Source organism: Aedes albopictus, chromosome 3 (assembly GCF_035046485.1).
Source record: "Aedes albopictus strain Foshan chromosome 3, AalbF5, whole genome shotgun sequence".
Lineage (NCBI taxonomy): Eukaryota > Metazoa > Arthropoda > Insecta > Diptera > Culicidae > Aedes > Aedes albopictus.
The window spans coordinates 250,299,470-250,371,558 of NC_085138.1; the positions used below are offsets into that span (position 1 = coordinate 250,299,470).

Consider the following 72,089-nt stretch of genomic DNA (forward strand, 5'->3'; position numbering starts at 1 on the left):
GTTGACGTCGGTAAATACTCCAAATATGATTCAAGAAAGGTCACAAAACATATCCTCAGATCTTATCACTTCCTCGTTTTCGTGCCGGTTTCTGTAACCGCCGAGTTTTTGATAAATTCTTTGTTTTCTTTTGAATTGTTCCGCGTTCTGTTACGGCTCGTGCTGTAGCATTGCAGACCGTCAAACTAATCGTTTCCTTATCTCCACACCATGTACGCTTCGTTGAAAACTGATTTACAGCGCTTCAGCGATCTTAGAAAGAGACTTCATGAACCACAACCTAAGCTAGCAAGATACTGTGCAATGGCTACTTGGCAGGCGTCGGTACCATACAATTTACAACCCTCGATTCTAGACCAGGTTTTTACACCAAAGGGCATTATTTATTTAAGTTTTGAAAAATTATTCCTAATACTTTCTGTTTCAGCGATAAAGGTAAAATATTTTATTGACGTATTTGTCGTGTTTTTCACCCTTTTCATCTCATCCAAATTCCAGCATAACTTAATCATACTAAATTCCAGACCATTCCAGTTCCAAAATCCAATTTCCTTTCTATTTACGAGAGCGTCGGTGAGTCACTGGCATCTCGATAAATAGATATCATCCCTTCCCTATTATCCCTTCCCATCCACATAACGTGTTTCTTATCGTTTCAGAGAGCGATCAATGGCGCTTAAGCCTAGGCTTGTTAGCCAGGACATACACTCCCGTTCAAAAGTTTGGGGTCACCCCCTCAAAAATATGTCATTTTGCCAATTTGCGTCCGATTTCAAAACCTTTGAAATGAGCCAAGAAGAATTAAAACTGAATGAAAGATGACAAAGATATCAACAAATCACTTTTCCATGTTTTACGATAGTGACCCCAAACTTTTGGCCGATACAGCATTATGAGGGGTGACCCCAAACTTTTGGTCGATGACATCAAGGATTAATTTACTTAATAACTTTTTTTCTAGATTTTTTAGCTAAGTTCTGTAAAAAGCAGTTGAAAGCTAATAGAAAATGGGTCATATTACCGCTCTCATCTTAAAATTTGGTCGACCCAATTTCCAGCGACACTGCCGTAAGTTTATATTCATTTTTTAGAAAATTTGGCAACTTTGGGTTAAGTTTACATACAATTTTTTTTGAAAAAGTTTCTTTTAAATCATGTTCAAAGTTTCTTTGACTTATTATCTTTTGAATGAAACCTAGGGTTTTGAAATCGGACGCTAATTGGCGGAGATATGGGCCTAAAAAAATGACATGTTTTTGAGGGGGTGACCCCAAACTTTTGAACGGGAGTGTATGGTCCAAATGCCTGTGCCTCATCCCGGAAGCAAAAAGGCCCATGGAGTGACAAATTTCTTAGCTATGTCACTCCCAACGATGGTGTTAAATCACTTACACGAACATCAACACATCTACATGATCAACTCAAATAAACCTACACATTCTGAATCTTGCCGCATCACTCGCTTATAGTGAATCCCCAATCAACCCTTTCCAAATATCCAACTCCTTGACACCTATGGGGGTGTCGGTGAGTCGCTGACCTCTTGTAAAGTAGGTGTCATATCATCACATCCTTTCCTATCCTCGTAAAGGAGAAGATGGGTGTGGCCGGCAATGGAAGTTTTCATGTCTTTTTTACTTCAACCTCTGATTGGATAGTTGTTCCTTCCCAAATAGCATTCCATAAGCAATTAGAATAGGAGTATTAAAGTTTTAACATGACAACTTTCAGTATGCAATCTACGAATTACTCCGTTACAACGCAACGCAATATGTTATGGTAATAACTTAGAAATAATCGATTATATTATTCAGTTATTTTGCCCAAATAACACAGCTCATTATACTGTTTTTATTCCCTTCTGCTCGGGGTAGGTTATACCGGTACCCTGCGGTCGAAATCGTATCTTACATCGATTAAATGGCCGTGGAGAGAACAACCTGATAGCATTGCTGACGTGTTGTCGGTTGACTGGGTTAGTTCCGAGCCCGCCCCACGGTTGTAAATGGGTCCCGGCAAGGTCAGGGTCAGGACAGATGGAGGCCCCATGTCGGCACGTCCTTCTGTGTACTTACGAAAAGGTCAAATCGCTGTGCATGCGGTAGTAGTTCTAGATACTTGCTGTGCAGTTGGAAGCAGGTGTGATATCGACGCTGCCTGCCTTTCGAGGCCAAAGTGATAAGGGCCACTCGGGAAACTGGCTAAACGCCAGCATGTTACCTTGGTGGACTCCTCAAAGCGAGGCATCAATGTTCGTTGCTACCGGCTACGCAGCCAACCTTGAGGGTGTGCCCCTCTCTGAGGCAATGCCTTCTTGGTGGTTCCGAAGACACGAAGGGTTCGGCAACCATGGGAATGTTGTTTAAGGGATCGAGGAAAAAGTCCTGGCTATCAGTTTTGTTGTAGAAGACGGTCCTTAACCTCACACTCACTGGACCTCCCTGTTCAGGTGTCTGTTGAGTAGATCATCCGCCTATGGTGTAGAAGAAAAAGAAATAGCCCATGCTTAAGGAGGACCTGCAAGCACTTGGAGTTTTAGAACCATGCATGTTAATGACGATCGTTTACGGTATGTAGAAGAACGATATGTTATAGTGAAGGATGAGCCACGAGCTCGCTGCACTCTACAGCGAACCTAACATACTTGAAGTAGCGAAAAGTGCACGAATACGGAAGACAGGGCATGCAGCAAAAACGCTAGAAAATAACCCTGTTGAGTTGGTGCTTGCTACTGTCACTAGAAGACTGGGAGTGCAGAGAGCCTGATGAGTGGACCAGGTAAAGAGTGATCTGTCAGCAAGTCAGTATTATCATGATTTGATAGAAATGTTGAATCCGTACAACTAGTCGACTAGTGTAATCAGCATGCTAACGCTAAGGTATGATACTTACTGCAGTTTGCTGTGACTTGGAATCAAAATGATTGTCTTTTGATGGGCGAAGTTTGGAAATGAGTTTCCCGTTGAAACCGATTCCTACAACCATATATGACCCTCCAATTGGGACTCAGCCGATGACTAAACGCATAAACCGATCATCACTTGAGTCCCTCTCGATCGACGCTCTACTCCAACCACTTGCCTGCCTACCTCCACTGCTGGCTGGCTGCTGATGGTTGCCTCGATTAAGCATGTTTGTCGCGTGGGTGACATCCTCCATAGCCTCGGGCGAATGTTCACATAAACAAACTGATTTGATCCCTGGTTCAATGTGCACAGCGCCCGAACGCCCGAAGTCCGATCCAAAAACCAGTCCCCGGCGAGAGAGTTATGGGACGGGTGGCTGACTGCTTGATCGTACGTGTACTGGAACTCCGTGGTTTGTTTTTGTACTTTTTCCAACCCGTTCATATTTTATTTTTATTCACATTCAATGTGTGTTCAGGCGACGGCGACGACGACGGTCATGAGGAGGCGTTCGTTAAACAACCTTCTACTTAAGCTCCCCTGACAAGTCACAGAAAAAATAAATGACTAATTATGGCCATCGAAGTGGCACCATCTGTTATACAATCGAGCGTTTTTGGAGTTTGAGAATTGGCGCCGCCTTTTTGGGATAAGCCTAATCGACTAAACCCGGCTGGGATGGCCAGTCGGTGCAATTTTCAAGGCGAATGAAGTGTTCTAATATTATCAGTGGGTTGTGGGGGTTTCGACAACAGTATTTTTAAATTGCTGACAATTTAGAAGTTTCAGACATCCCCTGTCGCTGCAATATTTTCCATTTTTTTCCAGTACATGAGTCATTATTTTTGCTCTAAATCCTAAACAAGAAATTCGACCAATAATATAATCTCTAATCATAATCAAACAAAGGGAGGTCAATCCGGAAATCGAACGCTTCAACGGAAATTGGATTCAAAATTGGTGTTGGACGAAAATAGCGCAAACTCTGTTCAATTATGCGACGCCGACTGCAATTTAACCTCATTTGGTATGCATTTTTAATGATTTCAATATGCTGATGCTCAGCACACACATGTCTGACGACTATGATATGCCACTATTTATGCGTATCCAAAGAATCGATTTGTTGGGGTGGTTCTGTCGTTGTTCTCAGAACAACTAGCAACGTTTCGCGTCATAATTACGATTAGTACCCTACCGGTTCTATTTGTCGTCAGAATGCTCAAGCCACACAGGGAAGTCATTCAACCCGACGACAAGGCTGAAAATATGAAATCACGAAATGGAAATCTACTCGTACTCGGTACCCATATAGGCTAATGGCGATGATGTGGAAGAGTTAGCTACCCGGTACGTACGATACGCTCCTTGATTATTATGATTACAAAATCGATATACAGGCGACCATAGTTTGGGCTGTGTGCGGCAGCATGTAGCCAGTGAGGCGGCAAAATTCCCAAAACGCCAGCCTGTTTGCGGCCTGCAAGGTGAGTGAAGCTCTAATCGAGTGTGACATCAACCCAAAAACTCGGAAGAAAATGCCAACCAATAATGTAGGTAAATGATTTCTTGGTCTAGATTGGGACTGGGATTTGAGATCACCCGCGAAGTCAGTGTCGCAAACGGTGTTGTAGCTGGTCTGGAAGGAGTAATCGCATGTAGGCAGGACGCACGTTTTCGAGAGGAAAGTAACTTCAATACCTGTTTATTTACATGGTCTAACGTCAATCCATGTAACTCTTTTGACCTGGCATAGAATTTGGCCTTGGCTGTGAACGAAATAGAAGTAGGATACATCCTTCAATGGACTAATCATAGGAATTGGGGATCGAAAAATCATATCGTTGTTCTCAGAAAATATACCTTATTGTTAATACTGACTACATTAGTTCCAAGTTCATATACATAAAAAACATTAATTTACAACAGCATCAAATTCAAGATAATACCACAGATATGAGACATATGCCTCTCTCCATCCTCATTTCGATTCCGATCATGCTTGCTAGATCGCGTTCTACCTCGTCCGCTTATCTTGCCCGTTGAGCTTCTATAGCCCTTTTGTACCAATCGGATCAGTGGCGAACACAAATCTTGTAGGACTCATTCATTTTCATTCATTTAGTTCAACATCAAATCCATAATAACACTGAATCAACGATTTGCCGCCATAATAAGTACTTGATTTGCAGCTGCAGCTCTCCAAAGTCGGTCACGCCCAACGCTCTTCAGATAACGCCCATCGCACTCCACACATTCTTGTACCGTACCAACCGGCTGGTTAGGGAACACCAACTTTGTAGGATTGTTATCCGGCGTTCCTGCAACATGTCCTGCCCACCGTATCCGTCCAGCTTTAGCCACTTTCAGGATGCCGGCTTCACCGTAGAGTGCAGCGAGCTCGTGGTTCATCCTTCGCCGTCACTCACCGTTTTCCCGCACGCCACCGCTCGAAAACTCTGAGTGCTTGCAGGTCCTCCTCAACCATGGTCCATGCCTCGTGCCCGTAGAGGACCACCGGTCTTATTAGCGTTGTGTACATGGTACATTTGGTGCGAAGTGAATTTTTGTTTGACCGCAGTTTCTTTTGAAGCCCATAGTAAGCACGACTACCACTGATGATGCACCTTCGCATTTCACGGTTCACGTTATTGTCAGCCGTTAGTAAGGAACCGAGGTAGAGGAATTCTTCTACCACCTCAAAAGTACCCACGTCTATCGTAACAGTGCTGCCAAGGCTTGTCCTGTCTCGCTCAGTCCCGCCTACAAGCATGTACTTTGTTTAAATCTTGCAGGGTTGTTATCAGCAATTCTTACTACATGCTCTACCCATCATATCCTTCCAACTATTTAGTGGCCATTTTCTGGCACCGTAAGGCGCAGTAAGCTCGCGCTTCATCCGACTCCGTCGCACACCGTCCTCCTACACACCGCCGAAAATCATCCTTAGCACGGATTGCTTGGAAACTCCGAGTGCTTGATACAGGGGATACTCAAAATAACTGGGACAGGTAAAATTTTCACTTTTCAAAAATGTTCAACTCGCTGTAACTTTTCGAAAAGGGCATCAAATTATCTCAAATTTTTACTGTAAGTTCATTAACTAGTTGTGTATCAGTGGACAAAATTTGGAAAAGATCGAGCCATTCTACACGAAGTTATAAAGGTTCTAGAAAAAGATATAATTATCCGATAGCCAACTTTGAGCTGTTATATCTCCGGATTCAATTAACCGAATGCAATGAAATTTTGATCATTTATGACTTATATAATGAGCTATCAAAAACGTTTGACTAAACTTAAATTTTTTTACACGAAAGAAAATTATTACGATTGGATTATTTTTCTAATATAACACCAATTATTTCAAAACTTCATCATCGTTTCAAAATTCGAGATAGTAACAATAGTTCATTGATATTCCCTCTAATTGACTTGAATATATTTATGTTTTAAAGGAAAGCAACCAAATAGCCGGCATTAAATTGAAAAAGTAATGGGATGCATATGAAAAATAGATAAATTTACTAAAAAACATAGAATAAATGAAATTGCCTTAATTTTTTTTCTTATTAACAATTTTAAATTATGTAAACTGTTTTTCAAAGTTCATTATATTAGTCATAAATGATCAAAATTTCATTGCATTCGGTTCATTGAATCCGGAGATATAACAGCTCAAAGTTGGTTATCGGATAATTATATCTTTTCCTAGAACCTTTATAACTTCGTGTAGAATGGCTCGATCTTTTCCAAATTTTGTCCACTGATACACAACTAGTTGATGAACTTACAGTAAAAATTTGAGAATATTTGATGCTCTTTTCGAAAAGTTACAGCGAGTTGAACATTTTTCGAAAAGTGAAAATTTTACCTGTCCCAGTTATTTTGAGTATCCCCTGTAACTTCCCACGAACTCATATGTTTTAGGTGACAGACCATGGAAGAAGATCTGGGATAGCACTCTGTAGGCAGCATTCAAAATGGTAATCGCTCGGAAGTGCTCACATTAGGGGAGACTGGGGAGACTTGATCCCTTTTTCTTAATTTACCTGAAACTTTAAGAAAAAACACAAAACTAGATCCTATTTCCGTACAAAATGGCAGGTAAACATCTATTGCAAGTTAATACACAACAGAAGGCCTTTAAATTATTGTTAATGTTTTCAAAACTGTGTTTTTATGGAGGCATGTCTTATGATGTATTTTTCAAAAATGGGTGACACTTGACCCCCCTTTGAGCACATGGTTTATTCAAAGGGAAAATAATTCCAGAGTCTTCCTTTTCATTTTCTTTTCGAGTTTTCTTGTATTTTCGATGAACGTGGAGTGTTTGAAATTGTAAGATTTCCTTAAATTTTTAAGGATATGTCGTATTTTCAAAATGGGGAGACTTGATCCCCCTTTTCTTGGTTTGTACTAAAGTTATAATTATCTGACACATTTTATCGTTGATTAGACTAGAATTCCAAGTAAATAGAGGCTTCCGAATAGAATTTTATTTTTCACATGTATAATGATCCTGATTATCAACCGGTGCAGACAGGTGACCAACATGTCAAGGCCCATCTTTATGAGTTTCACTTCTTCGCTCTCCGCTTCTTCCAGGCGGCGTTTTTTTTTTTCTCCCGAAAGTGGTTGGTCTGCTGATTCCGCTTCTGTTTGTAACGTTCCAAATTGTGCCGGGTTCCTTACTGCAGCATAACCGCCCGTGTTGCATTCTTCTCCTCCAAAATCATTCGGCACACCTCGTCGAACCATTCGTTTCGTGCTCTCTTAAATTTCATTCCATTCGGTTCACTTGTTTCGAAGATATGAAAGTTCAGTTGTTTTGCGAGAACGGAGCTTCGCGAAAGATTAATCAATCGAACCCCTATCGCCCACTGCACCAATGATGCACATATAATAGGTTGACAAATAGTCAAAATTTGAGATTTTTTTATGCACTCGATGAAAAGTTTCAGCTTAATGAACATTTTTGTGCGAGAAAAAAGTTGCATATCCCAAACATTTTGGCCACTCCCTGTATATGGTTGTCTCTAAAAGCTTTATGACTAAGGCACATTCTTTATTACACCAACGAACTTAACCTCAAAATGACTGACAACTCTCAGGTCATTCTGACAGATGTAACATGAGCACGAAAAGGACGACAACAAGATCGATAAAGCAGAATATATGATCCGTCGTTTTCTTGCATGTGTGTGGTCTGTGGTCTGTCAAAAAGACCTGAGAAGTGTCTCACATTTTCATGGCTAGCTTTGCTGGTGTAATGAAGAATTCTCACATATCGACAATGATTTTTCATAAGGGCCTAACTGACTTGATCGATTTCTCTTCGTCGACTCTCTCTTTCGCTAATATTTAACTTGATCAAAACAAACAAAATCATTATTCTTTTTGTTTTTATAGCAACATGTAGTCATCTTCTTCGCATTTCAACCAAAAAATCTTTGGAAAACTCAATACACATTCTGTGATAACACAAAGAGAAGATCTGAAGAGAACTCGGAAATGTCAGTTAGGCCCAAATAAAAAATCAGTGTCGATATCCTCAGGTAGCTATGATCTATCGAGTGGTGAGTTCAATGATTCTTTGCGATTGTGAATAAGGTTCATACTCTGACAGAACTTTGACAAAATTCATGCAGAAACAAAAATCTCGCGTTTAGTATCATACAGGCGTATCTACAATGATCGATTTCTCTTCGTCGATTTTCTCTTCGGATTATTCCGGAAAATACGACCAATATTCGGATGATCTCTCGGTGTATTTCGGTGAATGACGACTAGAACTAGCACCTAAAACAACAAAAACAATTAAAAATGATTTGCAAGCCAAGTTACTAGCCGAAGAGAAAATCGATGAAGAGAAATCGATCATTGTAGATACGCCCGTATGATACTGAGCGCGAGAAATGTATTTTCAGATTCACCTTGTTGGTGGTGTTGTGTGATTCATGTCTGAAATTGCTGCTGACAATGGGGCACGTTCGGTGTAGCACTAGATTTGTAGTAAGCTGAATTTTAGTATGGTGAGAAGGTCAATTCTCCGTTTCTGCAAAGAAATGGTGCAAAAAACGTGGGTATTATGATTCCTTGCCTAATTTGATGCTGTTTGAGCAAAACTTTGGATAACTATGTTGTTTATGTTGCAAGAAATGGAGAAAACAACAACACTGTTGCCCAAAGTTTTACTCAAACAGCATCAAATTGGGCAAGGAATCATAATACTCACGCTTTTTGTACCATTTCATTGCAGAAACAGAGAATTGACCTTCTCACCATACTAAAATTCAGCTCATTACTACAAATCTAGTACATCACCGATCTGTCCTATTATACTTTCACACACGTCGCTCCTATATAAATTTGAACAGGATCTTCCTGCGTAATAGTCTGCAGATTTACCGCTGCGCTGCTGAAGACACTTGACAAAGTCAAACTAACTTCACTACTGTACAAATGCCGACAAAAAATCGATTCAAGTCAGATTGTACCCGCTGCCCACTCCATCGGTACTGTTGTAACGTGGCAGAGTGGAAGGCTCTCACGCCGCGACTATAGGTGTGAATCCGGTGGGCGGTATTTTATTTATATAAGCATAATTTTCATTGATTTGATAAATTCTAATTTGTCGTTAATTCGTGTATGATCAAACAGTTTTTTCTGTAGAAAATGACATTAAGACTACAATGAAACAAATTGCTACTGAACTGAACTTCTATGAACGTGAAAGATTCGACAAAGTTCCGAGTATCATCTTAAGCAGCTGCAAAGTTACTTAAGATGCTAACAATGAGCTTTGGGGAACTTGTGTCCGAAGTTCCAGCAAGGCTCATCGTTAGCATCTTAAGCAGCCAGAAAGTTCCATTTGGAACTTTATCTGAACTTCGCGGAACTTAAAATTGCATTTTGTCATAAGAGGTGGAACTTTTGGTTACTTGAGAAGCTCTATGATTGTATTGATTGTATAGGAGTATCCGAGAACTCCCTGGAGTTTAGGTCATCTGATCTACAAGTTTAATATATTGGAGCATTATGAATGAAATGTATGCTTACCCAGCTTAATGTAACTATGTATTGTCAACTATGGTCCATACTCACACAGACTCGGGTAACTACGATCTATCAAGTGGTGAGTTCGATGATTAACTAAGAGTCTCCAAGAACTTTCTTGGGTAAAGGTGTTACTTAGTCCTTTCTAATAATCCGCCGACTGTAGGGTCGTTTCAAAATGGTCTCTAGGAGGACTCTATCATTCCGAACTTACTTTGAATACTGGACAAACACTTAACAATAGAATTTTCAAAATGGAGGACAGGACAACTCGGTTCAACAAAACAAATCAAAATTTATACAATGCAACATTTAACTAAACAAAATTAAACTGATTTATTGAAAAGACGATTTATTAAACAAAAATTGAACACTTAACTTTCGTTGTGGCCATGATGATCGGTGGTCGACATGCGGCAAGCAGGAAGCGGGAAACAGGACTTGGCAATGGCGGGCGACGGTGGCGGGCGGCGGCGACGATGGACTTGAGGCAGGGTAGGTATAGAACTGATGAAAACTGGGAAATAAGCCAAAGATCGAGGCTACTCCCAACACGTGACACTAGGCCTATTGTAACGGACGGCCAACGTACGTTCCGCGGATCCGGGGAGTGGTACCGAGCGCACACTATTCTCTTGGGTCAGGAATCCAAGCGAGTCAAGACACTATTCACTGGCAGGTCACAGTCTTTACATATCGTCCCAAGGCCTTCCGAATACGGGAGGACCTTTACCTGCCACTTCTGACCGATCTTCCAAACACTGCAGTCTTTTGCACCACACTCGCTTGGTTCTAATTTGGCACGATTTGAACTCAGACGACCTAACGCAGCTAGCACTAACTTTTCACGCGTGTCTTTCGCTAACCGTTGTGGTGCGGTCATACAGAGTTCCGTACCTTTAAAACTTATGTCCGGTGTTACTTCGGGACGATATAGCTGTTACACCATAGGGACTTCGACAAAGGGCGGTTATTCACTGAAACCGACGCGGAACTACCGGTACGCATGTAGACGGGCGTAAACGGCACGGCCAAAAAAAGCTCTCTCCAAGAATCCGCCAGGCCCTTTTATACCTCATTTCGCCATCATCGTCATACCATCTTAGTCCTTCTAACCCGCCATTCTGGATTCAAGATGTCTGTTGATATCTCTTCAAAGTTGGCAACTCGCGAAACATTTCGAATTCGAACATAATATGCATATGGCTGACGAGACGAACATTTAAATTCAAAACTTGACGAAGGTTACTTAAAGACAAAATATATATTTATTAAACTATTTCTTTAGCAAATCCTACTAAACTAAACTTTCGATCTACGTCAACCAAAGGCTATCAAACATATAATAAACGTTCACTCAAACATGATGACACGGAGCAAGAACATTTATTACATATTTAGACATTTACTAACAATATTTAATAAAAAAAAAACATAACATACAGAATTCCGAACCGAATTGGTACAGCATTCAAGATATTTATTGTAACCTACCAAGTGACTGGTTACAAAGGTAATCGAATCTACGAGAGCTACTAGTTGTATCTAAGGGTCGATTTCTTCACCCTGGCTTAGGCGTTAAGCCAGGTTTAACTATATGGGTAAGCCTGGCTTACAGGTTAAGCCGAGGTGAAGAAATCGGCCCTAAGAGCATTATGCCCGTGTAGTTGCCGGTTTAGAATAGCACTACGGATCACCTGTTCCGGGGGTAAAAGTCCACCAAACAAGTAATCCCAATCCAAGGTGTCAGGCGACCCGTGCTGAGGGAGTAATGGTTGAGGTGGTTTAAAATATGCTTGAATCTTAAAGAACGGAGCCCGTAGCTTGGGTAGATCACCTTTTTGGGTTGCGTTGCGGCGAAAGATCTACCAAATCAAACCCTAGTCTCAACTGCTTCCAACTAGTGGAACAGCATATTTTAGTAATCAAAGGAAAACACTTTGGTCCTTATTACATTTATACCTTGTTGAAAGTGAAAGGTCTCGGTTTTAGGTGTGGCCGAGATGGATCTTGAAACAAGGAAACATGGGTTATTATTCCTAACCTTTTATTCTGTGTACACTGCTTTGAAACAGAAAGGACTAGGGTTCCGATGCATGGTCAATATCGGTATCATTTCTTGACGTTCTCGTTAAGGGATCCGATTTTGACTGAAAAAGCAGCGGGTTTAAAGCGGAACCTATCAATCAGAATCCTTCCTTGCGATTATGTTGAAAATGACTACTGTAACAAAACCGAATACTTTGCTTCTCAATGGTGATAAAGTAATACGACATGCACTATACAAAGGACACGGGGTATACCACAATAGATCAAAATACTGGTCGCAGTGGGTATGTCCCGAACAGAGAAAAAAGAGCATTATGAATGAGGTTCTTACTTACACAGCCTCAGGTATCCATGTTCTATCAAGTGGTGGATTCTATGATTGAATAAAAGTATTTGATAAATCTCTGTGGTGTAGGTCATCGGATCGGCAAGCGTAATCAGTGATCTATTGGAACATTATGCATGAAATATATGTCTACATAGCCCCATGCAACTAGGTGCAGTCAAGTGGTGTGTTCATTGTCTGTTTGAAGATCTTTAAGAACTCCATTGAGTATAGTACATCAGTACAGCCGCAGGCAACTATGGTCTATGAAGTGGTGAGTTCAATGGTTCTTTAAGGGACTCCAAGAACTTCTTTGATTAAGGATCATCGAATTTACGAGAGCTACTAGTTGTATCTAAGAGTCTTATGAATGAGGTTCATACTCTAACAGCCTCAGGCATCTATGTTCTATCCAATGGTGGAGTCTAGGCCATCTGATCTACAAGCGTAATCGCAGTATTATGAATGAAATTCAAACTTACATAGCCTCATGCAACCATGTGCTGTCAAGTGGAGAATTCATTATCTGTTTGAGGATCTCCAAGAAACCTCCTGAAACGCAATGAAATGCATTGAAACGCATTTGAAACGCTTCGGAAACCTCCGTGAAATTCACCTGCGAGCCTTAAACCCCCCGGAAACCTCCTGAAACGCATTAAAACGCCTTTTAAACGTCCATAAAAACGTCCCCATGAAACCTCCGTGAAATTCACTTTGCGAGCATCTGAAGCCCCCTAACACCCCTCTGAATCCTGAAGCGCCCTGAAACTCTTTGAAACGCCTCTTAAACAGTGTCTTCTGTACCCGCTGCACCACCCTAATGACCTTATTGACCGACGAACATAAGTCAATTTTAAATAGTTAGGCAACCCACATCCAAAACATCCCCATCTCTGATATGGCCTGGGACCCAGGAAAAAAGAGGACATGAGTGCCTGGGGCTTAGGTTAGTCCCCGTCTGAAACGACGAGTACTCCCGGGGTCAAGACATTTCAAGAGATACTACGGAGATATTAGAGGTCAGCTGAGCTATCTTAGAGTCCAGAACTTCGGGTCTACACTCGTTACAACAGCCCTATCTGCTGAGTAACGTTGCACTATCAATCGAGGTTACTGGACCAACCTGAAATCTGCTAGATATTATTATAAGCCTTTGCGACATTTGGGATCGTCCAAACTGACCTGAAGTTTTGCTCTTGACAGTAACAGTAGTTATTCTCACAATGAACTGTAACATTATACATCCAACTGTAATAAGTATGTAATTCCCCTGGTATTTCATAAGTCAAACTAAGATACTTTTAAGGTATTCCAGTTCAACCAAACTACTCCTGAGACCATAGCTTCAGGTCTACACTTGTGATAAAAGCGTGGCAGTTAAGTAGTGTTATATAATAATTCACTGTACATATTTACCAAAGTAGTTCGAGAAACAATAAGCGTTGTTATATATTATGGGATATTATGGGTCATTTTTACTGTTATGGAGCTTAGTTGATAGAAACAATCACTGTAACATGAGGTGATTTCGTTTTAGATGGTAACGTAAAACAACCAAATAGGATCCACGAATCTATTAACTCTCAAGGCTCACTCCATGATAGTTTATGATAATTTAGGTCATCCAATCATTCATGGAGTACACAGCATTATATCTACACTTGTAATGCTAGCCCGTTACACTGAATAATGATACAGTCGGGTCTCCTATTAGACGCGGCAACCCACTTTACGCCCACCGCGTTTTCCAGGCTGTCATCTAACCAATTTAGTTCATTTTTTGTATGTGATGAGTCTATAACAAGCACTATCTGCTCTAAAAAAAATCAGCTGCATTGAATGCCGTGACTTTCTTGCAGAACTGGCCTAACCGCACAAGTTTTCCATATACCATATTCTCAGGTTCAGCTTCTAAAATGAGCTGCAAGTGGTTGAATTTAGATATGACGAAATGAAATTTTCAGCACTGGCCAGAAGTCACCTAAAACGCATCAGAAACGCTCTGAACCCATCGAAACGTTTTGAAACACTTTGAAATGTCCCTGAAACCTCCATGAAACTAGCCTGAGAACCTCCGAAGGCTCCTAAAACACCTCTCAAACGTCCTGAAACGCATTGAAACGCTTCAAAACGTCTCTGCAACCCTTCTGAAATCATCGTGAATCCCACCTGAAAGCCTGTGCAGCCCCTTTAAACGCATCCTGAATCTCGTGAAACATCTTGGAACGCTTTGAAACGCATTGGAACATCTTGAAACGCCACTGATACCTTGGTGAACCACGTGCTCGCTGCACTCTACGGCAAACCCAGAATCCGGAAGGTGACAAAAGCTGTAAGCAGTCTTGTTAGAGATCACAGTCATTGACACCTTTTCGTCGATATTCGGGTGCCATTGTCTCCGACATTCGCAACACAAGCAATCAAACTACCGTACGAAACAAAAATGTCAAACGAATGCACTTGACCACGATTGCGCCTTCAGGAGATGGTTCGGTTTTTCCTATTCCTGTCTTCTTCCACAATGAGAGCTGTGTTTATGTGCTGTGGAATATTAACATTCGTAATCGGAATTGGACTGAAATCCATGCGAAAAGCTAAAATTAGCCAAATGTCATCGTGTCATACGACATTGATTTGACCCTTTGTTATGTTTATTGAGCTTCGTCCTACGCGTCCTACCGCTCGTGTTGTGTGTAAGAGGTAACGGTTGCGCATGAATGTAACAAAACAAGCTGACACACCCGACTGCCCCGACTGCAGCACCAAAATGAAGGTAGTTAAGGGCGGACGGGACGGTCGGGGAAATATCCGCCATTGCTCTGTTGCTACTAAGATGGTAATCTCAGATTCTACTTCATATTTTGCAACAAAAACCTATCACTGTGTATGCTCACTTGCAGTGCATATGCTGATTGTTTTTCAGCATCTTCAGTGCGATAGAACTCGAGATTACCATCTTTAAAATCGCGAGGCAAATTGTTAGAAAGAGAGGCAAGATAGGAAAAATAACACGGCGTCCCGTTTCACCTTAAAAGTGTCGAATGTTTACAAGACTGGCTGTAAGAATACGATGGTCAGGGCATGTTGCGAGAATGCCGGACAACTACCCTGCAAAGCTGATGTTCGCAGAAGATCCGGAAGGTGGGCGGATCAGATGCAGAACGATCTGGCAAATGTGGGACGCGGTCGAGGCTGCAGGATTGCAGCCACGAACTGAGTATTGTGACGAGGAATTGTTGATTCAGTTTTTTTTTTATAATTGTAATGTAACGCTAAATAAATGAAAAATGAGATGAATTCGTTGAAGAATAGGCTTTGTCACGACGTGCCGCTCAATTTTAAACTTGTGCATATGAAAATTCACTACTGACTTCATAAATATCATAGTCAATAAATAATTGTTAACTAACAATATCAAATCACAGTTCACATATGCCCTCAGATGGTGTTGTGGTTTCCCGATCAAATCGAAATTTATGCCGACTGCCTGCACGTGTTGTGTCGACCAGCACAATCTTGTTAAAGTGCCTCTCTGACTGCTGTGAATTGGGAGTAAATTTGGAAGATTAACATTTATTTGATTGTTTTGAGAAATGTGAGGAGTGGTTGTTGTACATGCAGTACCTATCCTCACAATGGATGAAGGGGTTTGATTTATAGCCCGATGTCCAAAACGGAACATCCCATGGCCTCGCGAAGCAACTGTGCGATGTGTGGTACGTGTTTCTTTCACTCGGCTGGAGATTTGCAGTAGGAATGTAGTAAATGGCATCAGCTCCCGCCTTGTTATGACTAACGGCCGCACGGTTCATAAACCACCAAAAGCGGATGAATGGGAAAAATCAAAAACATTCATAGAAACACTAACTGGACAAACCGGCCGGTGGCAACGAGATGCTGTTGGCGATATGAGTCATGACTGATTTTCGCCTTAAAAAGACGAAACCAGTAAATTATACCACCGCGCATTAAATCGATTAAAAGTGCCGCCGATTTGCCACCATCACCTTTACTATTTGACTGACTGGGTCGTCGTCGCCTCGTTAGCAGGGTGGCATTGCGCAAAATTACCGCCAGCTAGTTTTTTTTTATTGAATATGGCGTTTTGAAGGGTGCAGCCATGCCACCAGCACAGACACTGCAACATAATATAAATGCTGCTAAGGCGACACTCGATCCTGGCGCCACATGGCTGACGGCAGGTTGATATTATCGACAGTTTATAAACTGTCGCGTGCATATCGCAAAACTGTTACTACATCCATCAGATAAGCCCACTTACCTGCCAAACATTATGCGTTTTTTGTGCAATGGGTACGAAAATCGATTTAAAAATATGCTGTTGGAATCCGCAGACTGCGAGTGCATTCAAATATGAAAAGTGGTTGACAGTTTTTTGGCTTTCTTTCAGAGCTCCGTCTTGACCAAATTTGGGAACTGGTCTGGTTGAGTAAAATCCTCCTGGGAATCAAACAGAGATAATCAACGAATTGCGTTTCATCCAATGATCCCAGTTGAATTCCATCTTTAACCCGATTCCTTACATGGCGATCTGTCTCCCACACCAGCCCACACTGTGTTGGAGCATTTTGTTCATAGTGGTTTGTCTTATCAATTCGGCACGATCGGCTGACAAAAACGACAACCCATAGATCATAAGTTTTCTAGCGCCCACATGCGTGTGATCGCGTTAATCATTCCTTGCATGGCACCGCATAGCCCTCGTCTGTTCAAATTGGCGATGTGTGGCGCTACAATTTAAGGATAGACCTGACGACAACATACCCATGGGAACGACCGGTCTGATCTGATCAGTTCTAAAGCAGATCAGATGAAGGGTTATAGGCTGTAAGTCCCAATTTAGGATTTATATTCCGAGCCACTCTTTCACGCGTAGTTGCGCCTACTTGCACACATATTTCACGCCTTTGCGTCAATGCTTTTGTCTTCGAACTTAAATTTTTATTGAGTAGGGTGCGAGCACCGGTTTTGGCCAGTCTAAGGGAAATAATTTGTATAAAAATAAGGGGTGCTACACAAATTATGTCACGCTAAAATCGTTCTTTTTCAAACCCCCCTCCCCCCATGTCACAATTTTTGCATTGTACCGTCGTTGGGGGTGAGAATGGGTCAAAAAAGGATACTCAAAGATTGTTTGTTAAATAACAAAGGCAATTAAAGTCGGAATAACTTTTTATTTGGTATGTATATGTGGTAATGATAGTTTAGCAAAAAAAGTATCACATTATATGAATTGTCTACTAAACTACAAATGATTGAAAATTGACCCAATCTCACCCCTTAGAGGGGGTGAGAATGGGTCAAAGTATTCGAAGTCGCCTTTCTAAGAATACAAGTTAATTTTATTGATCATATCTAGTAAACCTACTTGAAATACAATGTAACCATGACGAATAAAAACTTAGGTAATTTTAAAAGATGATTAATCCACCTAAAAGGGCAAATACAATCGAAAAAATGGTTGAAATTTGATAAAATAAGGTTTGTATATTGTATCGCCATTTTAGCCACCATAACCATCCTGATTTAAAGTTCCAACCTCCATGAGAGGAGGGGGGATTACAATTAGGGAGAGGCGCATTGAAAGATTTATTGAAAAAAAACATGATATTTTTCGTCGTTCTTCGTCTTCCGATATTTTGTCATGTTACCGGTTTTATGGCCCCAGTATTTCCTGAAGGCCACTACCGTCTGGTAGTTTCACGATATTTCCTTAAAATTTAATAAATGAGTGGAGGAGAAAAAATGCTATCAAGTCTATTTTGTGAGCTTACGATATTGCAGTACACTAGAGATTAGCTGATGATCAGAGGAGCTGTCTAAACGCATGGGTTTATTGTTATAAATGATTTTAGGCACTAAACGTATGAACAAACTCGCTTGACACTTCCTCGACATATTTTCGAAAACAATCATGCTTTTATGAAGATAGGTAAACATGGTACCACTCTAACGTCAAATGGGGACTGGATAACAAGTTGAATTTTTAGTTAAGCTTATGTGCACTCGATAACTTGCTTGACCCAATCTCACCCCCATTTTAAATATTTAGACATAGGGTCGAAAAAATTGAATTTTTGAATAAAAAGTGCATTGACAGCCCGCTTTTTTCGTTGCATCAACCAGGTAATACCTACAGCTAACCACTTTTAAGATAATTTATGGTTGGGTACTTGTGTGAAACATTATGAAGGAGAATTTTTCTCAGAATGATTTACTAGTAGTTTCATCATGTAAGTTTAGCCACAAATTTAACAAAAATACGATTATTGCTAAACATCTTATTCTGCATCATGACGTGTAAAAACATCTTCTCTTTGAAATAATATAAAGTTATCAATATAAATTAGCGATAGTTTATAAGCTATTTCCAATTTTATGTTTCTCCGTTTTGACCCAATCTCACCCCCCAGACCCATTGTCACCACCATCGACGGTACCTAAATATTTTTTGTATGAGTCGCCATGTTCTGCAAAAAAACCCCCTTCCCCCCTAAAAGCGTGACGTAATTTGTGTACGGTCCCTAATCAATAATGCTATGATAACTACCAAGGGCCCATATAGCCGAGGCGGTAAACGCACGGGTATTCAGCATGACCATGCTGAGGGTGACGGGTTCGATTCCCGGTCGGTCCAGGATCTTTTCGTAAAGGAAATTTCCTTGACTTCCTTGGGCATAGAGTATCTTTGTGCCTGCCACACGATATACACATGCAAAATGGTCATTGGCAGAGGAAGCTCTCAGTTAATAACTGTGGAAGTGCTCATAGAACACTAAGCTGAGAAGCTGGCTTTGTCCCAGTGAGGACGTTACGCCAAGAAGAGGAGGATGATAACTACCAATGTGTCAAATAAAAGGTTTCAATGTATATTTTGTAGGAAAACTGCAGAAATCAAACTAAAACTCGATTTTTGCATTAAAAGTGACATGGGCCAAAATAGAAGCTTCGCATCAGTTTTGGCCATATTCCCAGCTTTGATTTCTATTTTGGCCAATAACGTGTATATCTTATCTCTCAGGCGGCGGTGCTGAAAAAGTAGCTTACAAAACACCGTTACACTAATTTTTAGAAAAATCATATCTTCTTCGTTTTAAACCCAAATGTAGATTTTTTTATATTGCCGAAAACCTTGCGGCCTCAGCTTTCATAATAGTTTTTCATACATAGTCGTAGCGAGGAAAAACGATAAAAAGGGGCTCTGCAAAGAGGTGCACCCCCTTAAAAACAGCGTTTCAAATGCAGATATATTTGATGTTAATGCATATAATTACAATTTTCTTCCACCATTGGAAACCGCCAACACTCACCTTGCTAGAAAAAATATCGAACATAGTCGTAGCAAGGATAAGGGCAAATGGGGGGCATCCCATTTATGTGTTCGCCAAACATATAAAAATTTATATCAGCCCTGTTTTGCAAGCAAATAATGATTTTCTTCCACGGTTAAAATCTTCAGGTGAGGTACTTCCAAGAAAAAATGCAAACCATGGGCGGAGCTAGGAAAAACAGTAATATGGGGCAATTCTTCCAAAAACGTCCAAGAATTTCAAAAAATCATAACTTGACCATAAATAACAAATAATCAATTTTATTGTACCAACCAGAAGTTGAGAATCTTGCATTATCAAGATAAATATCACACATAGGCGTAGCCAGTGATATGGGCTTACAAGGGGCAGAGAAATTCAGTTGTCAAATCAGTACACATAATCAAAACTCCATACTAATTTCTCAGTCATCACATCAAAAATTATTGTTTCTTTTTTACCCACTGTAAGCCACCAGAAAGAATTAGGCATAGTCGTAACAATTGATTTTGATTGATTTGTCTTTATTAAAGAGACTTTCAGCCCTTGGCTGGTTCGTCTCTACAGTCGTGGCAAGGAAATAGTGAAAGAGAGGGGGAGAAATGTGACTTTGAAAATCCGCCGCTTTGCAGGTAAATAATGACTTTTTTGCACGATAAGCATAACCCTACTAACAAAAGTAGCTGTATAACAGCTTATGGAACAAACGCTCTTGGAAGAAAGCTCGCTTAAGCTCCTATACAATAAAAATGTTAGTTGGGAATATAATAAAATAATACAATACATAGGCGGAGTTAGGAATAAAAGAATTCACCGAAAAATCCCTTACAAAATTCTACTAAGAATCCCTGGAGAAACTGCTCAAATAATCTTAAAAGAATTACTTGTTGGAATCTCTGTAAGAATTCTCGATGGTATCCCCTTGGGTATCCCAGGAGGAATTGGGTAAGGAGGATCCCCAAAGAACCTCTCGAACAATTTAAGGTAGATTTTTTCTAAGAAATGTCTCATGACTGGATGGAGAGATTTCTCAAAGACTACCTGGAAGTATTCCTCAAGGAATCTTTGGTAGTATCCCCAACGAGTACCTCAAGAAATTCACTGGGGTATTCCAGGGGAAATAGCCTATGCAATTCTTGCAGAAACATGCAATAAAATAAATAGATATGTGACTGATTCAATTATTGGGTGCATACCTGAAGGAAACTCAGAAAAAAAAATCTTTTGGCCAAGTCCTTAGGTCATATGGAAAAAAATTGAAGAATCTCTGAAGAAATTCGCGATGAAATTACTCGGGGGATAGAATTCATAAAAATGATCCTCAAAGAATTTCTGGAGCAAGTCTGCAACGCATCCTTTGAATCAAAGGGGAAATTCTCCAAAGATTCTTAGAGACGAACCAGCCAAGGGCTGAAAGTCTCTCAAATAAAGACAAATCAATCAATCAATCCAAAGATTCTTCAAATTCCAGGAAAGATTATCTAAAAATGCTTCAACAAAACCCTGCAGAATTTCTTGATGGAATATTTGAAAAAAAAACAACCGATACAATTTCTGTAAGAATCTGGTAACATTCATAACGACATCCTTGAGAAGTTCTTCTAGGATTGGAGGTAGAATTAAAAAACACCAAAATAATTTCCAGAACATGTTATTTTTTTATTTCTTTTTGTTCGCAAATTTCAGCTGATGTTAATTCTTTGGAATATGATGAAACCATTGGGCGAATTCCGTAATAAAGAATCTGGTGTAGGAATAAGATAAGCGGATTATTCCGGTGAAAATCCCGTGAACCGGTCCTCGGTTCACGACATCTGGGTATGTTCCACAAAAATTTCAAAGAATTCTATTGTGAATTCATGCAGTAGATAGATTCCAAGGATTCTTGAAAGAAGTCATCAAAGAAACAAGACCCTACCTTCGTAAATTTCCGAAAGAAATTCCGTGACGAAATCCTTAAGCAACTTCGGAAAAACTTTAACTTTAATTTTTTTTAACGAATCCCTGGAGAAAATCGGTCTGGAGAAAATCTCAATAATCCTAGAGGAATTCCCGGAATAATGTTTAGTATTTCGAAGGAATGCATGGAAGAATTTCATGAGGAAACCTTGATGGAAGGCCCGATGGAGTCATTTGAGGAATTCCCACAAGATTGCTAACAATAATTTCCGACGGAATTTCTAGAGTAATTCTCGAAAAAGTCTCTGAAGATATTTCAAAAGGAGTACCTTTCGAAGATGAATAAACACCATTATGCGACATATCAACTGTTGTATGGGATTCCTTTTGGTAGTCTTGCTGGATTCTTTCGAACATTCTTCCTGCAATTCCTCAAAAAAAAATCTCCTGCGATTCCTTCAGAGACTCCTCCATGAATTTCTCCAGAATACCTCTACCGATTCCTTCAGGGATTTCTATAGGCATTGCTCTTGGCATATATTCAAGAAACTTTTTTAGCATTGCTCCGGCCATTTCTGATGGGATTTCAGAGACTTATTATCTCCCGAAATTCTCCTAGAAATTTCAGAATTCTAGAATGATTGTCTTGAATCATCCAAGCACACTAGCGTGAGCAGCTTTTTCTTCCTTCCCGCTCATTCTCATTGATAAACACAAGATAAGAGAAAGATAAAAGAGGGGGCAATATGCTCCTTCTTTCACCTTTCTCTTTCTCGTGTTTATTTACGAGAGTGAGCGAGAAAAAAAGAACAAGCTGCGCACGCTAGAGTCCAAGCAAGAGATTTTTGGGAGGAATCCCAGAAGAAAATCTTAGGAGAATCCCCAGAATAATGCCGGGAGGTATTATAGTAAGAATTTCTGGAAGAGTCCTGGGAGGAATTGCTGGAAGAATCAGAGCAGAAATTGCTTGTGGAATCCAGCTGAAATTGCTTGAGGAAGGCCAAGAGGAGTTGCTGGAGGAATACTATGAGAAAATGGGGAAATCTTTGGATAAAATCACCTGGATAAAAATTTCTGGAGGAACCTGATGAACTTCTGGAAGAATCTTAGGAAAAATCTCTGCAGGGAATCTTAGAAGGATTGTGGAATGTATCATTGTAAAAAATTTAACAGAAATCCTAGGAATTACTGGAGGAAACTATTCAGGAATTTCCAAAGAAGCCCCATCAGGAATGTCTGGGGAATCAAAAGAAAACAATCTAGAAGAAAAACCTGGAGAAATACCTCGAGAAGTCCCTGAAAGAACCGGTAGAGGTAGTCTGAAAGAATTCACAGAGAAGGCCCTGATGGAATCACAGGAGAAATTTCTGAAAAAAATCTCAGGAAGATTTCCTGGAAAAATTCCAGCAAGAATACCAGGATAAATACCTAAAGCAATTACTAAAACCATTCCTGGAGGAGGTTTTGGATACGAATGCCAACTTATTTGGTAAAATGTCTTTAATAAAATTTAATAGTAAATTCCTGGAGGTACGGTTGCTAGAATATCTGGAGGACGAATTAGGGGTAGGCGGGGCAATATGGACACCCTAAGGTTTTTGCCAACTTTACCTGGCAAGATGTCAAAAAAGTTTAGTTTTTTGATACATGTATCCTTTTAAAGTCTATTTAACATCTATTGCATAAGAATGCTCACGAAGAAAAATGATTTATTCACTTCAAAAAATGTTTTGAAAAATGTTAGTTTTTCGTGACCGTCTTCAAGCATACGAGGCAGAATGGACACCCCCATGGGGCAATATGGACACCATGAGACTTTTACGAATTTCGTACATTATCTACACCTATAAAACCATTTCATTACAAAACAACTATTATGGATGAATAATACGCCGAAGTAGTTCATTTTTGTTCAGTTAATTTAAATTCAGGCTGTTTTGGATAAAGCTTCGTTTTTGTCGGCATGTACAGCTGTGCCTAGAACAACTATTTTCCACTTCTGTCGTTTTTTGACCAATTTGTTTCACCCTATGTCTACTATAGTGAATATTCAACCGAAAATATACTGAAATCGAAGAATTTGGTTGGTTTGCGATTTAGGTTATATTTTTCCCTTGCCGCTTCTTTCAAAAAGGTGAGTGTCCATTTTGCCCCGGCAGCAGAAGATATTTCCAAACTTGATTTTTGATATAATAAAGAAGAAAATATAAACATGTTAAGCATGTAGATACAGCAAAAGTACTTGCATGTGTTCTAGAAATATCAGGTTTTAGTCGACCTGCAATAAATTAATCACTAAATCTTATTTTAGATGGTGTGAAAATTATAATTTTCATGCACAAAAAACGGAGGCCGCAACTTTTTCGTGTTAAATCAAGTATAATTTTAATTTCGAATGTTTCTTTCCTGATACTACGCTTTAGACAAATGGACTATATTCTCCATTCGTTAAAAGTTCAAAAAAGTTCGCATATTTCAAAATATTGAGGGTGTCCATTCTGCCCCGGGTGTCCATATTGCCCCGCCTACCCCTACAGGAAGAATCACAAGAGGAGTAGTTTATTTGTTTATTTGAGAAATTTTTGAAGGAAGGCAAAGAGGAGTTTCTGCTGAAATTCCATTATGAATTTGTAGAGGAATTCTTGGATAAAATCTTTGGAATATTTCCTGGATGAGTCCTTGAAGAAATCCCTGGAAGAACGACCGAAGTATGTTTTTGAAGAATTGCAGAAAGATTGCCCGGAAGGATCACAACAAGAAAGCCTGGAGAAAGCTCTAAAGAAATCCCTAACAGAATTTCTGAAGAACCACAGTTAGAATTTCTGGAAAAGTCTTAGCAAGAATAGCTGGAAGAACCATAGGATTAGTGCGTGAGGAATCCCAGCTGGAATTTCTGGAGGAAGGCCACGAAGAGCTCCTGGAGGAATCCCTGGATAAAATCTCTGAATAAATTGAATAAATTTCTAGACGATTCACCCGAGGAACTTAGAATGTCCGGCATATGTTCATGCTTAATCCCAGCAAAAATTCCTGAAGGAATCCCACGAGGAACCTCCAAAGAAATCTCTTGAAGTAGTCCTGGAGGTATTACAGTTATTTCTGGAGGAGTCCTAGAAGAAATTGTTAGTAGAACCACAGTTGCAATTGCTTGACAGATTCCAGCTGAAATTTCTGAATAAAATCTCTGGAGATGTTCCTGGAGAAATCACTGGAAGAACTTCTGGGATAATCCTTGAATGATCCCACCAAGAGTTCTTGAAGAAATTTCTGGTGGAATTCCTAGAACTCCGGCAGATTTCATAGAAGGTATTTCTAGAGAAATCCTAGTCCCACCCCCAAAACGCAATCCACGATTTGGGAACGTCCATAAATTACGTCACGCTTTTAGGGGGGAGGGGGGTTCAGCAAAGTGTGACGACCCATACAAAGCTTTCAGAGTTCTCATACAAAAAGTGTGACATGATGGTGGGGGTGGGGGGGTGGTGGGTTGGGTTGAAAATGGGCAATTTTTGCGTTATTTATGGACGTTCCCTTTTATACGTTTTTAAAAACAAAAAATTGAAGCTATACATTCGAAATTTCAACGATTAGTTTTTGTCAGTTAAGGTTCAAATAAGGTTTTACGTCAAAATTACACATTGATTGCGCATAATTTACTGAATTTGGTGGCAAAACGCTTAAGTTGCTCATTATGCCCCGCCTATCCTTTTGTATCTTAGAATAAGCTTGAAGTTTCGAGGAGGAAGAACAAGCAGCACTTTTCGTGATGGAGATTCTTCCCCGTGCTTCTGTCCATACAAATCATGTGCGTTAGCCTTAACGCCTACTGTTTTATAAACGTAGGCACTAGCCTGGTACACGGTTTATATGGGAAAATATAAAACATGGAAAAACTCCAACTCCTGTATACTTTTTGAGTTCCATTTTGGTCCCAAATCAACTGTGCAAAATTTCAGATCGATCGAAGAAACTATATTTTAGCGCCCGCCATTCTTAGTTTTCCATATGATTTACTATGGGGAGAATTTACTTCTACAAAGAAAAATCGCTTGAGGTCACCCATTGATCCCTAAAAATAAGTCGTTGAATGATTTCTGTAGATAACTTCACGAGGAATCAGACCTTCGAAGACCGCAAAGCGATGCAACATTCGTGGAAAAAGTTATTAAGCCTTACCCGATCGACAAAAAGACGAGATTTTATTATTTATTGTTATTCCTTACATGTTAAATCAGTAACAAATTTTGAAAACGACGTATAATCAATGCTATACCATTGATTATACGTCGTTTTCAAAATTTGTTACTGAAATAGCGTTGGCATACCATTCGGTTTTCAGTCAATAACTTTTTCCACATGCCTTAGATCGCTTTGCGGTCTTCAGAGGGTTTGTTCCTCGTAAAATTTCCAACAGAAATCATTCATCGATATATTTTTAGGAGTTAAGGGGCAACCTGTGGCGATTTTTCTTTTAAAAAGTGATTTTCCCCATAGTAAATCGTATGAAAACTTAAAACGGCTGGCGCTAAAATATAGTTTATCCGATCGAGCTGAAATTTTGCACAGTTGATATGGGGCCAAAATGGAACTCAAAAAGTGTACCGGAGTAAAATGTCTTTTTGTGTCCCACGCTAGTAGGCACCTTCTTAACCTTACCCCTCATTGATCCATAAATACCTACCTGTATCAGCCACGTGTTAATTGCCTCAAATGATACCGCGCTTTCGTGAGCCGGCGAACTTTACGTTTACGACCCTGGAAGAAATGCTATCAATTAAATATCTATCGAATACTTACCAACTGATTACGGCTCAGCGAATGAATGGGAACGGGAACAAAAACGTGCCATAAAATGAGTAAGAGGAAGGGAAGAAAACCTTCAAGAACACGGACCATACGAAGCGGAACTTGAACAAACCAACCAACTACCGAGGACATACAGGAGGAGGCATCTGATAGGTAGTTGGCCCTACGGCCAACGCCCGCCGGACACGGACCGTCATCATATAGGTACTGTACATTGATTGGAGAACCTTGTGCTCAATCTGAGCGCAAAGCTCGGTCACGCGACCAAGAAAAAAGAACGCCGATTATAGTTTGATTTCTGAGATTTTTCGTTTATTACATTCCTGATGATGGCCTGTGCTTGGATCACACGAAATGATGACCTCTCTTTTTTACTCTTTTCGCGGTTCTTTCTTTTTTTGCGAACAAAAGAAACGGAACAATCGGCAGCAGCAGCAATGCGCACATCTAGGTACACACAGAGCATTCCGCTAGGAATAGCTGTTAATTTTCACGCCTCTGGGCTGCCGCTGGTCCGTTGGATTTCCACCAATTGCTGTTGGTTGAGGAACAACGAACGATTTGATCTTTCGTTTCTTCTACGGTTTTCCTCTTCGCTTCTGTTTTCCGTGTAAATAACAATAGTTAAAGCATTTTTTTTTTGTCTGGCTCCAATCGATAATAAGCTTCTTTTAGTTAGGATTTAAATATTCAATTTTCCTTAATTAGCAATAAAGAAAATTAGCGCGCGATTTAATAATTAATAAAAGTAATGTACTTTTGTTTCTTACATGATCTATAACACCACGATTTTGCATCTCTTTTGCACACAAACCGATGAAGAGAGACGAATGCCGGAGGAGGGAAGAGAGAAAATGGGAAGATGAAAAAATGCAAATCAAAAAGAGCGGTGGTGCGAGGAGTGGTTGTCTGCGGTGGAATGGGGGAACTCCGAACATCAACCGAACGAAACGAACGAACGAAAATGGCCAGTTTCTCTTGTTGGGTGTGTGTACTGTTGGTAAAGCAGCAAAGAAATAAAATCAAACAAGAGGAAATTGATTTTAGTTTGTTTTTCCGTTTTTTTAAATTACTTCACTTTTATTCTTTTCTGTTTCTTGCTGAGCTGGCAGTGGTTACTAATTTTGCGACTTTTCTCATGCTATTTTTTCGACTCGCTTTTTTGTTTAGTTGTTTGTTTTTTGTAGGATTTTGCTGTTTTGCTGCGCTGGCTTTTTCGTAATGTTGGTGTTACTGCTGCTGCGTTTCGATTTCTTCACATTTCTGCTGTTGTTGAATGATGTGTGGTTTTTCTCTCTTTTTGATCGATACTTTTCGTTTTTCTTTTCGAAAAAAGAACGTTGCATTCTCTCTGAATTGGTACATTTCTTTTTGGGATTAGTAGAAGTGGCGCAGATAGAGGAAAGTTTTTGTTTTGGAATGAGAGAGTAGTTTCCCTTTTTGGGGGGAGAAGGGTACAGAAGGAGGGCGGGGAGAGGCAGGTTCATGTGTGTGAGTGAGAGCTCAATTAGTTTAGTTTTCGTCAACTTCAGCTTCCTGTTCCTCGTCGAATTCAGCATCCTCGTCGGCGGTGGCTTCCTGGTATTGCTGATATTCGGACACCAGATCGTTCATGTTGCTCTCGGCTTCAGTGAATTCCATCTCATCCATACCCTCGCCAGTGTACCAATGCAAGAAAGCCTTACGACGGAACATAGCGGTGAATTGTTCGGAGATACGCTTGAACAGTTCCTGGATGGCGGTCGAGTTACCGATGAAGGTGGCAGACATCTTCAGTCCTCGTGGAGGAATATCACAGACGGCGGTCTTGACGTTGTTCGGGATCCATTCAACGAAGTAGCTGCTGTTCTTGTTCTGGATGTTCAGCATCTGTTCGTCGACTTCCTTCATCGACATGCGGCCTCGGAACACGGCGGCAACTGTCAGGTAACGTCCATGTCGTGGGTCGCAGGCGGCCATCATGTTCTTGGCGTCGAACATCTGTTGGGTCAGTTCTGGCACGGTCAGGGCACGGTACTGTTGCGATCCGCGGGAGGTGAGTGGGGCGAATCCGGGCATGAAGAAGTGCAGACGTGGGAAGGGAACCATGTTGACGGCCAGTTTTCGCAGATCGGCGTTCAGTTGACCAGGGAATCGCAGGCAGGTGGTTACTCCGGACATGGTCAGTGACACCAGATGGTTCAGATCACCGTAGGTTGGGGTTGTGAGCTTCAGGGTGCGGAAGCAGATATCATACAGGGCTTCATTGTCGATACAGTACGTCTCGTCGGTGTTTTCGACCAGCTGGTGCACGGACAGGGTGGCGTTGTACGGTTCTACGACGGTGTCTGATACTTTTGGCGAGGGGACAACTGAGTATGTGTTCATGATTCTGTCGGGGTATTCTTCACGAATTTTGGAGATCAACAGTGTGCCCATACCGGATCCGGTACCACCGCCGAGCGAGTGCGTCAGCTGGAATCCCTGCAGGCAGTCGCACGATTCGGCCTCTTTGCGGACGACGTCCAGGACGGAGTCGACCAGTTCGGCACCCTCGGTGTAGTGACCCTTGGCCCAGTTGTTACCGGCACCGGACTGTCCGAAGACGAAGTTGTCCGGGCGGAAGATCTGTCCGAATGGCCCCGAGCGGACGGAGTCCATGGTGCCGGGTTCCAGATCGACTAGCACGGCGCGTGGCACGTATTTGCCGCCGGAGGCTTCATTGTAGTACACGTTGATGCGTTCCAGCTGCAGGTCTGAGTCACCATGGTAGGCTCCGGTGGCGTCGATTCCATGCTCATCGGAGATGATTTCCCAAAACTGCGGGGGGAGAGGGGAGAAGAAAGAGGAAAAGCAGCGGTTAGTCATTGTTTCTTGAGGCTGTTGGAATCTGTAAAGGTGCTGATAATCTAAAAAAAGAAGTGACTTGGGAGGGGTCTACTCTGCTTGGCATTTATTAGGCTTTACACAACCATATTTGATTCAACCATACATTGTAGTTAATTTAACTAAATCGTATAATTGATTCAACCATGCGTATATTTTCAATTGAACTCCCTACAATGGAAGAGAAACGTGATACCTAGGGCAGACTTTCAATGAAGCTTCAGGGAATTACAAAGCATTTCCTGGAGATTCAGAGGTATCTCCGAGGGTATCAGCCAGTTGATTTCAGAAGCTTCAGGGTAGCATTCAGAGAGATTTCAAGACATTTCCGGAGATGTCAGTGGGCTTGCGACTTCAGGAGTGCTTCAGATGGTTCTTTCATGCCAGATTCTAGGGGATTACAAAGAGGTTCCCAGACGTTTCAATGAAATTCAGGGGATTCTAGGTACCTTTAGTAGAGTTTAAAAGCAACTACGGTGATTTCAGAGGAATTCAAAGCTTTTTATGTGGTTCAAACATTTCAGAAGACTTCTGTCAAGTTTGAAACAGTTTCAGGGGGGTTTTCTGAGGGGTTTCAAAGGATTTCAAGAGAAGTCTCTTGAGTTTAAGGAAGTCTACAAATGACTCCCGGAAGTTTTCTAAGGGTTTCAAAGCTATTCAAATTCCAAGAGTTTCCGGAGATCCAGAGGATATTTAAGCGGAGTTTTAGAAAGGTTTCACAGGGATTTCTAGTACCAAGGGTATTTCAAGAGGCCTCTTTGCCTAAAATCGCATTATGTAACCAAGACACTGAACAGTTAGTAAAAATTGATTGAAAATTGTGAAAAGTTATCTGACTCTCCCTCCAATGACTCATTTGGAACTCAAAGGAAGTTTCTACAGTTATGCTTTGAGTAATACACCTCTGTTATCCAAACTCGTCCCTCAACAACCGGTAATTTGATTTAATGGCTTTGCCCTCCAAAACAACAAAGAGATATTAATCGAGGAAAAAAATCGGTCTATGGGAAAAGTTGCCTTCGTTGTCCTGAGCGTTGCATGACTCATCGTCATCGTCCTTTTCGCAGCCCCACCGCCAAGAGAATGTTGGAAAGGCACGCGATTGGCAGATAGACGTTAACCCCTTTCCACAGGACTTCCTCGTCGTCGTCGTACCAGACCACCAGACCACCAGACCGTAACGAGGGCACACCAACACCCAGTTAGTCTCGACAAACAACACGGTCAGGATTTACTTGGGGAGCTGGAGGAGAGAACACGATACCTTACCTTGATACCTTGTTGGCTACAAAGTAACTTTACTCCAATGCCGAGCGTATAGTAGAGCACCATCTTCGTCGGTCTTGGGCGATGTTCCTCCAGTTTCCCCGAACGTGTAAGGATCGTAGATCTTCTTCAACCGCGTGCAGCCAGCGAGTTCGCGGCCGCCCACGAAGTCGCCTACCTCTACCGGGTTCTCTGCTGAATATTGTTTTCGCTATTCTTTCTTCCGACATTCGCACTACGTGTCCAGCCCACTGAAGTCTGCCGTATTTTATACGTTTCACAATATTCGCATCTTCGTACACTTGGTACAACTCGTGATTCATGCGTCTGCGCCACACTCCATTTTCTTGTTTCCCACCGAGAATTGTCCGCAGCACTTTGCGCTCAAAAACTCCAAAAGCTTTTCGGTCTACCTCCTTTAACGTCCACGCTTCGTGACCGTAGAGGGCAACCGGAAGAATCAGCGTCTTATACAGAGCGAATTTTGTTTGCGTTTGCAAGTTACGGGACCTAAGCTGGCTACGCAATCCGTAAAAGGCCCTATTCGCAGCTGCAATACGCCTTTTCACTTCACGGGAAACGTCATTGTCACATGTCACAAGTGTTCCAAGATAAACAAATTCTTCAACAACTTCAAACACTTCCCCATCAATCACTACCTCAGCACTAACACCACTAGGCCTGCCTCTGTCTCTACCCGCTATCATGTACTTCGTCTTGGTAGAGTTAATCGTCAAGCCTATCCTCGCTGTCTCTCTCTTCAGAGGAGCATAAGCTTCCTCCACTGCCCTACGATCGATGCCGATGAGATCAATATCGTCCGCAAAACCGAGGAGCATGTGCGACCGTGTGATGATAGAGCCATTCCTCTGCACGCCTGACCTCCTAATCGCTCCTTCGAGTGCAATGTTGAACAATAAATTTGAAAGAGCATCCCCCTGCTTCAATCCATCCAAGGTCACAAACGACGTAGACACTTCGTCCGCGATCCGAATACTTGATTTTGATCCATCCAGCGTTGCGCGTATCAGCCTAATTAGTTTCGCCGGAAAACCATGTTCTGACATTATCTGCCAAAGCTCATTTCTTTTCACTGAATCGTACGCTGCTTTAAAATCAATGAACAGATGGTGAGTCTGCAAGTTATATTCCCGAAATTTATCTAGGATCATCCGCAGGGTACACTCTACTATTGCTTTTCTGGGTGTTTGAAGGTTTTCAGCAGGCTACCTTACCGGGGCCGCGCTGCCTACATTGCGTTGAAGGGGCTGCCTTCTTAGGTATAGCTGACGCAATACAGCATTTCATACTCAGCCGCTGGATGCCAGAACAGACGCTGTTTGAGCCGCACCTCCTTGGTGAACAGACGCTCGGATCGTACCTCCTCAATCTAGCTGAAGTCAGAAGGACAACAGTGCCCAGGCTGCACTACCAGCTAAGCACACAACTCTTAGCTGGCGGTCTTTGTCATCGTTTGACCCGTGGAAGCATGAGGTAGGAACTTGTGAGGACCAGAGCTATGTTGGACGCTCTCCTTATCGACTCACCGTTTTGCAGCCCAATCGTGGAGAGAACACGATGAGTCATGAATTTTTCCGGTCCCGTCGCCTACCTGCGACCCCGTTGGACCACATCCCCTGCCCCATTGTTTGGTCGATAAATGGCGCACCAACAACCGCGCCCGGAGCGACGGTGTGAACGGGAGCCGAAGATCCTTGCTGCCTGCGCAGTAGTGCGCATGCTCGGAACAACGCGTGCACTGCACAGCTACCAAAAGAGAAAAGGACCCTGTAGCCGGTCATCCGTCTCTGCGTGCTGCTGTTGCCATGCCACGGCACGACGGAAAATGGGCCATTGAACCCATTAGGATGGGTGGGCTCGTGGTGACTCATCGTCGCCGCCGCCACCGCCACTTAGTAGGATGTGAAAACCGAATTAGTTCACCTGATGGCGACCGTGTTTTCATGCTTTATGTAATAAATGCTCGGAAGTTTGGCTATTTTCAGGAATGAGTTTTTTCTTTCCTTTGAGACAACCGAAAACGGTTACTTTCTTGAGTCGTAAACTTTACTATACTAAAGCATTGGTCAAGATTTTCGCGGATTTTACTGAAACACGACGCGAATTCTCAAGACTCATTATCTTTTTGTAAAATTTCCTGATTCCATTCAAAGAAATTTTAGGAACTACCAGTAATAAACTATTGTGTTTGTTTAAATTTCTAGTGCATTTTCTATGGAATATTTTGAAGGTTTGACGGAAATCCTAAAACGATTGCTTGGTAGCTCCAAGGAACCTTGGATTGTTTGTATTTCCAAGAGGAATTTTAAAATTCTTGATATTTCAGGCCAAACATTTAAATAGGTCCTATCTGCATTTGAGAGACTCTCTTTGTTCACTTTCTCTTTCAATTATTGCATTGTAATGGTACACTTTTCAACTATTTTTGCAGTACAAATCAATAGACGATTGTTTTGACCATAGTTCAATGCAAGCAGACAATCAGAATGCAAATAAACAGCTGAAATATTAACAAAAAAGGGAAACCAAAGAGAGCCTCTCTTCTGCAGATAGGACCTTTAGATATGTTTGGCCTGATTTCTTTGTGCAATTCACGAAAGAATTTTAAAAAGGCAGAAAACGAAACCATTTCCCCTTTGTTTCGCAACCTGATAGTCATCATCCACTGTCCACCACTGGAGTTGGTGGGATCCCATTTGTGACGTTGAGCACATAGTGGGTAAGGTGCGATGCAAAGAGATAAGAGATCGGATAAGCGTCGAAGCACACTCTGTGGAAACTATATGCAGAACGCATGAACCGTACATAGTAGATGAGTTGCGATGAGTGCGGAGATGCGATGGAGCTGCTTCGACGCATGTGAACGCAAGAGAACGCAAGAGAATGCTTGTCGGGTATGGATTTTATGATTGCGCTCGTTGTGTATGTAAAGCAATGCGGATTTAATGTATTGGGAATGCTAGTAGGTAATATAAAATGCGTTAATATGTTGTTGTTTTTCAATATAACCCAATGCTTTTTCACATGACTTGTATTTTGATGAACCAGATGTAATAAAAATTTATCATACTGTCTATCGATCGCCATGTAAAATAACATATTTCATTGCTTATAAAATAGTATTCCATCAAATCGTTTGAGTTTTTTACAGCATATTTTTGTTATTATTTGTGTATAAAAAACATTTTATTTTCTATGTTCGTGATTTAAATGAAGTGATCAATGTTTGAAATGGTCGTTTGTTGTTCAGTGCATGCTATTCATGTGCAAGTTAGAAAGTTTAAGGGTTTTATGGTATTCAACTCAATTGCTAAAAGGATTCTGATTGAAAGGTTCTGCTTTTTTCTTTGTCAGGCAAAACTAGAAAAGAGTGTGACATCGATTTCGATTGATACTCTTTTACCTAATATATGATGAATATTGTGTACTTGGGTGTCTACTCATAACTCAAAATAAAATTCCCTGAGTTTTCCAGGTTTTTCCAGATGAAATTTTGAAAGTTTATAATTAAAAAAATAACCCAAATTTTCTAAAAATTATAAAGGGTGACTTAGGGTATCATCACCAGGTTTGTTCTCTTCGTCATGAGGGATTTATGCCGGTCAAATTACTTGAAACTTGATCATATTCAATTTGGTTGGGAAGGATTTGATGCCAACTCTGAATTCAACAGGTTTCAAAAAACCCCCCATGACGAAGAGAACAAAACTGCCAAAAATACATAAGTTCCCCTACTCTTCAAAAAATCTTTCAATATTTCTGAGCATTATTCCTGGAATTTCTTCCAAAGTATCTTCCTGGCTTTCCGCAAGATTCTTTCACACGAGATATCTGTTTGAGTACGTCCCGATATTTCTTGCAAAGGTTTTCCGATATACTAGAGATTCTCGCTGGATTCTTCCTGAAGATTTATCCAAAACTATTCAAAGTTTCTTCAAGAATGTCGTAGTCATGCGGTTAGAGTCCGGGTGGATGAGGGTTCGATTCCCGCTCCGACCGATGAAAAATTTTCTAATCCGTAGCCACTCCGTGTCAAGTTTCGTTCAATCGATACAGCCGCCGGATGAAGCCAGTGTCCATGCCTTTTTTTAACGGTTTTCCGGGACAGCTATCCATAAACTATTGGATTTTTACCGATAGTTTTCCGATATTCCTCTTGTTTTCTTCGCGGAACTTCGTCCGCAGCTGCTTTCAGGATTCTGAAATGCTGGGAGGAAGTAATCGAATAAACACACGCGGAGACTTTAATTTGTTAATAACTAATTAGTTTATTATTCTAATAGTTTCTTCATGTGCGTCTGCACTGGTCGACGGTCGGTCAGGAAAGAGACCGAACGGAAGTCAGCATGTGCTGAGCAACCTAGTTGCTATAATTCTTTTATAGCCAATTGACATACTATTGATTGACAATCAATTATTGTTTAAGGCAATACTATTTGCTATAACTGGTCTAGATATACTACAGATTCCATATGGTTTTCAGAATTACTCCTTGAATGTCCTTAATATTTTTTCTCGGGATTACTATTATCTCGAACTTTTTTCGAGATGTCTCATTTTTTCTCAGGTTTTTCCTGAAGTTCCTGTCGAGATTTCTTCAATAACACTTTGCGGAGTTTCTCGCAAGATTTTATTTGAATTCCCTCGAATATTTCTCCATGAATTTCCTATAAGGTATTTCGTAAGTTATCTCAGGAGACATTCTGAGGAAAACCCGTAGAAGAATCCCTGCAATTACTTTGGTAGAAATTCCTGATGGAATATCCAGAATCTCGGGACAATTTCTGGTAAAGATTCCGGGAAGAATTTTGGGAATAATGCACAGAATATCTGTAAAAACTCTCAGGTGGATCACTATAAGAAATCCGGTACAACTACAAGAAACAGCCTGGCTCCGAAAATATGCAAGAGAAGAATTCAATGAGAAATATCAGCAATAACTCCTGTAGAAATCCCAGAAGGTACTCTGGAAAAAAATCTAAGGGAAAATCCAGGGTATTTTAATTAAGAAAAGCTCTGAGAGACATCTCATGACCAACATCGGAAGGAATCTTCTGAGAGAAGTTCCAGGAGATACTCCGAGAAAAATCTCAGGTAAAACTTCAAAATAAACATCGCAAAAACTTTTAACAAATTCCTGTAGGAGACCAGGAAAAACATCTCGAAGAAAGCCCAAAGCAATGGTTTGAAGATATCACAGGAAAAAATAAAAGAAATCTCTTGAGGAACTCTTGCAGTAAATTCGTGAAAACACCTTCAGAAATACTTGGAGAAACTTTAGTAGGAACCCCAGGAATAACTTCTTTAGCAACTCTGAAAAACGTTCTGTGAAGATCTTCTGGGGAAGTCCCAAGAGGAACACCGGAAGGAATCGGGTAAAATTTTCGTGAGGAGTGCCGAAAGAAATTCCACGATTTATCCCGACAGACATTCTTATAGAGTATTCGGAATAAATTCTGGTAGAAATCCTACGAAGATTTCTTTGAGTAAAACACTGGAGGAACTCTGAGAAGAAATAGCACCCCCGTGAAAAACTCCAGGAGAAATCGGTTGGAATTCAGGAATCCTGGAAGGAATCCGGAAGTATACCTTTCCGGAAAAAAATCAAAAAGGAATACCAAGAAAAATAGCGTCAAAAATGCGGAATGGAATTTTATAAGAAATCCTGGGAGACATTCCAGGAGATATTGTTAAAGAAGTTCCAGAAAGAAATTCTGACGGAATTTCTGGAAAAAAAATCCTTGTAGCGAAATTTCTATATGGATTTTTACTACCAGGTTCATACGACCCAATGATTTTTTTTTTTCGGAGTAAAATTTCCCTGAGTACTCAAGAAATTCCCTGAGTATTCCAGGTTTTTACCTGTTAAATAAAATTCCCTGAGGATTCCCGGTTTTCCAGGTTTTTCCAGGTAGTAGACACCCTGAAGAGACATCTTTTCTCGTAGATGTCGCCGAAAATTTTGTAATAAAAAAATCTATACCCTTAAATAATACATACTTGCCTAATTTTTGTTTCTTTTTGCCGAGATCAGCACAATAAAGTAATGTTTTAATGCCGAAAATCAGTATAACAGTCTCATATTGATTTAAATTGAAATCAACACTCAGATAGCTCAGTCCGGAAAGTAATAATATGTGTATACATAAAGACATCCCTCATGCGGATATAATTACATTTTATAATTCTTTTATCAAATAATTAATTCAATAATCTCAATCTTGTACAGTTACACCAAATTTGTTTTTTGAACTGGTCGGTTTTTGCTATTGCAACAGGATCAAAACTGACTAAGTTATAGCAAAAAAAACGGCCCGCGCAAAACAAAAAGCAGGTGCATTTTATCTTTCCGCTCTTACAGATGAAACGATCATTTCATTACCCACATCCAAAGAAGCGCTTCAACATACAAGCGACTTCATCGATCAAATCACGCGAGTCGTTGATGTGCACGAAATAGGCGAAAAAGGATGTGAAAACAACATGCGCACCCTCATTGAAAACCTCATGCACTATGGCCTATCAAACTTCCCTCTTCTCATCTCATAACTTATCGCATCCGATCGCATCTCACCTTACCCACTATGGTCACAGCCTGAGGACGAAACCGTGCCTCAACGGTTTGTTTGTTCCGACTTTCTCACCATGGTTTCTAGCAAACCATCATCGGCGTGGCGTGTGTTTCTGTTGGAATAGGTCGATAAAAACGAAGCAAAACGCTTTCGTCGTCGATGGCCTGAAGTAGGCACCTCTGTTTCGGTGGAGAAGGGGAGAATCGATGATGCGAAGAAAGGGAGAAACAGCTACACGGCATCGGGCATCGATTGGAAAGCTTGTTTCGCTCTCTAAGCCGCCATCATCATCGCCGCCAGGCAGGTGTGTGGGCTCTGATTGCTACCCAGGTAGGAGGAAGGAAGCCACAGGCACATACACACAGAGACACAAACAGGTGAAGGTGGGCAGTGAAAAGCCACGTCACCCACACGGGCCACCACACTGACTGGCACTGGATCCAGATGCGAAATCCAGGCCACTTGAAACCCGCCTTTTGAGGACAGGGGTGTCACATCGGTACATACACCGATATCGATGTCGTGTGTCCCCAGCCTTTCAGACCACAACCACTCGACATCCGCCCGTCGCGTTGTCGGTGTTCGTCTTCCAGCTGTCGTCGTCTGAAGTGCCCCCTAGGAGAGACACGAACGAACGAATAAAGTAATCGCGCAGCAGCAACACCATCTCTATGACCATAAATGGAGGAAATGAGAAGAATTTGCATTGGAGCAGTGGCGGAGTGTCGTTCCCGCCAGTCGCCCCGCGTGCGAGGGTCATTGCGGACTACATCTACCTATACAGTGTGCTGCGGTGGCGACGTCGGATGATGTCATCCTACGCGATTCGCACACGCGCGTATGCAATCATCACCGTCGTACCTGGGGCCTGTTATGCCCAGAATGACACAATACTTCTCGGCACGATTCAGGGGAGCAAATGATACAATTTTGTTAGCGCTGGAACAAACGATTTGTCTCGGTGGACACGAAACAAAAATGTTAATTATCGACGCGAGAGCCATATGTGGTCCGGTAGTTTGTTATGCCGCCTCGAATCAACAACGGAAGACGTCGACGGTGACAATTTTTATTGAAAAATGGCCTCTCTATCCCCCTAATAATGGAGTGGCCTTAATGCATACTGTAGCAGCAGCCGGTCTCTGTCCGGTGACTGCAAACTAATAGAGGAACGCCTAGTCTTAGGGCTGTTTAGAGAAACAGATGCGTGCGGCAACCGGCATTCGCCGGCCGTTCGGGATGATGTCATCCACATGGTATGGCGACACGCAAACGCGCTTTTTTACCCGAGCTACTCGAAACCGGCGATTCATGGGAGCTTTACAGAGAAACACCGGCAAAGTGTTTATAAAAAGGTGTTACCTTAGACATATTATAAGTTAGAGACGACTTGGGAACACACATCGCCTACGATTTTTTGATGATCGTTAGCGATAAGAACTGTAAACACCGCGGCGAATGACACGACACTTATACGACACAGTTCATAGCCAAACATTTAAAATTTGCGAACGGCGTAAACAGACTTGGGGCATTACTGCTGCAGCAGTGGATCTCAGACACATGTCCATGGTTTCAGAGATAACACCTTCTTTGCAAATAGAAATGTTTGCGCACATCCGATGTGCATTGCTTGCCTGATGTTGTGGGAGTTAGGTATTGCAATACTCATCAATTCTCAGTAGGAAATTTAATTTTGCGAATTTTGAATTTATTTGACTGTGAATGAAAACGTATGAAATACGACAGACTTCAGTGGGCTGGTCACGAAGTACGAATGTTGAGAGATATAGACTGGAGAAAGCTACACTGTAGCGATGAAAGTGAGTTAGGAATTCCTAATATATACTCAAATGTGTATTGGAAATACAACTGCATTCTTCAAAACTATGTATGTACTTTGGTCAAGGAAATGTTTCGTTAGTGATGGATAAGACTATACACTGAAAGAAAACCTCTTCTCAAAATCCACTGTGAAGTTTTACACACTTCAAAACAATGTTAATCTACAGCCCATGGCATTTTTGACAAAAACAAATGTCATGCGAGAGTTGCTTAGCGGATACGAGATAACGTAGCCTCATGTTCGATAACAATTTACCAAAATCTCGGTACAAAATGCTCCGACTTAACGAGACATTACATGTTGAAAATGCGAATTCACGCTTTAAATGAATAATACGATAAAGCACGCAATTCTAATCAGAATTGTACTTTACTTAAACTCGAAAAACGAATGAATAATGAGAAAATTTGATATAAGTAAAATGGTAAATAATTCTAATTTGACATTTGAGGTCGACCTTGACTTGATGAAACTCGACATTTTCGCACTGGGGGTTTAAAAATGTTTCTATCTGACATACACGGTGAAAAAAAACACTCAAAGTATGTGAAATAAGCTAGGGACGGGACAAAAGAATTAAAAATTATGTACTTTCAACCACGGTCAATAAAAACGTCAAAAAATGAGTAAATATGCTCTCTTGGATTATATTTTATGGTTTAAACCAAGAATTTAGATAGGGCTATCACAGATCGGACTCGATTATCCGGAGTCGGGTTCTGAAGCTTGCCAAACAAATATCTGGCAAACGAAATGATGTGCAAAGCTGAAATTTTGACTGATGAATATTCAAAGTTATTTTGACAAAATGCCAAACTTTCAGCTTCATACAATATTCCATGCCCCAGATATGTTTGGGAAGCTTCAGATCCCAGCTCCGGATAATCGAGTCCGATGGACCAGTAGTTAAACAAGATAGATTCTTGAATTTAAGTAGGCAGGCGACTATGTCGGATGGTTATTCGGCGCGAAAAGTAAACAAATGTATATGGCTAGACTCGAAAGATTCATTATAGAAAACTTGTTGTTTGTCGAGTACGGTAAACAGTGTGCGTTGCGAGGATCTAGGATGATTTTTGCCGGGAATTTCTTGATAATTGCGATAAGCACTTAAAAGTGCATTTTCTGTACACGTGGAAAAAATGACAAGTATTTTCTTAACTTGTCGTTATTTTTTTCCATGTGTACAGAAAATGCACTTTTCGCGCAATTACCTACAAATGACCCGTTGCCGCTAGTTCATTGTTTGGCCAGAAATGGGATGAAATCGAAACATTGGTGCGTTCGTCCGACTTGGTGAGGTCATTCCAAATCATTTTTTGTATAATATATTGCTATATTACCTAGATCTATCATCTACCGGAAGCTGTTTCAGGTCTGGACGCTTTCAAAGCGTTGATGATGGGACCAAGAATGGGAATTAAAACCTCGTGCATAGAAATGCTTGCAAGAACCTGGCCAGGTGTTTGAAAATGCGTGGCTCTATATTATTGTAGATAGTAGTGAAATTTGCAAAGGCAATGGATTGTATTCATCTTTGCAACTCCATCCACGATTTGTGCAAGTGTTCATTAGGCCGTCCCTTATTTTGCAAAAATTGGAAATGTTATAAGTTCGTTAGTGGAAAATGATCGTTTTAGCTAAGAAATGATCGTGTCAAAATTTGAAGTCCGTATCTCAAGGCTAAGTGGTCCCTCAAGGGGCCTAAAGTTGTCAAAAATTGTATGGGACCATAAAAACATGAAATTTCAATTCAATTCAATTAAATTTATTTCTGGAATTCAACGTTACTACATTTAATATTTACATTTACATTTCAGAGATTTGGTTTACCTTTCAGCTGAGAACAATACAAATTCATTTAAGATACATTAATACATATTTCGACAAAAAAAATACGCTATTCTACTAAAACCGGTGATTTTAGGACCCAAAGGGCCAAAAATGTGCTTAGATTTGCGATATCTCTACTCGTTTTTGAGTTATTGAACAAAATAGGGTAAGTTTTCTTTGGAATCTAAAAAAATGGTAAAAAATGCTGATTTTGCAGTTGTTTTTTTGTCAATATCTTGGAAACGAGTAGAGATATCGAAAATCTAAGCACATTTTTGGCCCTTTAGGGTCATGAAATCACTGGTTTTAGCGTATTTGTTTTGTCGAAAAAAAAATCATGTTTTTTTGGTCCCATACAATTTTTGACAACTTTAAGCCCCTTGAGGTACGGGGCTTCAAATTTTGACATGATCATTTTTTAGCTAAAACGATCATTTTCCACTAACGAACTTATAACATTTCTAAATTTTGCAAAATAAGGGACGGCCTAGTGTTCATTCTATGCTATGCTATGCTAAAGCAACAGCCGAGCCATAGGAAAAATATTGAAAATGAACAAATTGTTTCAAAGAAAACAGTTCACGTTCGTCGTTTGAATGATACAGATTTTAATTGCACTTTCGATTGTAGGCTCAGTGTACCAGTTATGGCTATAGTACCTCAAATTCGCCATAGTTGATTTTCAACCTTTGAAGATACAAATCAATAAGAAAAAAATCGTGGACAACAGATCACGATCACAAAAGATGATTGCAATCATTCAAACTTCACAATTTGCTCAAATTCTGGTAGAAATAAATCATTTTCCTTAACTTTTCGGCCTCCTTGCACCCTATTTCGCCATAGTGTACCAGTTATGGCAAATCCCATAAGGAATGCATGTAAATAGTGCGAAGTGGAACCCAAATTAACAAATGTGTCCATAACTGGTACAGGGTTCCTATCATTGGCACACGCCGTAATAAATACTAAAAGTAGTTTTGGCTCCGGTTTTATATTTTTCCTGTAAAGTATGAAAACTAATCTGTCATTTGACTTATTGTTTACATTCGTTGGTCTTCTTCTTATTTTTGTAGAAATAGTTTTTCTTAGGTGGTGCGATAACTGGTACAGGCACCCTAGTTGTTAAAAGAGATGATCATGACGAATTCCCCACCTGTGATGAAATTCCCCCTTGGGGGTAAACTGTTTCAACAGTCGTTATCCCGAGGGGTAATTTCGACATCAATATGATCTTACGAGGGACAATTTCCTTCCCAAATGATCACTCATAGCTAGTTTGTCAATGTGCGACCATTTCTCATCAATCTCTTAAGTTACGTAATTTTAAATTGCAGCGTTTTTAGTTCCGTGTGCTAACCACTCAGTCCTCCAACGAGACCATCACATATGCGACACATTTCGTTGAAAGAAATCGAAACCGCTCAACTTCTGGGCTGTGGGTCCAATCAATTCCAAAACGAAAATGAAAAGAAAGCGCAAAACTAAGTGCCCCTTTTCTCTCGCTTAGCCCAATCAATCACCTTTATTTATCAATTAATTTTAGTCGTTGACTCCCATCGTTGGTGCAACGCCGCAACGGTCCACATAAGCGATTCCATATCCAAGTGTTGTGGGTAAAAGGCTATAATTTGAACCGCCTTGCCATTTCCCCCTGATCGTTCGTTAATGTCCCCGCGTCGATCGCAAAACTGACCAAACGGGAAACTGACAGCATCCGAAACTGCGAGACATGAGAAAATTTACCAGCAAAGCAGGTGCTGGGCTGCCACAACCGCAGATTGGAGAAACTGATATATTACTGTCATTACAACTGTGTTCAAGCGAGTGACGCAAATTTCTCCTTTCTCCACGTCGCGAAACTCCAGCAGAGGACAACAGAGATGCAATCAAAAATCCACGAAAGCTGTGTGTCACTGCGCGAAGAAGTTCACACAGCGCGGTCATAGGCGAACCTACGGATTTTTACCAGGGGGTGCACTACAAACAAATATTCATTAGTTCATCTATTCATCATTCATCGCTCCATATCTCACAGCACCGCATTTAAATTCTAGGGGGTGCCTGGCACCCCCGGCACCCCCAGTAGTTTCGCCTATGAGCGCGGTACGTTTTGGGAAATTACTAGAGCGTTCATGCCTTACGGAATTTGGACCAATTTGAGGATCGTCTCCGACTTAATCTCCGGATCAGTACTCCCCCGCCCCTCATCCGGCCCAAGGAGCAATTTAAGCTGGGTGTGGCGTGGGCTGCTTGATCAAGTAGAAACGACTTGCGCCAACAGCGAATTGAGCAGCCATCTTTTATGGCTTCGTTTCTTCCGACGAGGCGGCCCGGCCCGGCAGCAGCCAGCCAACGTGGAACAACGGCAGCGAGCGAAAAAAAAAAAGATTATCGACTAATATTTATTCCCTTCATGGTTGAGCTGAGCCGTGTTATAACCGAAAGGCTAGAATTAACTGTTTATAGTCGACTACCTACTACTGGCTGGCTTCGGAGGCAGCCTGCAAGCAATAGTAGGCCGGGCCGGATTTGAAGCAGGGCACGTGAGTAGGAGTTCGCCGTTGCCGCCACTGACTGCCACCGCCATGGCCAAGACGACGGACGGGACGGGATCCAAGTGGGAGTAGCAGGCTTCCTTGAATGGAAATAAAGTGCTCGTGGGTTTATGGTTGATGACTTTAGAGCTTATTGATCGCAGGAGACCATGGGAAACTGGTTCTCTCCGAATGCGGGGGCGTAGAATGCATGCTTTGACAGCATCACCGTGGCGACAACGTGAGGCCAACGCCGATTTAATAGCGGCTGCGAGCGACATTACTTTATATGGATTGGATGAAATGATGACAGCATGCGCCTCAATGATGGTACAAAAAAACAGAGAACTGTTTGGATGAGTTTGCTTTTCAACAGTCAAAATCATCGAAGCATGAAAGTAAATATTACCGGCCACGCATTTTATGTTCTAGCATTTCATAACTCAAAATTTGGATCAAAATGGTCAGGAACTGCGAAATTTATGAAACTGACAGCATCTCAGTAATCATCTTCAAAAGTTTCCCACACCGAAAAATGTTACTCAACCCCGCGAAGGAGATCGTGGGAACAGACTGACAGCATTGCCAAAAAGCGTTTGTCGATCTGCATAAAAATGCATAATTCAACAGCAGGTGAATTTCTCTCGTAAATTTCCCACTTGAGCCATTCAACGGACCGCGAACTCAACCGTATCGAGATGACGAGAGCGGATGCGCAGCGTACCATTGCAACGCCGCGTGGCAAAAATCAGCAAATTTGTTTGCTCTTTCTTACTCAGCGGCAACGCCGGCCACGACGATCACTTGGAAACAAGCGGCGCTCGCTGACCGGCGAATTTCCCCCCAAAAGAAAAGCGATGAAAAAACATGACAGCGGCCAAATTGGCCTCATACATATTTTCCTACCGGCGTCGAGGCGGCCGCTAAACGACAACACAGCAAAATGGGGCTCGGTACACGCGGAACAGCCAAATGGCAACGTGTCAGCGATAAAAATGGATGTTTTTGGAATGTGCACGATGCGCTCGGTTCATCATGTGAACAACCGTTGCGTTCGGTGTAAGTTAGTACGGGGCGAAGAAAACGAAAGGTACTAGGAGATCACCGACCCGCGTCGCGACCTTCCATCATTTCACGCGCCACGAGATCCAAACAAAACTTTCTCTTTTCGACGGTTTTGGGGGAGTCGGAAATGCGCGGCAGCGACGCATTCCTCGATGAAGGGAAAGGTGCTGCAGAAATGTAAGTGATTCCAGAGACCTGGAACGATCTTTTACGAAGGTTCACTGAACTGCGATTGTTCAGCATTCTACGGCGATCGAAAGAAAAGAACGTTCGTTCGTAGACGGTATGTATGTCATTCAATCGGGGATCGGTACTGCAATCCCTGTGTGTTCAAGAGGAAAGAGTTTTCCTGTTCTTTTAGGATGCACGATCGTCGCGCGCGATCACTTTGGTATTTATTTAAGAGATATGATCGCATCGATGCACGTCGATCGTCGCACATCCTAGAAAATTCCCTGACTCATCCCCGGAGAAACAACGTTGCCTCATGAATGAAACCATTATCTGAAAATAAATCCAACAATCACTTCCCTCGCAGGAAGACGTGATCGAGCATAGTGAGTAGAGTACCGCGCGGTCCAATCACCAGCGATCGTTACTCTCCATTCCGAGAGCATTGCTCGTCGTCATCAACGCCGCTCGAAAGTGAGGGGGTATTGGAGTGTGAAATTTGAGTCTGTAAAATTTCGTTTTAATGACTCTGCCAACGGCAGCGATGACGTGCCGCAAGCGCGGCCAGGAAAAAAAGAAGGGGGCACGCCCGCTAACAGTACCAATCAATCTCGTATTTCGTTGTTAGTGTTAATGCTCTAATTAATCCTAGACTCCGAGGGGGATGAAGATAAATTGAAAGTGATGGATCTTCGATTGAAAAGGGATCCGCTTTCATATAGCGCGCGCATGGCGCACCCCGGTGAACCGTCACCGGATCAATGGCACATGGGCTCGCGATCATCCGAAAGAGACCGTGTAATTTCGAATCGGTTTGCGTCCGTAGCTATTGTGGGCATCGCCATCAGTAAATCCCGCAGTGAAAGGCATTAGCGTGCGCTGCGCATGTACACAAAACTGACAGCATTGCAGCATTCCGACAACGCATTCTTCACTGCTGGGTTCCCACGTTTCAAGCCACCCGGAACTGACAATGGGGGCTCCCATTTGGATTGGACCAACCCGAAAAAGGAGACCAATCTCCACAAGCTCACAAACATAAATCATAACAAACCGAAAAGAGGCCAACCAGCCGGCTAAAACTTTTAATAACAACTTTTCTCGTCGGTTCCAATCTCCGGGCCGGCCCCAAACACTTTCTACTCGAGAAAAGCCGCGGTTTGTCAGCCCTTGTGATGGCTAGGCTTTGGGTATACGGTTGAAGGCAGTATGTATAATTTTTCGTACAACCTTCCATTTATAGCCCTACGGACAGAGTTTGACCAAAGACGGTGCGCTACAGCCTCCGTCTCCGTTTTATACGGGGCCGCAGCGCAGTTGTCATTTTATGTCATGTCATCGCGAGCAGGTTTTGAAACCGACCCCGAACAAATGCCAGCCGGCCCGGCGGAGAACGTGCCTTAACCAAACGATGATGATGATGGCATGCACCGCCGTCTCCGAGGCCGCTGTGGCCATCGAATGTACAGTTATCTTTTTCATCCCACTTTACCGAGATTGGCTGCTAAAGAGACGGCGACGTAGCGAAGCGCATTCCAGCGCACTGCAGTCATCGTCTCTACTCGGCGTTTCTTTCGTGTTTTGGATAGAAGAAAAAGTAACAGAAAAATAACTGTATAGAAGCCGGGCGCTACCAGCGCGCTTCCACCGAACAACGAAACAGCTCAGTGGAATGGTTTTTCTTTCACTGCTTCCCAATCAGAGGGGGTTCTGTGTCTACTGTCTAGTTCCCCCTCATTGGGGATTGATTTCTCTACAACGGTAGATGGACCTAGTCAGAAGGAACGAGGCCGTCGTTGCCGCAGCCGTCGTTTTCGATGTCACACATTCTTCCCTATGAAGGGGGAATTGAAAAAGGTGCTAAATTTAGAGACCCCTGTGTGACACAGGCATCGTTTTCGATTAAGCTCGATTACTTCAGACGACGGGTTAGGGGAGCCATATGTGAAGGTTTATTCCCTATTATTTTAGGTGGCAGCAGTTGACTGCATGGTTCATCGGAATGGAAACCGAAACCGAATGATGTGCGGTCGATGACTAACTATTTAAACGTTTTAATTGCTTTTGGTCAATTTGTTTCCAAATTTATGGCTTTCTTCCGCAAAATGGATGCATTGTCAGTGTTTGGTAGAGAATATCTGAATGCTTACTGAAGGAAAAATCTATACTGAAATCGATCGCGTCCTAGTTCGACACTAATTCAGAAAACGAATGGTTTACCTATCGTATGATGTTCGAAAACTGAATGACAGTCATAGGAAAACGGAAAAAACGCCCATCAACCAATCATATTTGCTAGCGATTGATAGTTAATATGTTAATCTTTGTAATCGTTGTCCTTTTGAACAAGGTATTGCGAAGATCAGGCGGTTAAATAAAGGTGTTGCGAGCAAACGGGAGCTTCCGGAATGTGTTCTGACTTTTCACTTTGACGTTACTGGCCGAGTGTGGACGACACGGATGTCTAAGATTCGCCATGCCTACTTGATTGCTTGATGTGTTGTCGGTCGCTTGTCATGATGACATGAATGCATTATCACACAGTATCAATGCTGAACGTTACACAAGTATGGAGTGTTATCTACGCAATGATCACCTCATTTGGATGATAACAAATAGATAAACGACTGTAACCCGAGTGACATTCTCGACTATAAATTTATACCTTCAAATAATCGAACTGATTCATTGAAAAACTGATATTGTCATTTCAAATTCCAATAAAATTAGGCAGAGAAACCCCCTTCGCTTTCAGACATCAATTTGACTGAATCACCGCTTTCAGCAAACCTCAACCATAAGGGGAAGGGAAACGTTTCAACGAAATTATGATAATTATACAACAATTCTTTGAGCTGTTGATTTGATAAAACTGCACTTTACGAACAAACTTTAAAAACTTCACCTCATTAGGAAAAAAAACTGATCGATATGCTGTTAGCATTTTTCACACTGGGAAAATGCTGTCAGTTGAAAAATAATAACTAAGACCGTTCGCAATGCTGTTTTATTTTGTATGGCGAGTTTTAAAAATTTTAAAACTCGCCATGCAAAATAAAACAGCATTGCGAACGGCCTAAGAGCACAACGTAGGACTTTCACCTATCAAGCATGCTTTCCAAAATGGATAATTTCGGGCTTCTTTAGCAGTGTTGATATTTGGTGCCCGGGAACCTGTTTTTCTTTTAGTTTAAATTCGAAGCTTATAGTGTTCTTAGCCGCAATGGATAGAAAAATCACTTCTAATTACGCGAACGTGTTTTCCTAACGCCCAAATCCATGTCGACCCGTTTCACATGGAAAATCCATTAGCCCGAAAAAGTTTCCAACTGGAATCCACAGTAAGAGTACGCTGCTGTCCCCAACGCACACACCACGACGCAATCCAACAAACAGTGAAAACCCATTTTCATGTCCCAACACGAAACAAAAACGAACGTTGGAAAACGGAAAACATTTGCCAGCTGTTGCCAGCCGCCGTTTCGATCCCGTCCGGTCCCCAAACCGGGATAGCGAAAGAAGGGACACCAAAGTTTCCTATACGCCCGGCAGCAGCAGCGCTAACCGCGTCGGCAAGCAGCGCGGATGCGTCACCTGCCCTTCGTGAGTTGTGCGCGCATCATACAACAGCAAAAACAACAACCGGAGCAACGGTCAAAATTCGACTGCCGTAAAAGCAACGCGTTTCATCAACGTACTTTTTTCGCCGTTTGCTGATTCTCCTCTTTCGGGGTCGCAAAAACGGCTACACTCTTCCCCACACGGATCGCCGCCGACGAATGGACCGTTGTTGGCCAACAGCGTCAGCGAAAACGTGGATAAAGCCATTGAAATTCCATTCGAAACAGAGCACACAAAGCGTTAGTTGTGCAAAGCACAAACTGAAAGGGAAGCACAGAAAGTTTGCAACGTTTTGAACTAGAAAATGAGGAAACAAACAGCAGGGGCAGAGTCAACCGAAGCCGTGTTGGTGTTAAATGAGACAGCGCTTGGATATACATTTTCAATAACAATTCCAGTTGGAATCAACGTTCGGGCGAACCAGAATGAAGCGACCACCGTTTTTCTTGGATTTCTTCAATCTAGAGTGAAGGATTAAAGCTGACTCATTTGTTTCATAAAATTATTGTTCGATTTTTGGAACCTCTGAACGATATGTGCTGTCAGCATTTTCCGCACTGGGAAATGCTGTCAGTTGAAAACATCCCAGCATAACGTTTGATTTGCATCGATCTAGCTCAACGTCTCTACTAGACAGAAATGCCTTGCCTTTTCCTCGCCGTTAGCAAGGAATGACACGGGATTAAGCCGTGTGGAAAACTATCCAGGGTTTGTTCCGAAAATCCTTTCGGGATTCCTCCTTGGATTTCTACTGCAATTCCTATTTTTCGAAGCCTTTTTACTAAATTTGTTCAGGTTGTGTGCCAAGATTTCATCTTCCCGGTTTTCCCGGATTTGTTTCTTCCTAGAATTCTTTCCGAAATATTTCCGATGCTTCTTCAGGAATTTCTGAGTCGTTGCTGTAAAACTGTCTATAGAGATCCCGGAATAAGTCCTGGGAGAAATGCCGGTAAGTACCTGAAAGAACCTCCGGGAGAAATTCAAGGACGAGTACTAAGAAAAATGCCGGAAAAAACAGAAGGAATGGTGCCAGAAACCCTGGAAGGTATTCCAAGCGAAGTTTAAGAAAAACCTTGACAGCGTTTTTTGAGAAATCAAAAGGAGAAAATTCATCCGCGTCCACCTGAAATTGGCAGCATCTCAACTGCATCGTTGGCTTGCTAATGTGCTTCATCTGGAAGTTATCCTCTTGTTTCTCTAGCACGTGATTAACCGTGAGTAAACGCTGTCTGGATTCAATTCTGCTAATCATCCGGCCAAAACTACAACTTCTTCACGGAACCGGAAGCTTTTAGTAAAAATCTTCGGCATTCGGCGAAAAACATTTGTTTTGTTCCGATAGAAATTGCTTCGGCAATGCTTCATACTTCTCCCACAGAATCATAGTGAAATTTCGCAAATTTCCATTTGAAAGCTGCTTCACATTTCAACAACTGCAATTTGATCGAAACTTAACAATCTTAGCGTTGCCAACCTTTCAAATTCCAATTGTAGTTAAAATTCATAAAATTTAAAAAGACTTCCAGATTATCTGGAGTTCCAGATTTTAGAAGTCTCATTTTATAATAATGTGGAATTACATTTAATTTTTTCTTCCGAAATGTATTAAGGACAAACGTCTTGAAATCCCGGTTCAACAGTGCATCAAAACTTCAAACGCACAAATCTCAAGAAGCAAGCTTCAAACAATAATGCATTTTATTATTCTGTTCTTGCTCACTTGTAATAAGCTTAAAACAAGAAGCTCAGGTGCGCTGGTTTTGTTTACGAAGAGATTTGTGCCCTCAAAATCGTGAGTAGGTGCCAAAGTCGGTCATTGTGGCGGCCATATTGGGATTCTAACAAGTCTGTCATTAAATGTTCGGAGTTTGTAAGGTTTCCCACACGAATACAGACTTTTCCAGGCAAAACTTCCCAAATCATCAAATTTTTCAAAAATTGACCTGGCGCCCCCTCCAAGGATCACTCCAAAATAACAGAATTAGAAGCATAAATTAATATCTGAAAATTTTCTAGAAATGCTTCGTTTGAGGCGGAAAGACAATATGCTGTTGTAGGGTTCCCATACACCAGAATTGCTTTCTACGCAGAGCTTACCTGAGGTCTTCACTAGATAAAAAATGTCAAAATGTGCTAAGACAGAAATGTGTTCTCCCGAAGCAGCGGTGTCGAATATTGAGTTGTCAAAAGAAGTGACTTTCCTATCAATCTTAGAACTCCAGTGAAAGTCCAGTGGTGAACTAACTGCGTAATATTGGAAAGCTATCTAGAAATGGCTCGAATTGCTAGTAGTCAAATCCTACTGCAAAGGTAACTTTGCTTTCGAATTCGATTTTTGGGATTGTTTCTCCATTTGTTAACAAAAACATCATCGAACTTCAAAATAAAAGTAGCTATCCCTCGTTGTTAGTTTAGTACGATCTTAATAATAATGTAGAATGAAAAAAAATATATAGCATTCTATCAAGTTAACAGTCTATTAACAATACTGCAAAAACTAACTCCAAGAACACTGAACAGAGGACGCAATTTGACAAATTATACAAAATAAATTAAAAAATAAATAAAATATAATATAAAAAAAATAAAATATAATAATATAAGGAAGTGGAGCGGAGCTGGTGTGATGGTTAGAACACTTGACTTTCACGCCGAGGACCTGGGATCGAATTCCACTCCCGACAAACTCGCAAAATGTGAGTTCTTCCTTCGGAAGGGAAGTACAGCGTGAGTGCCAAGATGAACCTAGGGCTAAAAACCTCGTTAATACAGATAAAAAAAATATATAACAGGAAAAATCTCGTACGAATGCTAAATTTGACAGAAAAAGTTCCAATAGGATTTTTGCATTGGGAAATACCCTTCATTTCGCAAAAAAAAAAGTAACATGATATTGTGTTCACAAAAATGTCTACGAAATTTACGTTGAATTGACACAATTGAATATTTAGTGTAGTCAATAAAAACTAAAAAAGATACTTTTGTTGCGGTTGCTTTATAAAAACAGCGCATTTTTTTTTTAAATATTTCGACACTGATTCTTCATTAGGGCCTAACTGACATTTTCGATTTCTCTTCATCGATCCTCTCTTTGTGTTATTACAGAATGTATATTGAGTTTTCCCAAAACTTTTTGATTGAAATGCGAAGGAGATGACTAGGTACATCTTGCTATAGAAACAAAAAGAATAATGATTTTGCTCGTTTTGATCAAGTTATTAACGAAAGAGAAAGTCGACGAAGAGAAATCTATCAAGTCAGTTAGGCCCTTATGAAAAATCATTGTCGATTTTATTGTTGTTATATTTTGTTTGATATTTGTAAAGTACACTGAAATAATTCTAAGAGCCTAATCCATCAGACGCTACACATACATTTTACCCCTAGTCTGACACGTTCACTTCAAATGAATCGTTATACGTATCATATCATAAACAGTTCCGATTGAAAAGCCTTCTAATAAATCTAAATGACTCGTGCGCATATCGGAGTTATATGCACATAACACGATCGATACATCAGCTGTGCATATAACTTTGGCCGGGTGGAAAAGCAACATTGGCAGATCAGGTGGAACACGTTTTGCAGACTTCCGCAATCCCAGTAAGTGAGCTTCGTGGTCGTGCGGCTAGCGGCGTCGGTCATTTAGTCGTTGTGAGTTCGATTCCCGCTCCAGCCGAGGGAACTTTTTTTCAAAATGTGAGGGATATTATTGGAGTTGCATATACATTGGCGCACCCAGCCCGCATGATAGAAGCAAAATGCATGACATATAACAGTATCATGGCGACCTGAGAGTCATACCACATGCGTCGCATATAACTCTCACTTCCCATTTTCAACCTTAGATTAGATTCATATGATATTCCAATAGTGCAGTAATATATGATTGACATATAACCGTGATCGGGAGAGTTGGCTCAGTGTAAACAAATACGTTGAAATTTTTGTGGAAAAAATAGGTTTTATCGACCGAATGTCATAAATATCGTGCCGAAGAAAAATTGTCATTCCTATTGCATCGCGTTGAGAATAGGTCGCTGACGTCGTGTACGGTTTGGGGAAAAAATGACCCTATTGCAAAATTAGGATTAAACGAAGTTCAAATCTCATCAAAATAAATAAAATAGTAGATTTCGAATTATTTTCTGGTGATGATTCAGATTATGTAACAACTTTGACCATCCAATCATCAGCCGTTTTTCCATGCTGTGAGTTTTCACATGGGTCGGCACTACATTTTTCATACTGGGAATGCTGTCAGTGGTGATTCGAAAAAAAATATTGACAAACATCGACCCAAAATCAAGCTACTTTTGATCAAATTTAACATTTAGACACAAAAATCGGAAATATTAGGTGAAAACATCAATATTTCTTAGGAAAATTACGATTTTTACTGAACTAAACTCTTGCTAGTGGTGTTAGTTTTTTCGGTGAGACGCGTGTACCCCAATCAAACAAAATTAACGGAATTTTTCTCACACAACGATAGTGTTTGTACAATCGCCGGCTAAATCCCATTTCTAACCTCCCGCTCTCTCACACACCGCCGTTTTCACCTTACCACATAGATAGCAGGCGACGACCACTCATGCAAAGCAAAGGGAACGCAGGATAGGGATTAAATTGAAAGCCGCGCGCGCTTCTCTCGCACACCAAACAGCATTTTCCCCGCCAACCAACCGTCAAATTCAAATGTAAGCCGCACTGCTGCTTGCTAGCTGTGCTGTGCTGTTGCCGTGTCTCCGTGTGGTAGTAACAGGCCGTTCGTTCGTTGTACAAGCCGGCTTAGCTCAGCGCAAAAAAAATCTGTTAGAACTTTCCCCATTATCTGCCGCACCGGAATCGATCCGATCAATGTTCATACCGGCACTGGCAGCAGAAAACTGCAAATTTCGTCGGCCCACTTTTGCGAAGCGCCTGCGCCACGCGTCACACTCCGACTGTAACCGGAACCCAGTCTTCGCGGAGCTGGCCGAAGGATGTCTTTTCACTTCGCCACGTATCCTTTTTTTCTCATTTCGCACAAAATCGATTCCATGTTGGAACTCAACACCAACCACCATTGAAAAAAATGTCCATTTTAATAGCACAACTGGAGAAGCCATTTTGGAGACTCCAGCTCACACAATGGAATTCCACTCGCCGTGTGTTAACCGGACACTTGGCACTTCTCTTCCACGCTTTCGCCGGGAGTCCGTTTCAAAAAAAAAAATCCCCAAGTCACTTCCTTTTCCTCGCATTTTTTCCAAGCAGATGTCCCCCGGAACGCAGAACTCGACTCACCTTGGCTCCAATTTGGTTTCCGCACTGTCCGGCCTGGATGTGGACGATTTCTCTCATGGTGAAAGGGTTTTTTGTTTCTTAACAAATTAACAGAGAAAAACTAGTAGCCTTCTCGACCGAGGGCTGCCTAAATTCGAGTTTTAAAACTTGCGGGTTTTCCGACGACGGAACACGAGAAAACCTTGTCTTTTTTAATGCTTCTTCACCACACTTCACTTTTTTTTCTGGTTTTTCTGCTGCTTCTCTCCTTACAGAAAGCCACAGAAAGACACAAAGAACAACGCCGGGACTCTGACTGTACTCCTTGACGATCACACACTAAATGAGCTGCTGCGAAGTGGACTTGTCGCTTTTTGCTTGCTCTCTCTTGGTTAGTTGCCGACAACGCCCCTGGATTCGGGTTTTATGAGGCCGGAGCACACCAACGCACCTCAGCGGACGCACGCACACGATCGGCGAGGTGTTTCATGCAACCAACGGTTCGTTTCAATTCGGAATTCGGTTCGGACGATGATGTGGGGGAGAGCGCCGAGTGCTACACCCAGTGTTGCCACAGGTACAGATTATTCTGTAAAAGTACAGATTTTTTTCAACTTTTTGGTACAGATTCTGTACGGTACAGATTACAGATTTTCAGCAAAAGGTACAGAATGGTACAGATTTTTTGAATTTGAGAAAAATACATTAAAATTCAAATTAAAAACATTTTTAATACTGATATTTTTGTTTTTAAAGTTCAGAAATTGTTAACAGTATACTCAAATTAAGTGTTTTTTATAGTTTAGACTGAATGTAATGCTCTTTTTTGTGTATTTTAAGCGATTTTAAATCAAATGTGGTACAAATTTGGTACAGATTTTGGGTACAGATTTTTCGAATGTCTGGTACAGATAAATAAGATTTTTGAGCCTTCGGTACAGATAAAAATGTGGCAACACTGGCTACACCAACACCAACAAGCGAAAGCTTCAATGAGTGCGGGGGTAGTGGTGAACCGGTGTGCGACAAGCTAAATGGTAGGGTAAAATTCCTTATAAGTAACTTATGAAAATTTGAGACCCTCACGCAGAAAATTTTACGATAAAATTAATCATTTTTGACGTAAAGCCAACAAGAATTTGACATTGTTTTGACCGCAATGAGAATTTCTCATAGTTTTTAAAATCCATTTTTTTGTCTTTATTATCGAGACTTTCAGCCCGAGGCTGGTTCGTCTCCGCCAATATTTTTGATCCTGATTCAGAAATCTATTTGAGGCAAGGGTTTCGGATGTTTATCACCGACGTCGGTACTTTTATTGTAGGTGATTGTAAGTTGTTAATTACAAATTTTAACAATTAAGTTTGATATATCTACAATATTCAAAAATAAATCTCACGTTCGATCGAGCGTTCGATAATCTATTTTACGAAACGACAACAGTGTTGATACACCCTTAATTTAGTTTGCTAAGGCCGGCAAAGTAAATCGCTGAGAATCCAACAGCTGAGAGCTCGGTAAAAGTTCAAATTGACGACTATGTGCGGACCCCACGTCCCACTTGCAATGCGGTGCTCCGTGAAAGGTTGCCGTCGGAAAGGTCACGTTACCCAAGTAACCAAAAGTTCAGATAAAAGGGTACTTTATAAGCTAAGCAGCTTGTTCGAGGTCGCTCTTTAGCCTTCTAAGCAGCTTCATTTTTAAGTAATTTTGGAACTTGAAAGTTCACATAAGCACGCTGGATAGCCTTCTAAGCAGCTTCTGACAGAACTTTGTCAAAATTCATGCAGAAACAAAAATGTGTTTTTCAGAATCACACACCCTGTCGGTGGGGTTTGTGATTCACGTCTGGAAATTGCTTCTGATAATTATATTTTCACAATATGTCGCTGCTGTGTAGATTTGAACTAGATCCTCCTGCGTGTTAGCCTGCCGACTTACCGCTGCGCTGCTGAAGACACTTGACAAAGTCAAGCTAACTTCACTACTGTACAAATGTGTAAAACTAGCTGTCAACAGAAAATCGATTCAAGTCAGACTTAACCTGCTGTCCACTCAATCGCAGTTGTAGTACTGTGGTAGAGCGTAGGGCTCTCACGCAGCGACTATCGGTTCGAATCCTATGGGCGGCATTTTTTTTTTTTTGCTCAAGCCTAGTATTCATTGATTTGAAAAATTCATATTTGTTTTTTATTCGTGTACGCTTAAACAGTTGTTTTCTGTAAAAGAAATAAATTTAATCTTCATTGAAACACAATGCTACTGAACTGAACTTCTATGAACTTGAAAGTTCCGACAAAGTTCCGACATAGCATCTTGAGCAGCTTTAAAGTTCCACGAAGTTCAAATAAAGTTCCGAATGGGACTTTCTGGCTGCTTAAGAGGCTAACAATTAGCCTTGCCGGAACTTGTGACCGAAGTTTCAGCAAGGCTCATCGTTAGCCTCTTAAGCAGCCAGAAAGTTCCGTTTGGAACTTTATCTGAACTTCGCGGAACTTGAAAGTGCATTTTGTCATGGTAAGCGGAACTTTTGGTTACTTGGGTAGTGTCTTATGATTTTTTCGGCGGATGTGTCTCTGATCGAAATGAGAGATGGAAAATGGTTTCATTATTTGATCATAGTAGCCATGAATTATTCTGTCAAACTAGATTTGATTGCGATTAAATCGTACACGGCAAAAAATAAATGCAACCCGCCCGATGTAATTCATTCCGATGTACTAAATAATCGATGTAATCACGATTCCTATGTACGATTACATTGTTTTGATGTAAAATCTTTTGTTCTTATGTGTACATCGTCCTGTGTAATATTTATGCAGCCGACGTATTGATCGGGTTGCAGCAGTTCAGATGTAATATTACACAACATTTTTTTCTGTGTAGTAAGGGCATTTTTATTATGGTCAAACCTCCTCAGTAGACGATCGTGGACGGAAAAACCAACTCTTATTTGAAAGCTCTTAAGATGTACTTTCTGATAAGGGTATCCTCAGCTGCACCTTCATGCCCCTAAGAAAGTTATTTATTCCTAAAACTCGTCTTATTTAATTCTTACAGCTTTGATGTCTTCGGCAAAGTTGGGTATTTTATTGATACATACAACTTTGCAGAACATTGTATGGGTCTTAAAATTCAACAAATGTATGTTTTACTTAGGAAAGGTGTTTTTGAGGTTACTTTCAAACACAGGTCTGTATCTCCATTGATGTAAAAAATACAACAATGACGTCTTCAGGAAAGTTGGAATAAAAATGCTACAGCTTTGCCGAAGACGTCAACCCTCTACCTCAACAATTTAAAAAAATAAGATTTGCATTTCACTTTTAGGGGGATTGATCCGAAAAATCTAACTGTCAAAATATGGCGCTGGTCATTCCCGTCAACTTTGCCGAAGACGCTATTGCTCTAGGTCCTCAATCCTACGAGCTATTAATTAAGAGCGTGAAAATGGGAAAATAAACCATTGTGCCCCTGGAAGCTGAGATAGAACCCAAATAATGTTGGTAGACCTCGTCGGATCAGTTGTACGGTTGATTCACTCGGTATGTATGCAGAGATATTCTTTCTGGGGATTATCTGTCCTTTCCAAACTGGCGACTGCGATACTCCTCCCCGGTTTTCTTTGACTATTTATAGAAATCGGTCCCAACCGCACAGTACCAGGACATGAGCCGTTCAGGTTTCTGTTGAGTAGATTATCACCCATTTCAGGAGAAAAAAATACTCGACATAGCTTTTAGATTTTATTTTTTTTTTTAATAAAACAACTTGAATTAACACATTATGATTATATGCTCATTTATGCTTTTTTTCTCATGGTTCTCCATTAACTAACTGGCATATTCTTCTTCCAGGGTGAGCTCCCCCAACCAGCGTGACGCAGTTAGATCCTTGACGTCTAGTATGTGCTTTACTTATGTGGGTTTACTAGCTCAACTTCTCCTTCATCCGATTCCAAAACTGATCCTGCAATTAGTTTTTATGCTATGTTTATACTTCTCGACATTGATGATAGTTTATTAAATATAGGGTTTTCTTTATTACATACAATTACGCAGTTTCTGTTCAAGTTGTTCATTCCAAAAGAATTAACTTTTGAAGAGAAACAACACGATACACATCACAACTTTTTTTTTCAGTAGCTGCGGTTTGACCATGGACTAATTTCGTTTGACTTTCGCATATATGTCAATGCTAAGTTGATGGAAGTTTCATGAAATGTATTTACATACATTAGATGCAAATTGAATGCATATTAGACCGGCCCACAGTTGTATGAAGCGAAAAAAAATTTACAAAATTCACGGGGTACCCTCTAGAATCGTGCCTTTGGATGAGAAGAACAATCTGTGGAAGATTCAGCTCAATTGGTTGAAAACTGAGCTGGCGCAAATGAGTTGAAGTTTTGTATGGGATGTTCAGTCCAAATATATGGGAAATTGGATTACCTCCAGTCTCTCATACAGCACGCCGGTTTGGCGAGTTCGATTTGACTCACAATTGAAAGAATAGCAGTTGCTGCCCTAATGAACAACTTTGTAGAAGATCATGTCATGATAAAACTTAATTTAGTTGCGGTTTCAGCCAACAAAACCAGGATTAGCACATCTTCCCCCGTTTACTCTCGGTTGTTACATGCAGCACGTGTTTGCCGTTCGAAACTTGTTCACTACATCATAGGCGGCTATGTTGTCCTTCATTTTCATTGCTCACGCATGTGGGTGAGTATCGAGACAATGTAGAACCCAACTAACAATTGCAAGTCACAAACAAGCAAGCTTGCTGAATTGTTGCTTAATAATGGTTATGATAGCTGAACTAAAATTATGCTCTACACATTACTGTTTAAATGATTTTTCAATTGAGAAAGTATTCAATGTTCGACTTCCCTCATGGGTTTCAACAATGATAAATTAAAACACTTTTCAAAAGTTTGACAAGAAATTTATTCGACAAGCATTCATTCCTTAACAAACGAGTTTAACAAAACATTTGTCAGCATCTTATTAAGCTGATGTATCGATAAGCATATGCTCCTGAACAATGTGCTTTTCACTTGTCAAATAAACGCCTTCAGCCCGTCATAGTTTGACTCGGAACTTTGTTCGGATTATGGGATAAATCATGGCTAAAACTGTTTAGACAACCAAGTTTTCAAAGAATCAATATTTTAAACGAATCACATAAAATAAAACAGAAAATAATTATGTAGTTTAACATTGAGTGCCAAGAGACGTAATCAACGTAAAAATGAGGCATTTATTTACTATTATTAGTCTGTAACAAGATATCTTGTACTTTGATTATTATATTTTTTATCTTCCGCAGCAGTTCGATTGTACGAGACGCTTGGATTTGACATTTCAGTGCAGTCGTGTTTACTGAATATTGTCCCCACAGTCACCTAGATAACCAAACAGCATTCAGAAATCGACACATTTCAAGTATCCCTAAACATACTTATGCACTATTTATTGAATATAATATCAAGTTTTCATGACAAAAGCATAAATAAAAAAAATACTGAACGGATCTTCGACTGAGCATGAGTAGATAAACCTGAACAGATGCTGTGAATGCACCATGTCCAAGACCATACCGCACCACATATTGTCATGCATTTTTAAAGATCGATATTTAATAATAAAAATAAAAACATATTCATATCGCAATTAGTACGTCTGGAAACAATATCTTCAATAAGGACCAACACTTTTTGGCCGCATTCGATAGGGGCTGTTCATAAACCACGTAGACCAAAATTTGGCCATCTCAGACCCCCCCCCTCCCCCCTCGTAGACTTTTGTCCTTACAAAAATTTTGAAATTTTGTATGGAGCGTAGACTTTGGTCAGACCCCCCCCCTCCCCCCATAAAGTCTACGTGGTTTATGAACGGCCCCATACAAGTTTTCTCACCGTGCGATAAAAATACTGACAGCGAAATCAGAATGGAAAACACGTGTTTTGGGCTGAACAGCTGTTGAAGTATAAGGCGTTGTTCAGTTGATTACCACGTGCTGTGCTAATTCACCACTGCTGAACACAAGTTCAGGAGTGATCATTATTGGGTCATGGGAAGATTATGTTTTGCTTTGGGTGCTGCATCTCACTATCTCTAGGATGGCGCAGACAGGAAGGCATGCGGCTGGCAATCGACAGGTCTCGAGTTCTAATCCGGATTTAGGTAATTTTATATGTAATTCTTATTTCATAATAAGTGTTCTCAACATAAGAGCAAATAATTACTCTCGTGAGAGTTTAACATTTTTGCATTTTATTTATTTTCAGTCATTTTTGCCAAAGCTGAATAACAACTTTCCTGTGCATTTGTAAAACGCTTTGAACAACAAAAAATTAAGTTGGTGCACAACATGATGCTTTATAACTTCCCCAAATTTGTGTGAACAAAACCCGAACATAGGTTGTACGTGAAAATAATTCAAATGTTATTCAACATTATGCTGAATTAATTCGTCATAATGGTGCCTGTTAAATGAGTGATTGTTAGTTGGGAATTACATAGCTGCCTATGATGTAGCGCGCAATCTACGGCCGACCAACACGTGCTGCATATAACAACCGAGAGAAAACGGGGGAAGATATCCTCATCCGGGTTTCTTTGGCTAAAATCGCAACTATATTAAGTTTTATCATGATATGGTCTTCTACAAAGTTGTTCATTTGGGTATGAACTGTTATTCTTTCGATTCTGAGCCAAATCGAAATCGCCAAACCGGCGTGCTGTATCACCCAGGAAAAGGAGGCTTGTTTAAAACAATAAAACGCATGGTTGATTTTCAAACTGAGCAATTGCTTATTCCAAAGTTATATTTCTTTGTTTTTGCATAGAGTTTATCGATCAAAACAATCAATTCCTATCATTCCATATAACGATGAAAACTTCATTTGTTTCAACAAAATGGGGACCATAAACATGGCCCGAATGCACTCACACATCTTTAAAATTCTTACCCCAACATCGCCACAACGAAGAAAGTGTAGCAAATCCATCACTCCATCTTCCAGGTGCAGTTTTGGCCGTGATGGATAACGCGCAAGTACTCAAGACAGCATCCTCAAAAAGTTGGTTGGTTTCGCTTTTTTGCCTTTTTTATTCGTTCTCGCTTCCATCCGCTTGCCGAGTGTCTAAAAATAGATTTCCGAGCTGCCGCAGGAGCTGCCGTCACCACCACAATCACATTCCGGTTTTGTTAGTACCAAAAGTGCAGTCGTTTAAAACAATCTGTCATTTTATGTTGAAACTACCAAATCTCAGTTTGTTCTAACAAACTGTCAAATGAAAATATTTGTATTATTAAACAAATGGGACAGTTCAGTTTAATCTTGAAATCAGTTTGTCGCTATAGCAAACTGAAAAATCGGTTGATTTGAACTAGAATTTAATTGTGTTTACAAAGTATTTTTCTGCATGTATGAGAGACTGGAGGTCATTCAATTTCCCATATATTTGGACTGAACATCCCATACAAACCTTCAACTCATTTGCGCCGGCTCAGTTTTCAACCGATTGAGCTGAATCTTTCACATATTGTTCTTCTCATCTAAAGGCACGATTCTAGAGGGTGCCCCGTGGAATTTTTCGACATTTTTTGTACTTGGGCCGGTCTAATGCATATTCAAAGAGCGATCCGCCCCTTGGTTCTACCTGAAAATCTATTTCTACAGATTTAATAAATATAGAATTGATAAAATCTAGAATGTCTTGCGTTTCAGTTAACCCATTTTTTAGTATTTTTGCATGAACTGAAAGCTGAGTATAAAATGTTTCGATCATTTGAACACATTTTTCCGTCAAATTGATGGAAGAATTATTGGTAAGTACATGGGATAATCTCCTTAAATTTTAACAAAATTTTCAATAAAAAATCACTCAGATCCTGCTGATCTGAGTCAGCCGCCATAAGATTGCGCCCGTTTGATTTGTACACGGCGGCTGACAGCTCCACCCGGCGGCTGCACAACAGTTTTAGCCAAGGTACACACCGTGTACAAATCAGACGTGCGCGGTCTGGCGCGATCTGAGGCTGCGCGTTTCGAACGCAGCTTGCTGAGAATCTAAGATAAGCGCGACAATATAAGATGTTCGCATGTTACAGAAAAAAATCAGCTCAATCTGAAGACTACTTTATCAAGAAGAGTCTTCTTGATAATATTGTCTTCGCTCAATCGGAGCATTGGTAACGAAGAATGAGATGTTAGAAGTGAACAACTTTGCTTGAAAATAGAACAAAAATCTATTTCAAATCGTCAGCCCAAAGTGAGATGTACAATAATGATACACCTTTTCGTAAACGGCACATCGCTTGGATGTCAAAACTTCTTTTCGCTTGATGATTAATCAAGGTTCATTAAACTGATGTTTACCCTACTTGGATCAATCAACGCCTTCGTGTTCGCACACAGTCCCAGCCACACGACGTATCGTACGATGCAGTAGTGACGTTGCATGTATACGTTGCATTGCGTGTCGCACATATACACAAATTTACTGTAGCGATTTTGACCGGCCACACACACTTGTACCGTTGCCTGAACTCTCTTCTCTCCTACTCTCTCGCTTGGTTAGCTGTTACCACTACATTGAAACCTGAAACCCGAATGAAATGAACGAACAAATCGAGCACGATCCGACATCCGAGAGAAGAGAGCGCTAGCCTAGTAGCCAGCAACTTCCACGACGTCATCGGGTAAAGTACACTAATTTATGCTACGTCGCAACTTTTGATAGAAATGCGACGATCAACCCACCCACTCGGCTCGTAGCCGAACGAAACACACCAACCAACCCAACAGGGTCACAAAAAGAAAAGCTATTTTCTGCAATCAATAAATAAAAAGGCGAATTAATCATCTTTCCCCGACACGCATACGGTGCCGTTCGCTGCAGTTTCCAATTTGCTGATTAATATTTAGCATGTTCGTGTTTCAATGATGTCATACACCCGCAAAAGCGACCTAACCGAGCAGAAGCTCGGTGCGGGGCTTAGTTGTCGTCACAGAGGGTGTCGGCATCCGTTTTTTTTTTTCATCTCAACAAGAGGCCATAAGCCCAAAACGACGGCCACACCTTGCTGGTTCCCCGCATTCATCTCTGAAGAGAATAAGAACAAAAAATTTCATTGACCAATGAAAACAAGTTAAAATATAAACCAAAGTTTTTAGTTAGTACAGTCGTCAGATCTCTTGAAATCTTCTTCAACTAACAATTTCATTAATCAAAAATACAGGGGATTTTCGGTGAACAATTGGACATTATTCCGAACCCAAACAATCGCACATAAAGAAAAACAACTAAAATCGTAGTAATTAATTTAGTTTAGCGCAATTTGTTTTGGAAATAGGGGGCATAGCAGCCTGTTTTAAAAACAGGAAGAACATTATTTGGTGGCAGCATCTAGGAGATTCGACTGTGTATGCGAAGGTATTTAAGGGCGGACGGGACGGTCGGGGAAATATCCGCCATTGCTCTGTTGCTACTAAGATGGTAATCTCAGATTCTACTTCATATTTTGCAACAAAAACCTATCACTGTGTATGCTCACTTGCAGTGCATATGCTGATTGTTTTTCAGCATCTTCAGTGCGATAGAACTCGAGATTACCATCTTTAAAATCGCGAGGCAAATTGTTAGAAAGAGAGGCAAGATAGGAAAAATAACACGGCGTCCCGTTTCACCTTAAAAGCTTCGCTTCCACCCCAATGAAAGCATCTATAGATGTATATAGAGAATGTATAGAGTATACTCGTATTGCTGATGTTTGTGTTAGTGTGTTTCCACATAGAGAGAGTTTCGGTTTAGATTTTGGTTTCAAAGTGGGTGGTGCAGGGATGGCATTCACCATTTGCAAAGAGTTACACTCACTTGCTACTATCTCAGTTCATAAGCATGCTATCAAAAAACAATGTATGGATGACTTTTACCTTGTAGTTTTATCTGAAAGTTTGCCGAATATCATAAGGGTCGCACACGCATGCTTAACTCGTGAGCGAGCTGTGAAAGCAACTCTCCACGCCGTGAATGTAATTTACATTGCTTTTACAGCTCGCTCACGAGTTAAGCATGCGTGTGCGACCCTTATGATTTTTTTTTCTGTTCGGGTGAGCCACTGCGACCAGTATTTAGATCTTTTGTGGCATTGGCATTACCCGTATCCTTAGTATTTAGTGCATGTCGTACTACTCCATTGTCATTGAGAGGCAATGAAGCATCGATTTCTGTACAGTTCCTGTTTTGTTATCTCAGAGGTGCAAGAAATAGATTGCGATAAAAAGGTCCCGTTATCATAGAGATTTAAATCCCAGTGAAAGAGCGCCCCTAATCAAACACAATCTATATGAATTCTGAGAAAAACAAAACGGTGGTACTGATGTTTATCCATGCATCGGAACTCTAGCCCCATCCATGTCTTGCTTCTAGTTTAGTCCCAGGACAACAAAGAAAACCCGGGACTTTAGGCTAGTTGCTAAACTCTGTCAAATAAGAGAATGTGTTCTGCAATAAGAATACACGTGAGTCCTTGAATTACCAGAACTTAACAGTCCTTGATAGGTTAGTACGCAATTAGATACGTGAAGCATGTTTGTTTTCCTAGCATCAAGTGTAGTCTCGGGTGGGCAAAGCCCGATTCTTTAACTATCAGCAAGGCAGAATAAATGCAATTTTAGAAACTGTCACCAGTAACAAGGACTTTGTACCATGAATCCTTATTACCAAGACACATTACCCCAACTTGACAAACCGGATGTCACTAGGGTTCGGTTTGGTAGATCTTGAACCGTAACGAACACATAAAGGCGATCTACCTACGTTACGGGCTCCGTTAAAGATCGAGCATATTTTAAACCCCCTCAACCATTCATCCATCAGCACGGGTCGCCTGACACCTTGGATTGGGGTTCCCTGTTTAGTGGACTTTTACCCCCGGAACAGGTGGTCCGTAGTGTTATTCTTAGCCAATTGAGACAACCGCTACCGACACTACACAGCTATCTAGGCTGATCGGGAAAAGAAGTTAATATTGATGATCAACTTCAGACGGACCCGAACAGCCTTTGACCCTTATGATATTCGGCAAACTTTCAGATAAAACTACAAGGTAAAAGTCATCCATACATTGTTTTTTGATAGCATGCTTATGAACTGAGATATGTAGTAGCAAGTGAATGTAACTCTTTACAAATGGTGAATGCCATCCCTGGGGTGGTGACGTGCAAAGGAAAATGTGTGTTGAGGGGATGCTTATCATCGAAAAGCTTTGGTGATTTGAGGATTTAGAAGTGTAACCGTAGCCGCTCCTAATCCCGATCATTTTTTAATTGATAATTCAGTTAACATGTACCGTCAAGGCGCCATTCACCGTGGGGGCTCCATTCACCGTGTGCCTGCAAATATTTTTTCATTATTTCTGTCATACCATTCAATCGTAATATGGAAATAATGAAAAAATATTCGCAGGCACACGGTGAATGACGCCTTGACGGTATTATAAACATTTGAATTTGAAAAATGTCTAATGGAAAACATTTTGCTGCAAACGCTGTTTCTGTAACGGGATAAACAGAAGTTTATCTGTAAGGACTTGGGCTCTCAAGCTGGGTATCGAATTCTTTCTTGAGAAAACTAAGATGGTTATCTTTTCTTTGAAAAACACACAACTAGCTAAGATGTGATTCACGAAAAAAAAATAACCAGCTAAGTTTCTATTTATTCTGATTTTTTTAAACATATTTGCAGTTATATACAAAACATTTTACAAAACTTAAATCAACACATAATATAATACAAAACCTGCGTCTGTAGTCAGATTTCTTTTTTGTACTCAAGTAGCCAAACAGTAAGTTGTGTAACAACGCTACCCTAGAAACCCCCAGGGGACTGTAGCATAATGACAATTTTACTAATAATATTTGTCTTGTAGCTTGTAGTTTGTGATTTCCTGTTACATAAAAATTCTACAAGTACAAGTTACAAGTCTAATACTACAAGTCGGTTGGACTAATATTATTAGTAGAATTTACCAGTGTCTGTTGCATAAACAAACTACAAGTATAAAATATTGACTATGACTTGTACTTTTGATTACAAGTCGCAAAGGTCTTGTAAACAATTTTACAAGTTAATTTTAATTATTGCAGAAGTCATATTTCGTTTGAAATATATTGATTTACCATTTTGAAACTCATTGAGAGATAATTGCGTTGATGTGCACGTCATTTTGTATACAAAATGTCATTTCTGCTAAGTTTCTCAAGTTCTGCAAAGTATCTACAATACCCATCTTTGATTTATGTATTATCACAGACAATGTTATGGTTACTGCGTCACTGCAAAAATACAAACACATTTTAATCAATTGTTTTTATTGTGCATAATTGAGCTAATTAAAAGCTACAATATGCACTGATCCGAATCGAGTGGATACATATAAAAGTAGGTAAAAGCCTAGGGGAAAGACACTGCAAACGAGAGTAACTCTGAGAAATTGTGAATAACTCTTTGTACCTGTGATTGACGAATTTTGTTGAAAAACATCCCTAAAACTGCAAGCAAAGCGAGATATCGGGCAATGTTGTTTTGATTTTGCGATAAGTCAGGCAACACCCATATAAAAACGGGAGTGATCCGGAGGAATTCTGAGCAACTCTGTGACGGAAAATGTACCCTCCAGCAAGCACAGTGTCTTGCCTCAAGGTAAAAGCTCAATTATCGCATCCTAGGTCACTTCGGATTTAAACAAGAAGTATGATACCTGTTCCTAAATCTTTATCGATTGTTTTTCAATTGAATCTTTGGGACATTTTATTAAAAATCTCGATACTTTGTTCAGCATATTCACTAATGCTGTTCCATGTTTTGTGTATGTATTGCAGACTACATCCCAAATTGGACTATCACACTTTTTATGGTACGCCTAAAAAGTGTGATAAAAGTGCACATTTGCCTCGGATCGTCTCGACGTCTTCGGGGCACTTATTCCTCCATTTACAAGGAATAAGTGCACCGAAGACCTCAATTCGATCCGACGTATCCCTGCGGTATAATCACACTTTTAAGGTGTGTGCACACTATTGTGTCAGTCCAATTTGGGGTGCAGTCAGCAATATATTTGTCATTTATATGTTTATTGTTTTTGACGCTTTAGTCGTTTATTTGTCTATGAAAATGCCATAATAAAACAACTTGTAATAATCTATAATAGTAAAATTAAAAAAAAAAGTGTTACTTTATTTTGGTAATTGAAATACCATACTTAATAAAAAAAATTATTTCGTTAGAGTGGCCGAAAATGATCCAAATAGCACATGATTTTCTTCATGTATCGTATACTGCCTATGATCGCATAACTGTCCCATATGAATAAGAAACCCAGCAAATATGGGACTGATATGCGATCATAGGCAGTATAGAGATTGTAAAACTTCCGAATCTATGAAATTATTTTTAACGAACATTCTGTTAACTTTTTTTCATTTTTCTTCCGGATGCTTTTCGAAAAAAATGCAGGAAATAAACAAACAACAACTGCCATTTCAAATTAATAGTGAACTGTCGGATGAATTTTGACAGGTGAATGAACCAAAACAACTTGTATTTTCATGGTCACTAATATTACAAGTGCTAATAATATTAGTTGAAAATCGAGCCTTTATGCAACACAAATTATTAGCACTTGTAATATTAGTACTTGTAACTTGTAGCTTGTAGCTAATATTATTATCCCGATTATGCTACAGGGCCCAGGTTAAGTTGTTTATACTAAATAAATGTTCATTAGTTAATTTGCCATCGCCGTGCCATGCTCAGACTTTTTTTTTTTCAAATCCTCCGGAGTTTTCCCAACAAGTGGAACCACTACTCTACAGGTTATGGGCTCGATCAAGGATTCGGCGCACGGAATACCCCAGTTCAGTGGAGGTACTGGATTCCACAACTGGAGCATTCGGGTGCGGACGTTCCTGGACGCAAGCGGAACATTTTAACCGAAGATCTCCCCGGCAATGGCTGCCGAGAACATCAAGTTCGATGAGGGGGACAGGAAGGCGAAATCCCTGTTGATCGGTTTCCTGGGTGACGACTGTTTGGAGATCGTACGGAACAAAACTACAGCGAAGCAAATGTGGTGAGCTCTGGAGAATTCCTTTGCCAGGAAGTCTCTGCCCGCATAAACGATAACCATAAGATATGCTTAACCGCCCATTCGGGATACAGTTCGAACAGTATGCGGTATTGTTGAACTGTCAACATTACGGTCCGTGTATGGTGTTGGTTTATTAGGGTGGTAACGCAAAACCTAGTGCAGAAGCAGCTGGGACGGTTAAGAATGAAGGAAGACGATTCCATGCGAAGTCATTCGGTGGTGTTCGAAGACCTGATTCGTCAACTCAAACTTGCGGGCGCGGTACTGGCGGAAACGGACTTGATCGTGACGCTGTTCGGAACCCTTCCTTAATCTTATGATCCGTTGATCACGGCGCTTCAAAGTCTGGATGATGTTGACGAGTTAACGCTGGATTCCCTGAAGCAAATTCTCCTAGGAAAAGAAATGAGGCAGCGAGACCGGCAGCCAACTACACCGTCTTCGGCCAGAGGCCGCACAGACTAAACAATACTAACATTAGACAACGGACAACACATATAACACCCAGTGGCACAGTGGAGAATTTTTCGTTTGACGAAAAGTTTTCCCTGACTGGAGCGGGAATCGAACCCACACTCCAAGACTTACGAGACACCTAAACGACTGACACCGCTAACCGATCAGCCATGAAGCCCGTAATTGCTACAGCTCACCTGAAAGTCAGTTAGTATGAACTTGCGGCTAGCGTAGATTCATCTACGGCGAACGTGTGCGAAGCGGAGACCACCGGATTGTGGCATCGTCGACTCGGCCACCTCAACGAGCAAGCTATGGTGAAGTTAGTGCAACAGAACATGGTTGAACGATTCAACATGAAGCCAAGACCCCTCGAATTCTGCGATCCCTGCGTGCAAGGTAAGCAATGCCGTAAACCCTCCAGCGGAACCAGGCAACGAGCGACACGGGTGCTGGAGCGTATACACTCGGACGCTTGTGATCCGAATAATCCACCGGCGTGGGACGATTCGCGATATTTTGTATCATTCATAAATTACTATACCCACTTTTCGGTCATCTACTTGAGGCCATCTACAGTAAGTCCAAAGTTTTCGAGAATTTTCGCGGATTTGAAACTGTGGCAACCGCAGCCGCTGGGAAAGCAATATTTATCAAGGCTCACAGTGGGTCAAGGAAGAGAATATTGTTCCAACGCGCAGAAGATGTGATACAAGGCCAAAGGTATTCAAGTCGAGCCGACGATTGTAAATACTGCTCAAGAAATCGGCGTGGCAGAACGCTTTAATAGGACGCTCATTGAGAAGGTTCGTGTCATGATGTTGGACTCCCAAACACAGAAAAACTTTTGGTCGGAAGCAGCATAGGTGTGTACCTTCTTAACAGTGACATTTGGAGCGGAGCTTTGGTTTGGTACGAAGCCAAACTTGAAAGAAAGAAACTCGATCCGAAGAGCGTAGAGGTGTTCATGATGCACCGTATGGCTACAGACTCCGGGATCGCAAAAACCGAAGAATCATCGTAGCCCGCGATGTCAAGTTTGACGAGACAAGATTCCCTTATGCTACTGGACCGGATGAAACTTCGCAGAATACCATTGGTGGTATAATTCCCGGTTGAACAAGAGGAGGAAGACGGACGTGTTCAACCTGTCGAAGTCGAGGTCGACGCTTCAAGTTCTTCTTGAAGCTCAAAACGATGATCCAACACCGTTAGCGCTCCCTTTGCATCCAGAACACTGCGAGTGCGGCGGACAAACGTTAGTGAGGCGCAGCGAACGGGAGTGCACGCTCCCCAATAATTTTTTTTGGGTTACTATGTTAGCTTCGGAACAACTTCTGGCGGTGCGCTTTACACAGATCGACACAGATATCCCACAAACCTATGACGAGATTGCCGGACGAGAAGACAGCGAAGACTGGTTACGAGCGGTGGACAGTGAGCTGAAATCCCTCAAAGAGAACAACGTGTGGCAGCCAACGACGTGTCCAGCAAGCGTTAAGCCTCTAAAGTCAAAATAGGTGTTCCGATTGAAGGAGGACGAGAACGGCAGGTCGGTCCGCTACAATTACAAAGCCAGATTAGTGGCGAAAGGCTATCTCCAAAAGCCAGAACGAGGTTTCGAAGAAACCTACGCATCAGTGGTAAGATTGGGAGGACACAGAGTGCTTCGATATTCGCGGCACAAGATGTATACGATGGACTGCCAGATTGGTTTCCATAGTCAAATAGCAGTGCGCGAGGGACAGTTCCACCAAAAGAAGGTGAACACACAAGTAAATACCGAGGGTAGATAGTTACGTTAACAGGCGCTATGGGGGAGTAACATTCCACCTTTCATGTCCTTTTAGGCCATGGTTGCTTCCGACAATATCTACACCGTTTCGGGCACGCGCCCCAAGTAACCAAAAGTTCCGCTTTCCATGACAAAATGCACTTTCAAGTTCCGCGAAGTTCAGATAAAGTTCCAAATGGAACTTTATGGCTGCTTAAGAGGCTAAGCAAGGCTCATCTTGCTGGAACTTTGATCACAAGTTCTGGCAAGGCTCATTGTTAGCCTCTTAAGCAGCCAGAAAGTTCCATTCGGAACTTTATCTGAACTTCGCGGAACTTTAAAGCTGCTTAAGATGCTACTCGGAGCTTTGTAGAAACTTTCAAGTTCATAGAAGTTCAGCTCAGTAGCATTTGTGTTTCAATGAAGATTAAATTTATTTCTTTTACAGAAAACAACTGTTTAAGCATAAACGAATAAAAGACAAATATGAATTTATCAAATCAATGAATACTAGGCTTGAGCAAAAAAAAATTGCCGCCCATCGGATTCGAACCGACAGTCGCTGCGTGAGAACTCTACGCTCTACCACAGTACTACAGTTGCAATTAAGTGAACAGCAGGTAAAGTCTAACTTGAATCGATTTTCTGTCGGTAGCTAGTTTTGCACATTTGTACAGTAATGAAGTTAGCTTGACTTTGTCAAGTATCTTCAGCAGCGCAGCGGTAAGTCGACAGGCTATCACGCAGGAGGATCCAGTTCAAATCTACATGGCAGCGACATGTGTGAAAATATAATTATCAGAAGCAATTTCCAGACATGAATCACAAACCCACCAACAGAGTTGTGATTCTGAGAAACACATTTTTGTTTCTGCATGAATTTTGTCAAAGCTCTGTCAGAAGCTGCTTAGAAGGCTATCCAGCGTGCTTATGTGATCTTTCAAGTTCCAAAATTACTTAAGCAGCATCCATTTATTACGTAACGCTAAAATCGCCATTTTTAGACCCCCCTCCCCCCTCCGTAACGCTTTTTTGTATGAAAATCTTAAAATTTTTGTATGGACCGTAACGCTCGGCCGTACTCCCCCCTTCCCCTAGAGCGTTACGTAATTTGTGGATGGCGCCTTAAAAAATGAAGCTGCTTAGAAGGCTAATGAGCAACCTCGAACAAGCTGCTTAGCTTATAAAGTACCCTTTTATCTGAACCTTTGGTTACTTTGGCGGGTTCTCCCAAATTTCTGGTTTGTGCTCGATTTTTTGTTCGTGTGCCCGCGTTTTCGCAGAATACGTGACCGCACGCTTGCCACATGCGGAAAGGACACAACTCCGGACAATCTGGTCCAGAGGATGTGTAGGGATAAGTTTTGCTGGATAACCCACATCGTCTGGAGCTACAGAGGAGGTTGCGCGTGTACTCGGAGAATGTCTAGTTCAGACAAGAGGTGGTCCAAGGGTTCGGAGTCGGCTACGTAGGTCATACCGGTGATTTACGGTCGAAATCGACCCCTACAGCGATTAAGTGTTCGCGGGGATAACATGGTAGCGTTGCTGTCGTGGCATCGGTTTACTGGGTTGTATCCGAGCCCGCGGTTTGAACGGGGTCCCCGCGAAGGTCGGGCAAGTCGGCACGTCCTTCTGTGTACTGACTGATAGGGCCTTACTTTCGGGAAGGTCAAATCGCTGAGCACGCGATATCAGTTCTTGATACTTGCTGTGCAGTTGGAAGCAGACGTATTGTCGACTCTGCCTGCCTTCCGATGACAAAGAGAGTGGTAAGGATCACTCGGGAAACTGTCTAAGCGTCAGCATGCTACCTTGGTGGACTCCCCGAAGCGAGTCATCGATGTTCATTGTTGGATGTGAAACCCCTGGTTTCAATAATAATTTGCTGGCTCCACCATCAATCCAGATCCTACCCAAAATCCCCAAAACTACCCATTCGCAAAACAGCTACCCAGTGGGGTTGACTTTTCATTTGGGCAGTGTGAACATGGGCAAAACATCTCCCGGCCCTATTTGCTTCGAACTGAAACTAATGTTCTGCCCGACAACAACTCAGCAGCGCGAGACTCGGACGTAGTCACAGGGTCGGCGCGCTACCGGGCAACCGGAGGGGCTTCGCGGATCAAAATTGGCACTCAATCATTCAAATAATCTGTTATCACACGAGCGGTTCAAATTACACTATTTATTTGGCCAAACTGTTGTTCTGTTGTTCACGGGTGTTTCACTGGATTTTCTGGCACGTACCTGGTG

The 72,089-nt window shown here is 41.2% G+C and overlaps 1 protein-coding gene across 1 annotated transcript; it reads right to left on the minus strand.

Moving 5' to 3' along the window:
* Nucleotides 1-27,412: 27,412 nt before the first annotated feature.
* Nucleotides 27,413-53,838, minus strand: LOC109422254 (tubulin beta-1 chain). The gene is made up of 2 exons (XM_019696866.4): nucleotides 53,462-53,838; nucleotides 27,413-29,174 (listed from the first exon to the last, which is right to left on the minus strand). Exons 1-2 carry the CDS (start codon nucleotides 53,516-53,518, stop codon nucleotides 27,888-27,890), a joined length of 1,344 nt encoding a protein of 447 aa, XP_019552411.1. The 5' UTR covers nucleotides 53,519-53,838; the 3' UTR covers nucleotides 27,413-27,887.
* Between the last annotated feature and the right edge of the window lie 18,251 nt (nucleotides 53,839-72,089).

What these genes read in the sequence shown, in the direction of transcription:
- LOC109422254 (XM_019696866.4), bottom strand. Translation starts at nt 53,518, where the DNA reads ATGAGAGAAATCGTCCACATCCAGGCCGGACAGTGCGGAAACCAAATT. An exon ending in GAAACCAAATTGGAGCCAAG is followed by an intron (nt 29,175 to 53,461) that starts GTGAGTCGAGTT and finishes CTCCCCCCGCAG; the next exon opens with TTTTGGGAAATCATCTCCGA.